This window comes from Volvox carteri, assembly GCF_000143455.1.
Source record: "Volvox carteri f. nagariensis unplaced genomic scaffold VOLCAscaffold_34, whole genome shotgun sequence".
Lineage (NCBI taxonomy): Eukaryota > Viridiplantae > Chlorophyta > Chlorophyceae > Chlamydomonadales > Volvocaceae > Volvox > Volvox carteri.
The window spans coordinates 48,692-117,642 of record NW_003307577.1 but is presented as its reverse complement, the minus strand read 5'-3'; the positions used below and the strand labels follow the sequence as shown (position 1 = coordinate 117,642).

The 68,951-nt window shown below is 57.2% G+C and overlaps 8 protein-coding genes across 8 annotated transcripts in view; 4 read left to right on the top strand and 4 right to left on the bottom strand.

The window, feature by feature from the left end:
• Positions 1–4,110, top strand: part of VOLCADRAFT_105800 (uncharacterized protein) — a gene marked incomplete at both ends in the record, with an annotated part of 7,791 nt that extends 3,681 nt beyond the window's left edge. Inside the window, 7 exons of the mRNA XM_002953130.1 lie at positions 707–719; positions 999–1,222; positions 1,366–1,576; positions 3,321–3,363; positions 3,432–3,539; positions 3,789–3,921; positions 3,982–4,110. Coding sequence (XP_002953176.1) covers positions 707–719; positions 999–1,222; positions 1,366–1,576; positions 3,321–3,363; positions 3,432–3,539; positions 3,789–3,921; positions 3,982–4,110 — 861 coding nt within the window. The remainder of the gene's footprint in view (positions 1–706; positions 720–998; positions 1,223–1,365; positions 1,577–3,320; positions 3,364–3,431; positions 3,540–3,788; positions 3,922–3,981) is intronic.
• A 4,254-nt stretch (positions 4,111–8,364) lies between these two features.
• On the bottom strand, positions 8,365–8,802 carry VOLCADRAFT_63272 (uncharacterized protein; the record flags this gene model as incomplete). The annotated part of the gene is made up of 1 exon (XM_002953058.1): positions 8,365–8,802. A coding segment is annotated over one exon (438 nt), but the record flags the coding sequence as incomplete, so codon positions are not given.
• A 4,579-nt stretch (positions 8,803–13,381) lies between these two features.
• Positions 13,382–38,189, bottom strand: VOLCADRAFT_93838 (uncharacterized protein; the record flags this gene model as incomplete). The annotated part of the gene is made up of 21 exons (XM_002953057.1): positions 13,382–13,618; positions 14,206–14,283; positions 16,031–16,075; positions 19,264–19,482; positions 19,988–20,799; positions 21,183–21,541; positions 22,061–24,880; positions 25,380–27,430; positions 27,801–27,941; positions 28,619–29,537; positions 29,876–29,953; positions 30,330–30,511; positions 31,118–32,463; positions 32,597–32,647; positions 33,176–33,245; positions 33,978–35,024; positions 35,090–35,209; positions 36,319–36,632; positions 36,822–36,867; positions 37,402–37,506; positions 37,690–38,189. Coding segments are annotated over 21 exons (11,538 nt in total), but the record flags the coding sequence as incomplete, so codon positions are not given.
• Positions 38,190–38,708: 519 nt separating this feature from the next.
• On the top strand, positions 38,709–43,781 carry VOLCADRAFT_63270 (uncharacterized protein; the record flags this gene model as incomplete). Its single annotated transcript, XM_002953129.1, has 9 exons — positions 38,709–38,858; positions 39,490–39,672; positions 39,933–40,057; positions 40,874–40,948; positions 41,309–41,387; positions 41,742–41,900; positions 42,675–42,883; positions 43,358–43,511; positions 43,629–43,781. 9 exons carry the CDS (start codon positions 38,709–38,711, stop codon positions 43,779–43,781), a joined length of 1,287 nt encoding a protein of 428 aa, XP_002953175.1.
• Positions 43,782–45,316: 1,535 nt separating this feature from the next.
• On the top strand, positions 45,317–49,190 carry VOLCADRAFT_105799 (uncharacterized protein; the record flags this gene model as incomplete). The annotated part of the gene is made up of 8 exons (XM_002953128.1): positions 45,317–45,402; positions 45,544–45,615; positions 45,739–45,883; positions 46,059–46,211; positions 46,851–47,834; positions 48,123–48,268; positions 48,721–48,757; positions 49,143–49,190. The coding sequence occupies 8 exons, from the start codon at positions 45,317–45,319 to the stop codon at positions 49,188–49,190; spliced, it is 1,671 nt and encodes a 556-aa protein (XP_002953174.1).
• A 4,965-nt stretch (positions 49,191–54,155) lies between these two features.
• VOLCADRAFT_63265 (uncharacterized protein) lies at positions 54,156–54,529 on the bottom strand (the record flags this gene model as incomplete). Its single annotated transcript, XM_002953056.1, has 2 exons — positions 54,156–54,384; positions 54,450–54,529. 2 exons carry the CDS (start codon positions 54,527–54,529, stop codon positions 54,156–54,158), a joined length of 309 nt encoding a protein of 102 aa, XP_002953102.1.
• Positions 54,530–61,315: 6,786 nt separating this feature from the next.
• Positions 61,316–61,969, top strand: VOLCADRAFT_93834 (uncharacterized protein; the record flags this gene model as incomplete). The annotated part of the gene is made up of 1 exon (XM_002953127.1): positions 61,316–61,969. One exon carries the CDS (start codon positions 61,316–61,318, stop codon positions 61,967–61,969), a length of 654 nt encoding a protein of 217 aa, XP_002953173.1.
• Positions 61,970–62,505: 536 nt separating this feature from the next.
• VOLCADRAFT_93833 (uncharacterized protein) overlaps positions 62,506–68,951 on the bottom strand; it is a gene marked incomplete at both ends in the record, with an annotated part of 12,163 nt that continues 5,717 nt past the window's right edge. Inside the window, 10 exons of the mRNA XM_002953055.1 lie at positions 62,506–62,613; positions 62,691–62,747; positions 63,734–63,873; positions 64,199–64,633; positions 64,694–64,869; positions 65,283–65,347; positions 65,668–65,753; positions 66,654–67,029; positions 67,831–67,999; positions 68,865–68,950. Of these exons, the coding sequence (XP_002953101.1) occupies positions 62,506–62,613; positions 62,691–62,747; positions 63,734–63,873; positions 64,199–64,633; positions 64,694–64,869; positions 65,283–65,347; positions 65,668–65,753; positions 66,654–67,029; positions 67,831–67,999; positions 68,865–68,950 (1,698 nt within the window). The remainder of the gene's footprint in view (positions 62,614–62,690; positions 62,748–63,733; positions 63,874–64,198; positions 64,634–64,693; positions 64,870–65,282; positions 65,348–65,667; positions 65,754–66,653; positions 67,030–67,830; positions 68,000–68,864; position 68,951) is intronic.

The window sequence follows — 68,951 nt, the reverse complement described above, 5'->3', positions numbered from 1 at the left end:
ACACTATGCGAGTCTCTTGTGGAGTCCGTTTCTGGTGGCTAAAAGTACCTTTTAGCACCTCCAGCTATGGCTGCGTCCCCAAGCCATGGGGACCTCTGTCGTTGGGGAGGGCCCTTTGTACCGAGGCTCTCTCCCCTTGGGGAGCCTGAGAATCTCCCCAAACGATTTTCCCTGGGGAGCATTTCGCCGTGGCTGAAGCGCCCACACCGGACGCGCCCGACCAGTTAGGGAAGGTCCAGGAGTTACTCGCGCCGCCTAGCGCCATCGATTTCCCGCAATCCCGGCGACCTTCCCGACGGCCCAGCACCATACCAGTTTGTACGGCATGTGCTGGTGAACGCCCTGTCGGGCGTTTCATAACATGCGTCCCACAGAGTTCAACTGCCTACCAGACGCTAACACTGAGTGGGACCTCCACCTCCACCTCCAGCGAGACGGCCAGCATGTTCTCTGGTGGCACCAGTCGCTCCTGCAGCTGTTCGACCTTGTGTCATTCAGGAGCAGGCACCTGAGTGCGGACGCGTTCTGCTCTGCACTCCTTGACACCTGGGAGCAAAATGGCATCCATTGTCCAATTTCCGTTTCGGCAAGCCCTCCTCCTGTACACGGACTGCCAGGGTGTCGTGGATGACTACCCGGAGGGCACACTTAGCACCTGGCCCCGTGGAGCTCTGAATGGGTGCCCTTGTTGTGGGTACACTCTCAGGTGCAGCAGTGCAGTGAGTGGCGCTGCCGCAGCCGCCCCAGCCCCTGTTACAGGTGCCGCATCGCCGGGGGTCGTGGAAGAAGCAGCAGCAGTGGAGGGGCCGGAGCCTGGACTGGAGCGCAGAGGTGGCGGCAGGCAGCCCTGCCGCCACTGAGGGCAATCCCGTTCCCCCAGTCCCGTCAGCCGGCGCAGCAGCCCTGGGAACCATGGCGGCAGCGGTGTCCACGGGCGCTGCAGTGCTAGGGGCGGCAGTGCTCGCGTCGACTGACTGGCTGCTTCGGGACGCCTGCAGCCCGAAGCCGCAGGGCCCGGCCCCACGAGCACTTGCACTCGGTACATTTCGATGCCTGCTTTAAGCTAAACCTGCTGTCCCATAAGGGCTACGTTTCTGGCTACACACAGCTAGGACGGCCCCGTTACTTCTTGCCCAACGCATCGATACAGCAGGTGCTTTTGGATGGTCATGCGTCACAGCAGATTGGTGTGACGCACTGCTCGAACTTCGATGCTGACAAGGTGGGTGTGGGTCGGGAGCCAAGGTGTGTTTCTAGTGAGCAGCCTTTGCCTTTTCCCCCAATCACCATGTGCTTACTACGCCACGCAATTCGCTGCATCCACCTTTTTGCCGTGCTGTGCCGTGCTGCCGCTGTCCAACGCAGTGGGTCAGAGAGAGTATCGAGTTCTTGGGGTTGTCGTGTCACCCCACCAAGTGCCAGTGGGAGCCGTCGCAGTCAGTGTACCACTTAGGCATTACGATCAATACGGCAGCTGGTGTGTTTGAGGTGCCTAAGCAGAAGCTCGCCAAATTGCGGCGGCTGGCGATCGGGTTGCGGATCACGGCAAAGAAAAATCGGCGTCTTGTCCAGAAGCGTGAGCTGGCTAAGTTCTGTGGTTTTGCGCAGAGTGTCAAATTGGCCCTTACTCCAGCGCCTTTATTTCTCCGCAATTTTTACGACGACATTAAGCAACCGGTTGGCTGGTCTGGTCGAGTTCGCTTGTCCCGTGGGTCGTTACGTGACTTAGATTGGTGGGCGGACATCCCTGCCCACCACTGCTCGGCGGCTATTCACCAAGGCCCTACTGCAGTTGAGCTTTCGGTGGATGCATCGCGCCATTCGTGGGGCGCGGTCCTGCATGGTCGTGTGGCGCGCGGTTATTGGTCGGCACCAGAGCTCTACGAGCACATCAATTGGAAGGAGTTGCGCGCGGTCCGTCATGCTGTAGAGTCCTTTCTCCCGTTCGTTCAGCAGCGTGTTGTGTTAATTAGGGAGGACAACATGTGCACGCAAGCAGTGCTAGGGCGTCTTTCCTCGCGCTCGGCAGCTCTGCATGCCGAACTAAAACTATTATGGGAATTCATGCAGAAGCATAGTATTGTTCTACAAGTCGAGCGTGTGGCTAGTGCAGACAACGAGGCAGATGAAGCCTCGCGTTGGGTAGACCGTGATGATTACCGCTTGCATCCCCGGTTTTTCCGCCTTTTGGAGCACCGCTTCGGTCCGCACCATGTCGACTTGTTTGCCACGCACATTAACACACACCTCCCGGTTTTCTTTTCTCGCCACCATTGCCCGGGTTCGTCGGGGGTCAATGCTCTTTTGCAATCTTGGGCTGGGCTTAATGCATATGGCTGCCCACCCTTGGACCCTAACTTCTTGCTCGCTGTGGTGCAGAAAGTGCGTGAGGAGGGAGGGTGCCTCACCCTGGTCGTGCCGTACTGGACGGCCCAACCTTGGTGGCAACAGTTGATGGAGTTCGCGGTTGACCTTGTGTTCCTGCCGTCCAATACGGAGCTGTTTGCGCCGGGCGAGGGTGGGTCGAGCACCTATCCACCACCCCCTTCCTGGCAGGTCGTGGCAGTGCGGGTGCAGTCGTCATGTGGGTGCTTTGCTTAGCACTCGGTCGTTCCGTGAGGCGCTGCAAGTTCGACCGTGTGTGCCCCTCTAGGAGCGCTTTCCTAGCATTTCCCCCTTCCCCGTGGGCCACGTTATTTGTTATAGGGGCAGTGGGACCATCTTTGAGGTAACGCTGTAGTTGCTTTGCGCAGGGGAGCAGTTATGCAGTTATGTGGAGCGAATAGGAAGGGATTTGTTGTGTAAGGTGTGCGCTCCTTAGGCACCGCGCAGGTAGTTGGTTTTCGTCGCTTTGTGTTAACCTGCGTTTGGTTTCTCGTGATTTCGGAGCGGTTTCGCTTGCTTGGTATCCGGTGGTACCGCTGGTTCCAATCCCGCTGGTTCTGGGACTAAGTTTGAGTAGTGCCATTGGCGCGGAATAGGTCCCGGTTTCTCGCTGTATCTGCAATCCGTGGCGACATCCCCGGTCTTTGATAACTTGTTGGTATCACAGCTGTCGCTCGCCGGCCTAGGGTCCACATGTCTTGCCGGTTGCCAGGTTACCTTGTCCCAGGGTTAGTGCTACAATCAAGGATGGTATGCTGCGTCTGGACGGCTGGCACCTGGATTTCTCTATGACTTACGGGGCTTGCAATTGCAGAACCTCATCACGGCTGTCGGTGTCGTGTTATGCCGGCATGGTATGCTCCTGCGGCTCATGAACCTCTTCAGTGGGGAGCAGCACGCATACTCCACTGCTGCAGCGCTGTCTGTCCTTGCAGCTGGCACCGCTGTACAGTACTGGTGGTCCGATATCGCATGCAGGTAAGCTCTTCTGAGGCACGATGTGCGGTTGTTGTTGTGTGGACATCTCACATGTTGTACTTTTAAAGATGGGGCAAGTCATACGCCAAGTGGCTGGAATGCCAGACACCAGACCTGCAGGGGCTGGGCAGAGGCATGCGCCCACTCATTCCTCCCTGGCACCGATGTGCTCACAGGTGCGTGTTTAGCACCGTATGGGCCTTTTGCGTCTCCTAATACGTGTTTGCCTTTGCCCTGCAGTAACGCATGCCAGAAAGCGTTTGGGCACCTTGGGCAGGGTGCACGGTGCATGGTGTGGGACATTGGGCGGGCGAGCCAGCAGAGATATTCAACAGTGTGGCTGGTCCGCATGGCCGTACCATACAATACATGAACCCTGTCACTAGGGAAGCGCACATGGAGCGCGTGGCGCGGCTGTACTGCAGGCATGTCGTAAGGGATTTACCGGCAAGGTTGTGGCGAATGCGGACTCAGGCTGAAGCTGCCCTGGACAGTGCCAGACACCGCATCTGTGTCCCTGGGGCTGCGTTGGAGCAGAAGGGCGGTGATGCAGCTGTGGTAAGCAAGCGGTATTTTAGCAGTGAAATCGTAATGCCAAACGTATCCTTACATGTGCAGGTACAGCAGTCCCTCCAGCAGCAGCCTCGGCAGCTGAAAGCAGCTGACATGGTGCCTGCCAGCCCAGCGGCTGAGTATGCTCGCTCTTCAGAAGCTGCAGCGGGAGGGCACCCTCGATGCCAGCTCTGATGCGGTGCGGCTTGGGTTGCTCTTCCCTGGTGCTGACTCTGTGCCAGCCCTTATCCGTACAATAAAAACCTGGGCTGCCGATCTTGAGAAGGCCCGCTAGCCGGCATGCATGCCCTGGACCACGTGGTATGGCGACTCAGCGGGCGGCGGCATCAGCAGCAGCTTGCCACTAAGGGAAAAAACGCGCTAGGCAACGGTTTGTGCAGCTTTAGGAGCAGCTTACTAGCTGGAGTGCTGTACCTGGAGCAGTGACACCGGACCTTGGGCAGGCATTGGCTGTGAAGGGAGCGCTAGGCCAGGCTCTGAAGCACAGCGGTATCCCTGGGCTGCACAGTCATATCATGGGGTGCCGCAATTGGAGGCAAGCTTGCGCCGGGTGCTGCAGGAGGAAGCACGGTGCAAGGAGTTGGCATTGATTCAGGATGAAGTTGAGTGTGCTGTAGCATTTTATGTCCGCCGGGTCACTCTACTGGAGGGGGCAACTCAGAATATGGCTGCAACGAGCAGTCATGGAAGGTTGCTGCTCTTGCACCTTGCATGGCAGCAGCACATGCTCGAGGGGTTCGCCTTGCTGCAAACGACCCAGGATGTGCCTCGTTGATGTAAGCAGCTATTATCCGTGTATGGGATGCACGGCTTGGGGAATGGAATATCACGGATATTGGTTGGTGAGGCAATGACGGCTAAGGTAAAGGTGGCAATGCACGTGTTGTTGTTCGGTGGACATACGCTGCATGGTTGGATGCTGCCACCACTTGTATTGCTGACAGCTGCTTGAACAGCCTTCTGTATGGCCAGGGGTCTTATCCACGGCACATTGCAATGTTCCTGGGCAAGGTGCATCTGGTGCATGCTGCATGGTGTGCCACTTGCGTATTGTCAGCACTCCTCTTAACAGCTAGGAAAAGGGTAACCGACCCGTGGGTCAGGGGGCCGCGTGCAACGATGTCAGTGCCTTAGTCCCAGACAGACTCCATCTGTGGAAGCGCCGTCCCCCAGCTAGCAGATGGGCATGCCAGGGGTTGCACAACCATCCCCTGGGTCGTGATGCAGATGCACCCACGGGCTTGTCACAGTCCTACACAGCCCTATGGCACTGATCGGGTCGGTAAACCATGGGTTACCCACCTTCAACCCCCGGTAGCCCATGCGTAACCCCCTTGTAAGTTCATACCCAGCAGGGAGGGGTAACACGGCCCCAGGGTAACCCCCTCCGTTGCCCTGGACTATCGACATGGGCCTACTGGTCTTATTCGTTGTCCTCTTAAGATATCTTTGTAAATGTACATGTTAGCAACCTACAGTATCTTGGTATCTCGGGAAGCATTGTTCACCATTTCAAGGTCTCTAATGCTGGCAGGACACATGCAAAGCCATTGTGCTGAAGGCTGGGCATTGAGCAATAAATCTGGCAGGTGCAGGCTGCAGGTGTTACAACAGCAATGGGTCAGGGTTCAACGAGGCAGCCATTGTGTCACAGTGCTTGCTTCCTACCAGGTGTAATAGCATTCAGGGTCACGAGAACTCTGATACAGGCCTACCCATCTTTCCTCTCGAGCAGGGAAGCTGGCATCCATGGAGAGGACTTCCCAGGACGTACAGCAGCCATACCGATGCCGACATACTGGTAAGCCGCACCCTGAACTGATGCCGTGAGCTGTGATGGGCGTCATTTCGTTTACAATGTCAAACTTGACTAGTGTCAGAGTTGAGTGTCAACGGTCGACCTTGGCCATGGCATACCGAACATAGCGACATGGATTATTGCCAAGCAGCCCGCGTCCTGAAATTGTTATACAGGCCTTTTCGATCAGCAATAAAGGTCACAAATACAAATTTTGGCTTGGAACGGATAACCTCAACTTTTCGAGCCTCCCCTTTTGGCCACACTCGAGCCTGGCCCAAATGCCATGCGAAACCCGGTACCTCAGAAGTCGACCACCTCCAATCACCCTGAAAATTTGACACGACGACCTTCATGACATTAGAATCCTTATGCAATGACTTTTCGCCACGGGCTCAACGTTCTGCCGCCACCGACATGGTGTCAGTTTCCCAACGTTGGAACCTGTGTCATACCAATCTCGTTGCCACAGTGCAGTGAAAACAACACTGCATCTTCCGTTCATTTTAGTGACTCCAGGATTGCTGTAAGCCTGCCACCCTTATTCACCCTCCCTCGTCCCTGATCAGGTGCGCCCCGTTTCCCGCCATTGCCCAATCGTCCTCTACCGGCACCGCTGCTGCCGCTGCTTCCCCCTCGGGTATTTGAGCGACAACTGGACCGTCTGGGCTCCTGAGGCCCCATCACCACGGTTGCATGCACTATCCCTACGAACACGGAGGCGGTTTAAGAACGTTCTTAAGTCGTTCTTAGCCCAGCCAAATTGATAAAATTGAATTAACATTAGAACGTTCTTACACCGTTCTAAGAACGTTTTAAGAACGCTCGTATGACCTCCGTTTATCTTAAAACCGTTCTTTCTAATTCTTTAGCATTCTTCAGGGCCCAGCAGTCTTATGTATTCTCTTCCATTCTTTGGGGTGTTCTTAGGCCAACTTATTGATTCGTTGTCCAAAGCATACTTAGCTGCTCTTTGGCCGGTTTTAACCATTCTTACCATAGGTTCGCTAAGTATGGCACTCATTCTTAAGTCATATTCTCAGGAAATTCTTTTTGCTGCTTACATCCTTAAGCCTTAAAAATGTGGGATTCTTAAGGGGTGCTCGTGATGAAAAAGCTATTCAGACACATGTACCGACCTCTGCTTTCTCACCTGAACTTCAACTGGTAGGCGCCCATTTCTGAGGTATCCGCAGGTTTCTTAGATATACAATGCATTGATTCACATTACTGGATGTACTACGCTGGGGTCGAACTTAAGATTTCGTACTATGTACTATCACTAAACTTATGCTTTAAGAAAAAACGTCACAAGATGCTAAATGTATTACACTGCCTGAGTCTACATCTATGCTAAAACGTGTGCGTATACTGTAAGCTGCACCAAGTGCCGTACACTAACATATGTGCGTGTACGACAAACAACTCAACACCTGTTCAGCAACTCAGCTATCAGCCCTAGCCCCTGTACAAAATCCTGGCGTGCAGCCTGACATGGCCACATACCTGCTGCAGCCCACTGCCAAACACCATCCCTGGCTGCTGCAGCTGCTTGAAAAACAAGAGGCGCCCCCAGGCCACTGCCATGTTTAGCTGAATCCAAATGGAAGCATCCTTGCTTGCCATGGAGAGGCTGGCAGACTCATGTGTTTTCTACAAGCCCCCACCAGAAGAGTTTGGGGCTACTGAAACTGTAGCAGTCGCTCACCTGGGCGGATGACTGGCTTTGCAGAAGCGTGGAATTTAGAGTCCCCACTGAGGCAGGAAGAAGTCCAACCCAGTGACAAGCACTAGCATACATAGACCCGTACGAAACACTCTGAGACGGCAGCAGCAGAGTCTTGAACTCTGAACACCAAGTAGTCATGATACTTAAGTGCCTGGCCATAGCACCCCGCCCGGGTAGCTACATCTTGGCCTACCTGCCGAAGATTCCCTACTACATTCCTGCCGTGATAGGATACTGTCGGTGTATCCTCCGGTGGCAGGGTGGTACAGGAGGGTATCCTCCGGTGGCAGGGTGGTACAGGAGGGTATCCTCCGGTGGCAGGGTGGTACAGGAGGGTATCCTCCGGTGGCAGGGTGGTACAGGAGGGTATCCTCCGGTGGCAGGGTGGTACAGGAGGGTATCCTCCGGTGGCAGGGTGGTACAGGAGGGTATCCTCCGGTGGCAGGGTGGTACAGGAGGGTATCCTCCGGTGGCAAGTTGGTACAGGAGGGTATCCTCCGGTGGCAAGTTGGTACAGGAGGGTATCCTGCGGTGGCAAGTTGGTACAGGAGGGTATCCTGCGGTGGCAAGGTGGTACAGGAGGGTATCCTCCGGTGGCAGGGTGGTACAGGAGGGTATCCTCCGGTGGCAAGGTGGTACAGGAGGGTATCCTGCGGTGGCAAGGTGGTACAGGAGGGTATCCTGCGGTGGCAGGGTGGTACAGGAGGGTATCCTCCGGTGGCAAGGTGGTACAGGAGGGTATCCTCCGGTGGCAGGGTGGTACAGGAGGGTATCCTGCGGTGGCAAGTTGGTACAGGAGGGTATCCTGCGGTGGCAAGTTGGTACAGGAGGGTATCCTCTGGTGGCAGGGTGGTACAGGAGGGTATCCTCCGGTGGCAAGGTGGTACAGGAGGGTATCCTCCGGTGGCAAGGTGGTACAGGAGGGTATCCTGCGGTGGCAAGTTGGTACAGGAGGGTATCCTGCGGTGGCAGGGTGGTACAGGAGGGTATCCTCCGGTGGCAAGGTGGTACAGGAGGGTATCCTCCGGTGGCAGGGTGGTACAGGAGGGTATCCTGCGGTGGCAAGTTGGTACAGGAGGGTATCCTCCGGTGGCAAGGTGGTACAGGAGGGTATCCTGCGGTGGCAAGGTGGTACAGGAGGGTATCCTCCGGTGGCAGGGTGGTACAGGAGGGTATCCTGCGGTGGCAAGGTGGTACAGGAGGGTATCCTGCGGTGGCAAGTTGGTACAGGAGGGTATCCTCCGGTAGCAGGGTGGTACAGGAGGGTATCCTGCGGTGGCAAGGTGGTACAGGAGGGTATCCTGCGGTGGCAAGGTGTGTCACGACATTTTAGCGTCATGTTCATTTTACTGTCTTTTATAATCGTCTTAGGTTATTATTGGTGTGAATACGCGAATTTCGGGTTGTCTTATACTCGCGTAAGGTATTTGGTTCTTAACTTACACTTCGCTGATCGACTTATGGACGAGATGCGAATGTACACTCGTTTGCGTATATTTATGTATTTTACCTGTGGATTGTTCATTTCTTGTGTGAATGTTTTGTCACACGGGTATTATGTGCCTTACTTGTGCCATTCGTGGATAATACGTCGTGGTTGTACTCGAGGCTTATCTTTTGAGGGCCTCCTGTGGTTGACAGCGTGACTTTGGTATTTATGGCCGACAGCGAGCTTGGAAAAGTCGCTTTACGGCTCTAATCAGAACGTTCTAATCAGAACATTGTAAGGTTCTTTGAGCTAGACAATCAGCCCTGTGCGGTCCTCCCTTGTGTACACCGCATAAGTAACATCCCTAAACCAGCCGAACTCCTGTGTGGGCCGCTCAACGCCCATATCCTTCACGCCGGGCAAACTCAGTCGGTAAGGTAAACCCTCATCGCTGTTGATTGATTGCCTGGAGGGAATCTTGGCCCCTTTCGTGGGTTGCTAGTTGCTGCGCATTACGAGTTGCCCGTTTTTGTGCCGTCTAGTCAGCACCTAAGCTACCTGCAGGACGTTGCCAGACCACCCTGCTCCCATAGCCATAAAGCCTATATCAGGCTGAAACACCAAGTAAGTTCGGTTTTGGGTTTTACCTTAGGTGTTCTGTTGCCTAGGGGATATTCGGGTTGCTTTTCCCAGCACCCTTTTTGGTAGGTTAGGTAGGCTAGGTCACACCAGCCGTACCTGTCAGCAGTGTTACGCACAGCTGCCTTACCATTCAGCAATTTTGGGCCATTTCTTTACTGGTTCGATTTGCTTTCGTATTTGGGCACTCTTACAATCGATACTGTGTTACGCACAGCCGTCTGTTGAGCACTCAATCCCGAATACTCGATACAATTTACTCTCTTCTAACTAGGCTTGGTCAGCCCAGCCTTGCATTATCGATAAAATATATATTCAGCTCACCTGAACAGCAGGTTCGAGCTTTTCTGCGCTTAACAAATATTTCGCGTACCTCTGGCCGAATCAATACGTAATTTTTCACTAGCCTCAATTCGCTTCTGCAGTGGACCATTACGAGGCAGAGCACCGAAGGCCATTTAGAGGACGCACGGATTGAAACCCTCTCGGTGTGCGCAGCCGAGGTTCTTATCATCAAGGTGGTCGGGGCCAGCAGGGCCATCGCAGGCGGTTTCATCAGCCTCAACATCCACATTTGGTCGATCCGTTCGACCAGGAGTCGGAACCTGTCGATATAGGCCTTTGGGCGAGAGGCGTGCATTTTGATTTGGAGCTACGCCCAGCTATCTTCCGCATACGCTACCTAGTAGTAGTGCAGCTGGACCCCGAGCTTGAACAGCTACCGCGGCCTACGAGCTTTGTCACGGCCAGCTCCCAGGGGGCGAACATTCGATTGCCGTTATTTGAATACGCGGACCTGTGCGCTTCTCCACGCAGCGACATGATGGAGTAATCGCTGTAACCTTATTGAGTCGATTCTCTCCTCTTTCCTGACACGGTATCCACAGAGCAGTCTTCCTAGCACCACGCTGCACCACGTACTTATATTATCACTCTCCAGAGTCACGAATTACTCCAGCTGTTTTCACGCAGCTACTTTTTATTTTGCAGCTCAATATAACGCAGTTTTACAGCGACACCAGCTTTGGTGGGGCGGGGTACAGTACTCGTTAGTAGTCACTAGGCTTTTATCGCTTAGTCCTTGCCTGTTCGCTTTGCGTTTGCTGTTGCATATTTTCCTTTTTCTTTTTCTTTTCTATCTTTTGTGTTCGTAAGCCTATTATTATACAGGGAAGTATAAGTCCCACGGAGCCGCTACGTCGTAACATCCCGCGGGCCGCCACTGTGCAACATCTTCGCTCGACCAGTCAGCGAGATCAGCAGGAGGTAAGTAAGGTTTCGCGTAAGGATACGCGTAGGGTGTCCACCTCAGGGTCTCGTACTAGTGAAGCCTCCCGCATTGCGCGCTCGCGTTCGGATAGTGGCCTAGCAGTACAGGTGGAACGTTTCCTTACTAACATAGCTCCTACTGAGGGTGAGGTTACTGCTCCACTAGAAACCACCGGAACAGATTCCGATAGGGAGAAGTGGTCGCGTCTCTTTGAAGCGCTAGGTAGGCCCCGCACCTACATTAACCCTATCTTTTCTAGGGACAGCGATTCTGACGACGAAATCATGCAGAACCTTTATCCTACCCTCGACCCGTTCCAGCACAACGGGTTGGATGACTTCCTCACTAAGGTTTTCCAGCAAGGAGTTGCCTACCCGCTCACTAGGAACAACTTGTCTGTTGAGAGCCTCAAATCGTACCTTGATGCACTGCCTGGTTGTAACACGCCATTCGAGGCGTGGTACAACTCCCACAGACAGGACCTCGTAGCCAAAGCTGCAGCGCACTTTAGAGTAGCTGAACCAGGTGCGGCGGCCAACGCAATCTCTCCTCGCCAACTGTACGACTACTACACCCACATTTTAGAAGAAATTTTTGCCTCGGTGCACGCGGAAAGTGATCTAGCGCGTTTCAAAAGCATTCAGCAGGGAGCTCTTTCTCCTATAGTCCTTAAGGACATGCTGTTAGCGCTTGAGAAGAAGCTGGATGGTAGAGTGAGCAAACACCAAGTCGAAGAACGCTTTCTTGAGGGCTTAAACCCCGTGGTTCGGCAGCACTTGGAAAGGCAGCTTATAACTGTGGAGCGTACCAAGTGGTATGATCGCTTGGAGAATACGGCACGTGAGGCTGAGGTTGTGTGGAACAATCTCCCGTTGGAGGACAGAGTAGCTCAGGTACACAAAAAGCAGCAGCAGCAGAAGAGTGTAGCAAAGCCGCCCATCAAGGAAAAACGCACCTTCTACTGCGAGAAGCACGGCACCAACACATCTCACGATACAGCGCAGTGCCATGTCTTAAACCCCCCAAAAACGAAGTCCGCCCTTTTGACCTCTGACATCCCCTCCGGTATTGTTGAGCGTTTGGTAGCCTTGATTTCTCAGGGACAGGGCAACGTGTCGACCTCAGGGGGGTCCAGGGGAATGGGCGGGCAAAAGCAGAAGGGGGCTGGGCCATCTAAGCCCAAGCAGGGACAGGGCACTAGTGAACCACGGGGGCTTTGCTGCACTCTTCTGCTGCGGCGGCTTTTTGGTTACCTGCGCTGCTGTCCTCCAACGGGAGATTATTCCAGACCTCAGCCTCACGTGCTGTCTTCTCCAAACGCTCGTACCACTTGGTGCGCACCACAGTCATTAGATGCCTTTCCAAGTGCTGCCGAACCACGGGGTTTAAGCCCTCTAGGAAGCGTTCTGCGACTTGGTGCTTGTCCACCCTGCCATCCAGCTTCTTCTCAAGCACCAGCAGAATGTCCTTGAAGACGACAGGAGAAAGAGCTCCCTGCTAAGTGCTTTTGAAACACGCTAGATCACTTTCCGCACACACCGAGGCAAGGTTTTCCTCTAAGATGTGGGCATAATTGTCGTATAATTGGCGAGGGGAGACAGTGTTGGCTGCCGCACCTGGCTCCGATGCTCCGAAGTGCGCTGCAGCTTTGGCTACAAGGCCTTGTTTGTGGGAATTGTACCACACCTCGAATGGCGTGTTACGACCAGGCAGTGCGTCAAGGTACAACTTAAGGTTTTCTATGGACGAGTTGTTCCTAGTAAGTGGATAGGCAACCCCTTGCTGAAAGACCTTAGTAAGGAACTCATCTAAACCGTCGTGTTGGAACGGATCGAGAGTTGGGTAAAGGTTCTGCATAATTTCGTCTTCCGAATCGCTGTCCTTAGAAAAGATAGGGTTAATGTAGGTACGGGGCCTACCTAGCGCTTCAAAAAGACTCGACCACTTCTCCCTGTCGGATTCTGTTTCAGGTGGTGTCTAGTGGAGCAGTGACCTCACCCTCAGTAGGAGCTATATTAGTAAGGGAACGTTCCACCTGTACTGCTAGGCCGCTATCCGAACGAGAGCGCGCAATGCGGGAGGCTTCGCTAGTACGAGAACCCGAACCGGACGCCCTACACGTACCCTTATGCGAAACCTTACTTACCTCCTGCTGATCTCGCTGACTGGTCGAGCGAAGATGTTGCGCAGTGGCGGCCCGCGGGATGTTACGACGTAGCGGCTCCGTGGGACTTATACTTCCCTGTATAATAATAGGCTTACGAACGCAATAGATAGAAAAGAAAAAGAAAAAGGAAAATATGCAACAGCAAACGCAAAGCGAACAGGCAAGGACTAAGCGATAAAAGCCTAGTGACTACTAACGAGTACTGTACCCCGCCCCACCAAAGCTGGTGTCGCTGTAAAACTGCGTTATATTGAGCTGCAAAATAAAAAGTAGCTGCGTGAAAACAGCTGGAGTAATTCGTGACTCTGGAGAGTGATAATATAAGTACGTGGTGCAGCGTGGTGCTAGGAAGACTGCTCTGTGGATACCGTGTCAGGAAAGAGGAGAGAATCGACTCAATAAGGTTACAGCAATTACTCCATCATGTCGCTGCGTGGAGAAGCGCACAGGTCCGCGTATTCAAATAACGGCAATCGAATGTTCGCCCCCTGGGAGCTGGCCGTGACAAAGCTTGTTGGCCGAGGTAGCTGTTCAAGCTCGGGGTCCAGCTGCACTACTACTAGGTAGCGTATGCGGAAGATAGCTGGGCGTGGCTCCAAGTCAAAACGCACGCCTCTCGCCAAAAGGCCTATATCGACAGGTTCCGACTCCTGGTCGAACGGATCGACCAAATGTGGATGTTGAGGCTGATGAAACCGGCCCTGCTGGCCCCGACCACCTTGATGATAAGAACCTCGGCTGCGCACACCGAGAGGGTTTCGACCCGCGCGTCCTCTAAATGGCCTCGTAATGGTCCACTGCAGAAGCGAATTGAGGCTAGTGAAAAATAACGTATTGATTCGGCCAGAGGTACGCGAAATATTTGTTAAGCGCAGAAAAGCTCGAACCTGCTATTCAGGTGAGCTAAATATATATTTTATCGATAATGCAAGGCTGGGCTGACCAAGCCTAGATAGAAGAGAGTAAATTGTATCGAGTATTCGGGATTGAGTGCTCAACAGACGGCTGTGCGTAACACAGTATCGATTGTAAGAGTGCCCGAATACGAAAGCAAATCGAACCAGTAAAGAAATGGCCCAAAATTGCTGAATGGTAAGGCAGCTGTGCGTAACACTGCTGACAGGTACGGCTGGCGTGACCTAGCCTACCTAACCTACCAAAAAGGGTGCTGGGAAAAGCAACCCGAATATCCCCTAGGCGACAGACCACCTAAGGTAAAACCCAAAACCGAACTTACTTGGTGCTTCAGCCTGATATAGGCTTTATGGCTATGGGAGCAGGGTGGTCTGGCGAAGTCCTGCAGGTAGCTTAGGTGCTGACTAGACGGCACAAGAACGGGCAAGTCAAGTCGTAATACGCAGCAACTAGCAACCCACGAAAGGGGCCAAGATTCCCTCCAGGCAATCAATCAACAGCGATAGGGGTTTACCTTAAAAAAAAAGTAGCGGCGTGGCTACAGCTGGCCTGATTTGTGGCGCGGGAGAGTGCGCGAGAAAAGAAGGTACGGGGTAATGTAGATTAAGTTGAAATTTACAGAATTTCACTCGCATAAGTCTGCGTACTCAAACAGGGGTAATTGCACTAGTCCACCTGTTGTTCTGACAGAAATAGTTTCACTCGGCCTGGGAAGCTGCTCCAGGTCCGGGTCTAGCTGAACCGCTATCACGTAGCGGATACGGTAAATGGCCGGTCGGGGCTCGATGTCGACCCTGACGCCGCGAGCCAAAAGACCTACATCGATGAGTTCAGGATCTTGGCCAAAAGGCTCGAAGATATATGAAGCCTGCTGATGGTGCCGGTGTCCGGCCACCACGGCGAAGAAAAGTGTCGGTGTGAACACCAAAGGGATTGCGTCCCGGGCGTCCTCTGCGTGGCCTGGGGTTCACTGCCTCGTAATAGTCCACTGCAGGAGCGAATTGAGGCTAGGAATATTTTGGTGTGAGCATGTATAGTGCGGCCAGAGGTACGCGAAATGTTTGTCAATCACAAAAAAGCTCGAACCTGCTGTTCAGGTGAGCTGAATATGTAATATAACAATAATACCAGGCTGGGCTGACCAAGCATAGATGGTAAAGAGAGTAGATTGTATTCAGTAATCGGGTGTCGAATGACAGGCAAACGGCTGTGCGTAACACAGTATCAGCTGTCAAAGTACCAGAATGCGCAAGCAAGTCGAGCCAAATGGCCCAAAATTGCTGAGTAGTAGGGCAGCTGTGCGTAACACGGCTGACAGGTTGCGGCTGGCGTGACCTAGCCTACCTAACCTACCAAAAAGGCTGCTGGGAAAAGCAACCCAAATATCCCCTAGGCGACAGAACACCCAAGGTGAAAACCAAAACCGAACTTACTTGGTACTCAGCCTGATATAGGCTTTACGGCTATAGGTGGCAGGGTGGTCTGGCGAAGTCCTGCAGGTAGCTTAGGTGCTGACTCGACGGCACAAAATATATACGCAGCAACTAGCAACCTACGAAAGGGGCCAGGGTTCCCTCCAGGCGATAATCAACAGTGGTAAGGATTTACCTCACCGACTGAGTCTGCCCGGCGTGAAGGTTATGGGCCTTGATTAGCCCACACTAAGAAAAAGGGAGTACTGCACAGGGCTTGTTGTCTAGCTCACAGAACTTACAATGCTCCAACATGAGGAGAGCCGTAAAAATTTGCCAAGGTTGCTGCCGGCTATAAATACCGAAGTCAAGCTATCGATTACAGGAGGCCCTCAAGAGATAAGCCTCGAGTACGACTACGACGTATAGTCCACGAATGACACAAGTAAAGCACATTATCTCGGTGTGACAGAACATTCACACAAGAAATAGTTAATTCACAGGTAAAATACGTAAACATACGCAAACGAGTGTACATTCGCATTTCGTCCACAAGTCGATCAGCGAAGCGAGTGGAAGGTAACCAAACACCCTAGGCGAGTAAATGACAACATGGAATACGCATATTCCTACCGATATAATCTTAGACAAGTAGGAAATACGGTAAAATGAACGTGACGCTAAAATGTCGTGACAAAGGTTGATTCCCAACATGTTGCTTCGGAAGTCCCTTACCTCACGCTCGACTTCTGCCTCGAGGTGTTGCTGCAGCTGGGGCAGCTGTGTGTGTTCATGGTAGCCATCATCTATTCGTTGCGGTGACTAAGTCGGAAGCTGTGATACATGTCCATGGCTCTACTTGGTGTATGCGCCATGGCAGGATGCCGTGATGGACATCAGGAGTTGCACGCAGGATGGAGCCCACAGCTTGTGTGTACCTGGGGACTGGACGCAACTGAGCATGCACGTGTGGGCATACATTTGTAGTTGTACAGGAGAAAACCTTCTACAGAGAATTGCGGCGACATGGCGGGAGGAGGTTTGTACCTATTGCACGCGCTGTCGTTATGGCTGCTGGTTGTGTGCTACTGCGGCAGGTCTGCAATGGCATAGTGCTGTTAGAAAGGAGGTCACTCCGCTGGGGTGCTGTGCTGCAGAATGTTGTTGATTATTGTGGGAGGCGTGAGAAGTCAGTACAAGTGATTGCTCTCTGGGTAGGTGGTACAGGTTGGCGCAGACCTTCTGGATTGGCTCGCTTGATTGTTGACCTTGCCCCTGTACATGCTGTGTGTTGGCTGGTGTGGGGAGCTTAAGTATTCCGTTTCTGTTATGTTCGGTGTCTTCAAATGGTGAACTTTGTCAATGGCCACACACACCTCCTGCTGCCATCCGCAGAAGTGTGTATCAGCTGACGTCTACAGAGCTAGAGCCAGTTGAAAACGCACATCCCATGATGTGGAGATGTGGGTGTATGTGGTTATAGAACAATTGGGTGCTAATGCAAGCGTTTACTAATGGCATGGCAACAAGTCCGTGTGGCGCCCAAGCATGATCAGCTGAACAACTGGTAATTGGTGAAGAAGCATCCTGAGCTTCTGGCATGCGGGTGTTGTGGGGGTTGCATTCCTGGATGAAAACTTGACACCAGATGATGCACACACAATGATTAGGTTAATGCTTTCTTGCGGAGGCCTGTGACGTGTTTCACTAGGGTGCCTTTTTGGCCTCGTTATACATGCACGGGATTGCGTCATTTAGTAAGCTGCAAGATCAAGGCTAAAAGTCATTGAGACCTATTGTCAATTCAAATCCGGAGAACTGAGACAAGTGCAGCAGGTGGTTAGCCGTTGGACTTCCGATCGCTCCATTTCTCAAACATGAACCCTGTTTCTCCGCACTGTACTTGCACAACACCCATTGTGTACTACTCACGCAGTCTTCGCGAAGACAGTAACACTCCAAGCAGCGTTTATGCCGACACGGGTTGTGTATCATGCCCATGGTAATGAAAGGCCAAGTGAATGCAAGCCACTGCTAACCACAACATACTTGTCACTACCTTCCCTACCTGCACCCACCATCACCACCACCACCAAAGCGACGCCACAAGTACCGTAGCGTTCATGGTGAGAAGCACATGCGCACCTCTTACTTCCACAGCTCCCCCGACCGGCCGCTCGGGCCCTAACCCCAAACGACAAACGCACTTTGGCTGCAGCCTCACCGGCTACCTGATCGGGGACGGCTCACCCCGAACTTGAAGCAAAAGCATCAAAAGCGCGCGACGTCGCCTCACAACCGGTTATCGCGGCAGCTTAAAAAGGGGGGAAGTGGGGCCTTTACAGCAAGCGTGGTCATCGGCACAACACCACGGCACCTGCCCGTCGATGATTAGCTCGTCAAATATAAACAGTAAATAACAGCATGATGAAGTCAACAGTGCGCGATGCATCACCATGACTAGCAAACGCTAACGCTAACGCTAACTGAAACTCTCACAAGCTGCAATCACTGGCCACGGCGGAGCGTTTAAAAGTCAGGCAACAGGTCCGGCAACAGGTCCTTCCCCGGGAAAAGTGCGCAAACCGTGACAGGCCGACAGGCAACCCACACTACCCCAGCGCCGGCAGTCTCCCCCCCCATGCCTGGTGTAAACCCCGAACTACCCACCACTCCCGACTGTATCCGACAGGGCCTCCGTCGATTAGCTTTCCATCCCCATTTCCCCCGCCCCGCGCCGGTCAGCAGTTTGAAATTTGGATGAGCAAGTGCTCGTAAGGTAAAGTGGCGGGAGACAGGGCCGGAGTCAAAACATCGCCTTTCCTCTGAATCGAAAAGACGAACGACAGTGGAACTCTAGAACGGCATGAATAACGATGAAAGGCGCACAGAAAGAGAGAGAGGGCTACAGACGCGCACACACACACCATTACATCCCCACACAAACATACGATGACAAGTCGACAACATCTCATTGCAATAACACAATAAACAGCAACAAACACGCAACACGGGAAAACATGCAGCAATGCATTTTGCCAAGTGTACGTCATGTCCCTATCAGTAATGCCGACAATGCAAATTACCCTCGCATACATGTGTACGGTCAACGAAGAGAGAGAGAGAGAGAGAGAGAGAGAGAGAGAGAGAGAAAATCAACACACAACGTGCGCGCTTGTCACGTAACAACCTACTGCCATAACCTAACGTTTAAACAATAAAGGAAATCCGCCGTAACATACGGTAAGAGTGCCTGCACGAGCCATCGTGTAACCTTAAGCTGCCTAAGCACTATGCAACGCTTTCCTGCGCCTGCCCCAGCCCGCGTTCCAAATTGAAATCCATCAATATTTGAGTTTGCCCCGACAGGTCACTCCCCATCCTTTACCCGCCCAAGCAGCAAACCATTTCTACGTACGATTATAAACCCTCATAGGAGATCCCCTCATAGCCGGTCCAATAACCCAACACCCTCTCAGCCCGCACCCCACCATCAGCCACCCTCTGGTGCTGGCTGAGGTTCCCTGGGCAGGTGGTTGCTGATAGCAGCCGACTAGCAAAGGGGGAACGGGCTCGGCAACTATTCTCTTACTTTCCCCTAGTCATCCTCCTCCTCCTCCTCCTCCTCCCCATTATTACAATTATGATTCTTATTCGTCCTCTATCCGGAGGGGAGGAGCGGGCCAGGAGGCCTCCGTGTCCCCCCCTCCTTTACCCCCTCCCGTCCGTCCCCACTCCAACTCTCCCTCCTTGCCGCCTGTACTTTATTCTCACGCAACCTCCTCTCTCACACGCAGCATCAGCATCAGCAGTAGCAGCAACAGCAGTGTCATGTCACAGCAACCCCCCACCCCCACCCCCACCCCCACCCCCGCCAGCAGCGCTGTCCAACCAATCAGATAGCCCAACAGCACCCCACCTCCCTCCGCTGCTGCGTCACCGGCATATCCTCACCGGCATATCCTCACCGCCCCGTCATCCCCCGCCACAACCAGCAACCGGCTACAAGGCAGGACAGCCAAACCCGTGACCGCTGCAGACTCCCGACCGCCGCGGCCATTGCGCAGTCGTACAAAGCTGGGCCCACCGCCCCCACCGCCAGCGGCGGCGGCCTCCCCGGGCAGCGCCATGACACCAATGCTGCTGCCAGAGGTCATCAAGACACAATCCCGGAGCACCCGCAGACCCTGGACAGCAGAACGCAGGGACCAGGGTTTATGAAACAGCGTGCCGCACAGTTCGTTAGGAGGAGTGTACGTCAGCCTCGAAACTATTGAACGTCATGGAGGACAACGGAATTTCAACACCCATGCTCATACGTTCGCTGTCCCGAGTTACCAAGGCTACCAGTACCAATACCATTACATGGCTACCGGTAACAGTCTTGCGTCATGCTAATAGTGAAGCATAATGGGATGTTCTATCCACAACAACCGAATCCGTGTGACTGGTTTTCTGTAAAACGCACAAACAGGCAAACGCGCAAGCAGCTGTGATATTGCGAAAGGAAGAACTCTAAAACTGCGAGAGACTAAATCACATCACCAAGTCTTTCGCACATTAAAAGTCTGTTTGATGACTGAACGACGCCGAAAATGACAACATAACAACACGTTGACAGCACGGTAGCACGGCATTCGTGCATCGCCCTCATCTCACAGCACACATCCCCAGCGGCGGCGGCCCCCTCACCTGAACGCACTCCCGGGGCAGCGGGTAGCTCCGCAAGAGCGCCGGGGCCGCCACACCGAGCCATGCTACGTGCTGTTGGGGGTGCTGCTGCAGCTGCAGCTGAGGTGGTCCCGCCACCCCAGTCAGCATCGACGAAGCAACCGCCGCCGCGGCCCCCGGTGCCAGCGCCTGCGTCGGGAACGTCACGTCCAGCGCCCCGCCAGGAGCCATCCCACCGCCGTACAGCCCGTCCCCTCCGCTCACGGCAGCGCCAACAGCCACGGGTGACATGGCGTCTAGGATGCCCCGAAACGGCTCCGCAGCGGCGCCGCCGGCACCGCCGCAGCCCCGCGGGCCCTGCCATCCTGACCAAGGACCCGTACGACTGTCGTACCCCGAGCCGGTAGTGCATGTAGTCCATGTAGACGCACCAGCGCTGCCGCCCCCGCCGCCGCTGCCCAATGCTGCGCAACGCCGCAGATCCCACAGCCGCAGCTGCTTGTCGGCCCCCGCCGTGATCAACGTGAAGTCGCCGCTGGAGGCGAGAGACGTCACCTCGCCGCCGTGGGCACGGAAAGCCGCGGCTGCCGTACCGCAGCGGCGGTCCAGGACCACCACTCGGCCGGCCCGTGAGCCCGCCGCCACCACCTCTGGATGCGCCGCCGGCCATCCGGCGCCGAAGGTTGCCGCCGCGGTGTCGGCGCCGCCGCCAGGCGTACACAGAGCGGTGACGGCATCCTCGCTGTCATGTCGTATTGCCGGCGCCGCAAGCCACTCGGCCACCACCCGACGGCATTCCAAGTCAAGGGCGCACACTCTGGCATCGGCGGTCCCTGCAAGCCATCAATGTACAGCACCGTCGTACAGCGATGCCAGACATGTGAAGAGCTGTCCCTCACACAGTCCGCGTATTGGACTTGGACAAGCGGTGGCCCAAACTTAGACGTCGATAAATTACCCCCACTCTACACAACTGCATTGCTCTGCAAGCTGGAACAATAAAAGCAGACGCAATGAAAAACACACACGGACGTCTGTAGCTGCGCCATTTCCACAGATTCATCAGTTTTTACACAACCTGCTGTGCGCCTTACGGGACCGCGCCAAAGGGCACATTTCACCTTCGCGTCCAATCCCTGATCGTTCCCGCCTGATCATTCAAACGCCATAACCGCCAAAGAAAAACGCCCGCACCGACCGGGATTCGAACTCCCACCTGCATAGAGCACCCGGTGCTCCTCCGGCGCGCAGCACATAGTGGTGAAGCCCAGACGCAGCGCTCCCGCCCCAGCCTGCCCTGCCGTCACCGCAGTGGCTGCCAACCCCGGCGTCGGCGGCGACGCAGTGGCCGCTGGTACAGCACCCAGCTGTGTCGCCGCACCGCTCGACAGTCCCTGGATACCGCCGCCGCTGCCGCCGCCGCTGCCGGCCCCCGCCCCGGGTCCGGACGAGGCCTCTGTCGCCGCCGCCGCCGCCACCGCTGATGCCGACAATTGGCGACTAGTTTTCAGGCCCCCCAGGGACTGCCAACCTCGGGGCTCTAAACCCTGGCTGGACATGTAGTAATGGCCAGACCTGCGCGATAATGACAAGCAACGCGTGAAAGTTCCTGGTAATAAATAAAAACAACGCTTGTGCAGAATGCATGGCTTCAAGCGTGTATTAAGAAGGCGACTGCGCTTCCGGGACATTCGTTAACTAAAAGCGGCTTTGGAGGATTCCTATATAATTTACGATGGTGTACCAAGATTCTTCCAGAAGGTTGGGGCTTTTCCAAACCTGGGTCACAGCCTTATGGAGGGACGGAGAGACAGCGTCCCTCGCGACACCACCCGGCGCTACAACGCTGTCAGCTTGGGCTGCCGGCGGCTTGCCAGTCCACTATGCAACGAAACACACATACATACGTACGTATATACGTACGTATATACGTACGCACGTACATGCATGCAGACATGTGCCATCCGTCTTCTATGCCAAGTGGCCAGAAAGGATCAGCTGACCAGAACCAGTCAGAGAAAGCGCTCAAGACAGCGTGAGATGACATTTCAGCCGGCCCTACAGACACAGGTGTCGTACATCTTCTGAATGTACCTGTCAATGAGTTCGCCCCAAGCGCTGCTGCTCAAGGAAACCTCCGGCGAGGAGTCCGACGGAACAGGCGTTTCGCCAACGGCGGCGGCGGCCGCGCTGCCGCTACCGGCGGCATTGCCAACGCCTCCGCCGCCTCCGCTGGCAAGTCCTCCGCCGGCGCCAGTTCCCCCCACGGGCGCAAAGCAGGCCAATTGCTGCCCAGTGTCGTACGCCCACACATGCAACTGCGCAGCTGCGTCAAGCGACGCGACTACAGCACCACCGGCGCGCGCCGCGCGGATCAGCAGTAACGCGTGTACGGCAGCACGATGACCACCGTACTGTACACGTGCCTGGCAGTCAGCCAGCGACCATACGCGGACGACGGGCCCCTCACGTCCCGCCACCATCCCTCGCCCCGCCGTCAGTACGGCACATTCGCCTGGATGCGCCGCAAGAGCTCGAATGCGATCTCGATGTGCCGGCCACGAGTGTACGACAGCTGCTTGCAAGCTCCATACATCGCCAGCAGCCGGAGGCGCGGCCGCTGCCGCCAGCAGCCGTGCGCGCGATCCAGCGCGGCAGCTACTACCGCTGGACGCACCACATGCCGCCGCAGCAGCGGCAGTATGTACGGCATTCGCCGCGGAGGTGAGCGGCGGCAGCCAGTGCCACCGCTGACTCCCAGTATCCGGAACCTGGCTGTCGGACACAACGGGTGGCGGTATGAGTAGAGGCGATAGGGAGTGTCCGGCGGCGGCGCCATTGCCGCGACGGCCGGCAGACCGGCCCGCTGCGGAACAACCCGCTTCTGACGCCAGCGGAGGCTGCTGCGGCGATGCAGTTGAGGTGCCGGAGCCCAGGTGATGCTGGGCTGGCGGCGGCGGCGGCGGCAACGGTTCCACTGGCGGCGACGGCGGCGGCGCGGTCAAGACATCTGGTGCTGCCGAGGATGGAAAAGGCGACGGCGGCAGTGCCGCCGCCGCCGCGGTCGCCGTTGCCCCTAGCACCTCAACGGCTGAACCGCTGCCGTCGACTCCTGCCAGCCTGCCTAGCTGTAAAGGTGGTGGCGGCTGCGGCTGCGGCGGAGGTGATAGTTCCTCTGGACTTCGTTCCGTTGCTGGTGGCGGGTACAGCGGTGAATCTGAAGAAGCCGTCATCAGTTCAGTTTGTACGGGCGGCCGCTTGACGTTGCTGACACGGCCAGTGCGAGCTGGTACGGCTCCCGTTGACGGCGACTCCCGTGGGCCTTCGCCTTCCCGTCCCGAAACCACCTCCGTGTCGGCCACAACGGCAACAGCCGGCGGCGGCGGCAGCAGCTGAGGCTTCGAACCTTCTGCCATCGCTTCCACGGCCGCCGATGAATGGCCGCTCGCAACAACGCTTCCAGCATGCCGCGTCAACGCCGTCACAGGCGACGTCACAGCACTTCCACTATCGCATGATTGCTTCATCTCCTTGCCAGGCGCGTTGACACTGGAGGTGGTTGCCGTGGAGGTGGGAGTGGCGGGAGCTCCAACCGGCGCCACAACAGACGCAGCGGCAAGATCATCTCCTTCAGAAAATGCGTCCTGTATGGGAGTCGAATCCCGATCGCTTCGACGGCGCAAAAAGTTTGAGGCTGTGGTGTTGCTGCTGTCGGACTTCGCAATCGACAGCGAGTCTACAGCTGCTGCTGCTGCCTCCCCCACATGCTGCCCTGCAGGGCCCGCCGCCTTGGCCTGCTCCTGCTCAGCCGCCGTACCCAAATCATCGACCCGTGCAGAGCGTCCCCTTCCACCACCGCCGCAAGAGGAGACGGCCGGGGAGGAGGAGGAGGAGGGGCCCACGCCATGCGTTCGCGAATCGACTTCACGCCTGGGCGCTGCCGCCTCCTTCCCTATGCCGGGCCCTCTAGCTGCCCGCGCGCCCGCCGCCGCAACCGTCCCCAAAGGGACAGTGGTGTTGCGGCCGCCGCCGCTACCTGCTGCGCCGCCGCCACTACCTCCACTGCCAGTACGGCGAGCGCCGTTGGGCGTTATTGACACCAACGCGCCGCCCAGGCTAGCCTGACGGCCCAGTAGTGCACCACCGGTTCCGCTGCCTCCAGTGACGCCCATACCAGCGGCGGCGCCGCCGCCTTGAACAGCCAAGCCTTCAACCACCGTCGGCGACCCTATCGCTAAGAGCTGCGGCCACACAAACCCCTCCTCAGGGCCGCAGACATCGCGTCCCACTCCGTGGGGCCCGAAGCCGTACCCGCCACCAAGTGCAAAGTGATAGCCGCCGCCACCCACGGCGGCGGCGGCGGTGCTGCCGCCGCCGGCTCCGCCGGCGGCAGACAACGCCCCCTGTCCCCCACCAATACCGCCGTTAACCGCGTACGGCACATCCTTGGGCGAGGACCGTGGCGGCACCGCCGTCGCCAGGGATGTCGGCGCTGACCAGCCGACCTCCTTGATGAACAAGTGGGTGCCGTGGATTGCCGCCAGGCGCTGCTGCTTGCTTGCAATTTCCTGCCGTACTTGCATCTCCAGAGCAGACAGAGCGCTCCGACGCGAGCTGCCGCCGCCGCCACCACCGCTGCCAGCGGCGGCAGCACCGCCGCCGCCGCCGCCGCCGCCGCCCCCTTCTGCCGTCCCTGCTGTCGTCTCACCGCAAGATCCCGCTGCCGACTCCGCGCTACCGGCGCTACCCGCAGCGGTGCTGCTGCCACCTAGGCCGCTGTCAAGGCCGCCAACGCCCCACAGCCCCGCGGCGGCCGGAGACCACCCCAGGCGCCTCGACAGCCCCGCCTCCACAATCTGCCAGCCGGGAAGCAAGTTCCGAACCGTCAGCAAGCCAGATGAATCCACCAGGTGCCTACATTTGCAGCGAGGGCGGTTGACGGTTGGCAGTTCTGGAGTGCGGCATACGCGGCTTGTGCTGGCGGAGTGCCATGTTGGTGGCGGTGGGTGCGCAGGAGAGCATTCGAGGGTATGTATGTATATATACCCCAGCCCCACCGCGACACAGCACCGCCCTTGCATGAAGTCAACATAACGGTATATGTATGTATATACAATACAAGTCTTTTCTTATAGTTCCTTTTGCCGATTATTAGCACCCATTATTGCGCAAGCTAAAATTTGACAAATGATGGAAGGTCAAGTAAGTATCGTCCGACAATTTCAGATTTTTAGCTGTATCGATTGATGAGCTTCTCACGTACAGATTATAGATACATATACATACATATTTACACGCTCCAATGTTCGCTCCCTCTGTCCATCTCTCTCTTTCACACTTCAGACCTATCAAGCCAGGTCCTCACTCGGCGCCACAATAATGACAACTGACCGCCCATGGGGCCCCTGCTTACCCGTACACGCAGTGTACCAGTTCCCAGTATCCGTCCTCATCATCACACGCGCCCTGCGCCGCGGCCGCTGTGGATCCCCCGCTCCCAATTCCACCGCCTGCCACGCCGCCGACGCCTTCGCCGCTCGGTGAAGATCGACTGCGGTGCAGCGTCCAGCTTGCGTTGGAACCGTTCCCCTGGCTGGCGATGGCGGCGGCGGCAGCAGCGGCTGCCGCCGCGCCCGCGCTGCCGCCGTACTGCGCCATCGCCACCGCCGGCAGACCCTGGTCGTGGATGTGTGCAACGTCAGATCCCCCCCAGTACCGCGTTGTACCGTTAGCTCGATAGGAGGCACGGCGAGCCGCCGACGCGTAGGAGAGCAGAGGCGTGAGGTGCGGGAGTACGACCCAGGCCACGTTCTCAGGCCGGGCCAGGCGGGCAAAGGCCCGTAGTGCAAGGCCCGCCAGCATTGTCAGCGACCCCGGCGCTACACGGTACGACAACGGATACAGGAAGCAGTTCACCAGCGACGGAACGCCGTCCGCGGCGGCGGTGATGGACGTACGGGGACTGGCGGCAGCGGACATCGGGTTCAGCGGCGGCGGCGGTAGAGGGGCAGCATCCGCCACACCCGGGCTGGCGGCGGGTGACCCGTGGGTCGACGGTGAGGCTGGCCCCAGGACCCACGAAGGTGCAAGCCCATGGAGGAAAACCCGCGGGATGTATTCCCTCGGGAGCAGGTCCATAACAGCAGTAAGTACGGACAGAGAAGTGTAGATCTGGTGCTGAAGCCACGGCTCTGTCGGAGGCGGTGACGGCGGCACTGTCGCTGCCGACTCTGAGGTGCCGGCGGCGGCGGCGCTAGAGGCGGATGCTGAAGTGAATTCGCTTTTTGTGCCGCCCGAAGCTCTCAATGACGAGTAGCTCTGCTGCGACCTGCTGCCGCGACCCACCCCACGACTCGGCGCGACGGACTGTGGCGGCGGCGGAGGCGGCGCTGGTACGACAGCAAGTTGCAGCAGCGCAGGCGCCACATGGCGCGCCGTTAGCTGACCGCCCATCTCCGCACACAGCTGCGCTAGCAGACGCGGTACGCTCGTACCAAACGTCATGTACGATAGCAGAGGGCTTACAATACGTTCTAAGACCAGCGGAAGCGGAAGCCGCGCCGCCAGCGCAACCACCGCCGCGGCGGCGGCGTCGCTGATGGTGGAAACGGCCAGGGCGCGCGCAACACCGCCAACAGCGGCATCGCCACCGCTGCTGCCGCTGGGCGGCCCGGACGCGGCCGCGGCGCTATCCGCTGCCGCTGCCGTTGTCCCCGATGACGAGCCTTCCTCGCCGCACAGCAGCGCCGCCAGCAGGAACGGCAGAACGTGCTGCATGTATAACTCCAAATCCGATCCTCCCAGGAGCTGCGTCTGTAGCGAGGCCGACAACAACCGGTGCTGTAGGGCAAGTTGCCGCCGCCGCTGCCGCGGGCCTCCAACACCGCCGCCGCCGCCATCCAGCGGCTGCTCAATAAAGGACGCCAGGCATGCGCACACGTACGGCAACACGTGCGCCGCAACCTTATCTGGAGGTAGCAGGCCCAGCAGCGCCATCAGGATGTCGTACACACAGCTGCTCACCTCGGTGGCCAGGGTTGGCTCTCCCGTCACTGTGGATGTGGCTGCTGCCGTGGCTGTAGCAGCAGGTGGCTGCGGGAAACACGCCGCGACGGCACCGTAACCATTCGCATTCGTGCTACAGCCGCTGCCGCCGCCACCGCCGACAGCAGCGGGGCCGTGCCCCAGAGAGTTGCAGACGGCGGCGGCTTGCCACAGCAGATGTATGATATGTGGCAGGCAAAGGTCCAAGACCGGACGCAACCGTGTTCCAACGGTCGCAACCGCTGCCAGAGCGCTGAGTCGCTCTGGTACTCGCAACAGCGGAGGCGGCGGAAGCGATGCTGGTGTACTATTGAATGCTGCCGCAGCTTTGCCGTCGTACAGCGTCGTACACAGCAATTCGTGTGCTGCATGCAACGCGGGGCTGAAGAAAGGGTCGCTGAGGAGGCGCTCCGAGGTGGTCTGCAGGGGGAGATTCATGGCGTAAAACGGGAGAGGGGGCCCGATAACGTCAGTTGCTCAGGTCTAGTGGGAAAACAAGGCATGGGCAAGGTGACCCGGGTAGAGAGCCCGGTGTTTCATATCTAATTCAAATCTAGTTCCAAGATATGGAAGTAAATTCCAGGATCCTAGTTCCAAAGCGGCAATCCGTGTTTCCTTGGGGCCCCTCTCCCACCCATCCTATCCTAACCCGCGCACTGGCACCACACCCACAAAAGTGATCAGCGAGAACAAGAGGATCCCTGAAAATACCTTTTCCGCACTAAAACATCAGGAAAAAAACGACTTAAGGAAGGACGCATTAACAGCATTAACCCCTGCTCCCACCTACCAGCGGATCGAAGCAGAGCCGCACAAAGCGCTTCGCCGCAGCGGGCAGTCCGTCCGCCAGTCGAAGCCAGTACCCCGCATGCTGCTGCGGGCCGTAGCAGCACCGCCCGAGGTACAGCTGCACAGCCACCTGACCAATCGCCTGTGGGACGGCGCGCAGGCGCCTCTGCGTGAGCGCGTGTACTTGGTAAAAATCAGATTAGGCGACTAAAGCAAAAACAAAGCAATGCAAAGCAGGTCCAGATCAGGCACCACACTCCTGACCTGCCTTGGAACCCCCGTGAGCTTGGCTTGGAGACTTGGCCTACGGCGCTTTACCTGATGTACTGTGTATATGCTGTGCCCCACATACTCCTTACCTGTTTGTTCCCTGCTTTTGTTTAGGCAGAACCTCCTCCAGCCATTGCACATCAGCCTTCGCTCGCTGCTGAGCCCTCTCCACGCCCCACTGCAGGTAGATTTCACCCCGCTCTACGTGCCCTGGCAAAGCCAAGTCACATACCAAACAGTTCCCGCATATTCCTCGGCGACCCAACGGCCGACTGACGCCCATCCTCTCTCCATGTAACGCTCTCTAGCACCATCTCCATGAATGATCCCTAGTGCCGTCCTTTAGGGCCCCCCTCCCCTCACACTCACACCTCCCGCCCACTTCTCGGGCCCACTTGCGTTCCCCACTCCACCCGGCCCAGCTCCGCCCACACTGCAAGCCCTCCACTCCAACCCGGCAGTCCAACCGCCCTGACTCCGGGCCCATTCCCTCCCTCGTGTTCGGGACTGGAATGGCGCATGGGGCACATCGCGCCCCGCGAAACTCACCCAGCAATCCTGTCGCTTCCGCGCCAGCACCGACTCCTCCGCCATACCCCCCTGCTGTCCCCAGGTTCGCCCGCCTGCCGCTGAGGCCGTGGTGTTGCCGCCGACAGCCGCCGCCGACCCCACCAACCCTTTCGTAAGGCCCTCTTCCTCCCCTTCTTCCGCCTCCTCGGGCTCCTCCTCAAAGCCCAGCTCCATACATGCCCCTAAATCATGGGCAGCTGCTGCCGCGGGAGATGCCGGTTCCGGCCGCCGCCGCGGCAGCGGTAGCGGTTTCATCAGCGGGGCAAAGTAGTCTTCATGCAGCCCCAGTCCACCCTCCCTGGCGGCCACCGCACCCAAAAGCTCCAAGCTGTCAAGCTGGCACAACACGGCGCCTATGCCGGAGACAATGGAGCCACCACCACCACCACCACCTTCAGCTGCGCCCGCACCCGAGCCAAACCCAACACGACAGCCTCCACCGGCATTGCCAGTACTATGGACTAAATCCCCGCTTGGCAATCTCCCGCGGCGATGATGCCTGTGCGTGGATACGCTTCCGCCTCCACCTCCACCGCAGGTCCCGGTTCTGGCGGCGGCAGGACCGGCGGCTGCGGCGGGCGCCGGAGGGTGGGGGGATGGCAGCCGCGGCGGATGCGGCGACAGGAACAGCGGCGGGTGCATGCCCACGGGTGCGTAGGGAAGCAACGACGAAGCTGCGGAGCCCTCCGCCACTGCCGTGGACCAGGCCATGGCGGCAGCGGCTGGGCCTGAGGCTGCTGCTGCTGCTGGCCCCGCCGCTGCAGCGGTCTGCGGCTGAGTGTTGGTGAGGTACACGTTTTTCGCCGCCACTGCTGCGGCCCCCACCAGCTTGTATCCGAAGAAGAGGTCCAGCCAGTGGTGCAGGTGACGGGAGACGTGGTCGGATTCCAACAGGGCCCTGCAGGGGTGGGGTGGGGTTGGAGGGGGAAGGTACAGGGTCATGGATTATCAGGTAGAAATGTCTTTGCAACGCAACAGGCAAGTGAACTTATCCTCAGGGCGGCGCACCCACATGTTGTGTGGGTGCAACATGCATGGCCCCGGAGCCCTGGGTGGTGTGTAACAGTTTCTAACGGCACTCGGTTGCACCCACATGTGCGTTTGAATCTAGTTTAGTGCTCCGGCCGCCCTTCCCCCCTCTCCCCCAATCCATCCTCAACCATCCGCAGGCCACCCATCTGGCCCGCTCTCGCGCGTTCCTCCTCCATTCCCCGCCCGCCCTCATCACCCGCGCACCTGTGCCAACGTATGAACTCCTGCGGGCTGCTGGCCCACTCGGGCAGCTGCAGGTCAGGTAGCTCCGGGTGGATGGAGCTGTCGTGGAGGGGGCGGAGGGGGGGGAGCAGGAGTTATATGCACTGCAGTGAAAACGTCTAAAGCATTAAACAGCTGGTGTCCAGAATGATGATGATGAGGAGGGGCGGAACGGAGGGGAGGGTGGAGAGGAGAGGGAACTTTTAATAGGATCTCGCTTCATGCAAATCCCTCTCATCTTTACACTTATAACAAACACACCACCACACACACACACAGGTCAAACCATATCCTTTTCACCCATCATCCATGGCAACCCTCGTGGGCCCTAACCCTAACAAGTGTCCAACGTTGCCTACACAAACAGACAATGGCAACCCCACAAAATCCAACCTCCATGCCTCCTCCCCGCCCGCTCCGAAACCCGGCCTCGCACCTGAAGATCCCCGGGTCCGTGTACAGCTGCGGCAGGCACTCGTCCGGAGTACGTGCCAACATAGTCTCCAGGGAGGGAGGGTACTCCCGAGGCTCAAAGTGGGACCGTACGGCACGCTGTAGTACGGCACGCGGCGTGACACGTGCCATGTATATGCAAAAGCTTAACTCCGACAGCGGCTCCTGGCGGTGCGGTGGGCAGGGAGGGGGGGAGGGGGCAAGACGAACCACTGGCGAGTGAAGCAGATACCAGAGGGGATACCAAGGGGGGAGGGGGCGGGGTGGCGCTCAGAGGCAGCGGGTGGGCAGGGGCCGATGGGCCGATGGACATTAGGGCTAGGGCTTCGTTGGCCCTAAAAGACGGGACGTGAAACCCGGAATAAAATGCTTTAACACAGTATTCAAGTGGGCGCTTGAGCTCGTTGAGGATGGCGGTAAGAAAGGGATGCCCAGCCCTGGCAAAAACTTGCCTTAGCAATTCACGTTTGACCTTTTGTCGCTGTTGCTTATGTTTGTGGATTGTTCTCCCTCCTCTCCCTCCAGGAACCCCCTAGTGATGAGGCTTTGCGCGGGGTGAGTAGGGTAATCGATTATGTCACGCGGGCCGCGGTGCGCGAGCAGCCGGCGGCAGCTATATGCCCTGGCAGGCTTTCAGCTCCGTGCCTTCCATCCCCAACCCGACCTCTTCCCCCCATTTCCCTATAGCGGAAATCCAATTCCTTTTATCATCATCCCATTACATCGGCCTCCCTTTGCTGTGTTTCCTAGCCCCAGTCCACTCCACCCCACCTGCGGTATGTGGTGCGGCACTTCGGAAGATGAAAATGTGACATCTAGCTGCAGATCCCCCTTCGCCTGCCGGTATCGCGACCTCGTCAGGTCATGCCAGCCCCCGCCGCCGCCGCCGCTGGCACCTCCGCCGCTGGCCCCACCGCTACCGCTGCCGCCACGACTGCTACCGCCGCAGCTCCAACCGCTCCCGCCAATAGCGGCGGCGGCCGCCGCCAGCATCTCTTGCGGCGGCACTGAGAAGTCCGTAACCCAGGGAACAAAGGGATGAAAGGTCCGATCGCCCAGTCGGCGCCCCGCCAAGAGGTTGACGAGCATCAGGTAGTCCAGCGTCGACAGCGCGTGGTGCTGCCAGGCACGGGTCAACGCCGGCAAAGTTGGTAAGGGGCGTCGCAGGCATGCCGGAAGCAGCGGTATCGGCGGCGGCGCAGCCACCTGCTGTTGCTGCTTCCCGATAGATTGCTGCTGTGGCTGCTGCTGCTGCGATAGCGGTTGCGGCGGCATTGGCGGCGGCAGTAGCTGCAGCCAGCCGCCGGGCTGCAGCAGCACTGTGGCGGTGGTGATGCCGCCACCGCCCCCTAGGTCGTAGCCATGGCTGTGCAGATGACACACAGCCGCCACCAGCTGTAGCAGCAGAAAGCGGAGGTGCTGATCACCTCCCGGTGGACCCCCGCTGCTGCCACCCCCACCCCCACCCACTCTGCCACCCCCGCCAGGCAGCAGACCGCAGCTGGCGGCTGCCGCTGGGAAGCGGAGGCAGTCCGCCAGGCTACAGCCCGGGTACCAGGATGCACCCACGGTGGCGACACCCAACGGCAGTGGCTGTGTTGGTGCTAACCGCAGAGGTGGTGGCTCAGGCGCTGGCGGCGGCAATGGCGAAGCGGTGGCCGTGGCGGATTCGTTGTCTGCTGTTTCCTGAAGTGTTTCTGGCGCTGCTCTGGTAGTGACCAGCGCTGCGCGGTCCTGTATGACGTCATATAGAACTGCTAGGTTGGGATGACTGGGATTGTATGCAGGTAGTGCATGGCAGGTGGTGCAGGCGGAAGGCGCAGGCGGAGGGGTTGCTGCAGCTGCGCTGGTGGTGTGCCGATGGGAGGGTGCGCGCGAGTGTGCGCTCCTGGGCGCAGTGTCGTCTGCGAGAAGCTCAGCGGGAATTTCATGCAAGTACTGCGCCAGGGATACATATTCGTTGTGCTCGGGAGGCAGACTCCGTGGCTGCAGCGCAGCGAGGATGGGTGCGGCATTTTCGGAATCCCGCGGGGCCCGGAAATGTGCAATCACAGGGTGCGTCGTAGATGGACGGGCACCCGCGACCCATCCGCTTAGTCCTTGGATGTCAGGCGTGACTGCGGGCACGACACGAACGGACAAAATGTTGAATGGCGCCAAAGCTGCACGATGTCCTGTAATGCGGCCTTGCCAGGGAAGCAACGCCAGAAACTCCAGCCGCAGAACATCGATACTTAGCAGGGCACTTACCGTAATCAAGCTCCAGGCCGAGGACAGATGCTGCAAACGTCTGCAATTGAGCTGCGAGACGCAGCAGTCCATCAGCCACTTCGTCCTCTCCGTATTCGGTGCTCATGTCAAGCAGCTCTCGGTGTCCGTCACAGCAATAAGCCCAACACGACAAGCATCCTCATGGCAGGTTTATACGCAGGTCACTGGACTTCGCACTGTTTCCCGTTGGTGTTTCACCGAAGTTGTGATTAAGGATAGGCAAGGATTGATTGTAGCGCGAAAGTTCCCGCAAGTTGAGGGAGGGCTGCGAAAACGCTACTGTGACGAGGCAAGAATAGCGTTGGGCATCAAATGCATAGGGCACACGTAAATAATTCCAAAATTGGTCCGGTGCACAATTTGCGGTTGCTGTCGAAGTCGTTGGCACAGTGCAAAAACGACCTGCGAAGGACGCGATCAGAGCTCCGAGCTTGTATTGAGCTATCGACGACTAGATTCTGTACCTCCAGAGAAATCATGCATCGTCTTAGCAGAACCCGTGCCTCGTTCACTCAAAACTGCCCTAGGCAGTGGACGTGGCAAACGAGGCCCCCTTACCGGTCATGCGCGCATGATAGCCCAAAGTAAGCGACGACGTATCGGCAAAGGCTAGTTCTGTAAAAGTAACCTGACGCGAAGAAAAATGGTCGTACGGCAGTGCGAGAGACGAAAGGACGTTGGTCCTAGACCTCCACAATCGCCAACCCAATCCAACAATAGGCCTACACACGAAGTGTACATGTGCAACACCAACATCATCCCCAATAGCTGCCTCTACCCCGCGTGGCCTTCTTCCCGTTGCGGTTGACGAAGCCGCCAGCTACAGGAGCAACGGACACTGTGTGCCGATTAATAAAACCCGATTCGCTCCACGCGATTGCTGTTTGCCCTGATGCCAACCCAGCCTCTGAATAACCTTCAAATTCATAACCTTCGAATTCCCAAGAGACTCAGTAGTTCAGTGTCGGGCAAACTACCGAACTACACGAACTGAAACTGATCATCTAGTCGATCCCATAGGACCCATAACGCTGGCCCCCATCCTGTTCCCCATCTATACGGGCCCAAGCCAACCTGGGGGAGCTCCTGTCGCATAGAGGAAAAGATCACCAACGATAAATCCATCAGTCCAAAGTAGGCCCTACCCCACTCTAATCCTCGCTCCAATTCTCGCTCTAATCCTCACTCCAATTCTTTGATTCCGGTCTCACTCCCACTCTTGACTCCTCCCAAGCCCAGTTCCATCAGCCAAACGAAGGCCAACCGGGCGCCACCTCTGAACCCGCTCCCTCACCAGCCACCCAGCAGCTCACACATATGTGCACTTGCCGCCCGTCACTGCCTCGACTTCTCGATTTACCTCCTCCACCTCCCATGCCGCCAATTGCGGCACCACCACCACCACCCCACGCGAGCCCAACCAGGGCCCCTCTCCCCCTTGACGACCAGAGGGAGCCCTGCTCGCTGCAGCTGGCGCCGCCGCGATCGCCACCTCTGGCTTGCTGCGGGCGCGATCGCCGACCCATGGGTCGCTGAGCAACGGACCCTTCTCCATGACGCCGCTATCAACGCTGCCACCACTGATCCGCGGGTCGTTGTCGCGGCCGCCGTCACCTTCACCAAGTGCTGTCGCTTCCACGCCGCCGCCACCACCGATACGGCCACGACTGACCCACGGGTCGCCGCCGCCATTACCACCCAAGGCCAGCACCAGCGCCCGTAGGCGTGGCAGCAGCGGCCGATCAGTGGCGTGCGCGCCGTCCTCCTCCACGCACAGCAGGCACAGCACACGCAGCGTGGGATGGCCGGCCAGCAGGCGCAACGCGCACAGCAGGTTGCGTACAGGCTGCAACGTGAGGCTGCGCAGCTGCCGCAGGCGGCAGCACGCCGCCACAAACCGCAATGAGGTGGCGGCAGCGGCCATGGAAGTGACTGGCGCCATCGGGAAGAGCTCCAGCTCACTCCGGGGGTCCCCTCTCAAGGAGCTAATGGCGGCTGCACGAGGGTCAGCCTGGCTGCTTTCCGCCATAGTGCGGCCACCAGCGCCAGCGGCAGCAGCCGCGCTGGCCGCTATCGTGGCTCCAGGGAACTCCCCCTCCTCCTCTCCCCCCTCCTCCCCCTCCTCCTCCTCCTCCTTGCTACTTTCACCGTCAGTCGGGGCAGCACAACTGAACTCGCGTGGCAGGGGAGCTGTTTCAACGGAGGGCAGATGCACAGGACCTTGCACGAGTCGGGCCGCCGCGGTGGCAGCGGCGAGGGACTCCGCTTCGTACGACTGGTAGCTGCACGGGTCGCGTTTAAGATGCGAGGAGTATGACAGGTCAAGGTCAAAGAGTGCCAGATGGCGGACCGCGTCACCGGCGGCCGAGGCTAATGAGGCGGCGAGAGCTGCTGGCGCCAAGTCGCGCTGCAAGGAAAGCTGAAGATCCAGAGTGGGGGCGGCAGCGTTGCAGCCGCGGCTGCCGCTGGTACCTGCGGGAATAGCGCCGTCAGTGCCATCAGCACCGCCGGTGCGGCTTTCAGCCGTACTGGCGGCGGCGCAGGGGCTGGAACGACCCATTGAAGCAGCGGGCGGCGCAGAGGGGCCAACGGCTGTGGGAGTAGTAGCAGTGGCAGAAGTGGCTTGTACGGCAGAAGAAGCTGAAGCGATGGATGCGCTGGCGGGACCCGCAGGCGCAGCGCTAGCAGCAGTAGCCGTAGCAGTAGCCGTAGCAGCGTTAGCAGTGATTGAGATGGCATTGAGCCGCCTTAGCACACGCATGAGAGCGTCAACGTCGGCTCTTCCTATACAGATGTTAACCTGTACAGAAATGAAGCAATAGTCAAGTTAAGGAGGTCAATGGTCAGCAGGTAGCGTTTGGTAGGTAGTTAGTCGTTAAAGGCAGACAGGTTAAGAGGTTTAAATGTCTTTGAACCCGAAGGCACATTAAGCCCTATTCAACAGTTTCTCAAAAGGGCGAAGACCGTAACGGCGGCAGTATATGGTGGCGGTCGGTATACGGCGCTGCCTGCTGCATCCCCAAACAGTCACAACAAAAAGAGAAAACGTCGAGCTGGGGCTTTGAAACCTGTCCGAATTGCTCTCAACTCAGAAGGTCGAAAGCTTAGGGTTTTAGCCAGCCTTTAGTTAGGGTTTGAAGCCTGAAGCACCCACCAACCCGGGATGGCAGCTAAGATAGTTGATTCACCTCCAGGTGCCGCAAAGGTCCCGCTGCCGCTGAACAACCGCTGCCGCTGGTGCCGCCGCCACCACCGCCGCCACCACCGCCGCCGCCGCCACCGGGGTCAGCGGTGCGGGTGACGTTGGCGGCGGCAGCAGTCGCGTCGCCGCGGGCATGTAGCGCTCCGGGCACCATCGGCCCAGCCGTACAGGCCAGGTGCAGCGGAAGATAACTCAGTGCCGTCACGACGTCACGACTGTCGTACAGTCTTCGCGGCCCCGTCACGGTCCCAAGCGTCGCTGTCACCGCCGCATTTCGCCCCGCAGGGCTGGAGCCCGCTGCCGCCTCCGCCGCCGCCTCCGTCCACCGCCGAAAGTTACTACTGCTCCGTGACCGATGTGGCCCCGTCGGCCCCATCGCTCCGTTGCTCACATCGCAGCCGCCGCCCTCGCCGCCGCAGCACTCACATGACGGCCAACACGACGGTACCGCACCGTACCACCTAACGTCAGCCTCCGTACACCACCCCTGCAGCCCCACCTGCACTCCTCCTCCTCCGCAGCAGCAACCGTTGCTAGCAGTTACCGAAGGTACGGCACAGAGGCGCAGACCGACCAGGGACGCCATGTCGATTCCAAGACCCAACAGGCAAGAGACCAGGTTCGGAGGACAGGCGAGAAAGCGTATCGCCGGTTGGAAACTCCCAGCTGCTGCTGCTGCTGCTGCTGCTACCGCCAGCGCCGCTGACGGCGGCGGTGGCGGTGGCGGCGCCACCGCCCCGGGTCCCCACCACGGCAGGTCCACTGCCAGAGACTCCAGGGAGGCTGGAAGGCACTGAAGCACCCGGCGTATCGCTACGGGGCAGGGCAGCGGGCTGGCGGCGGCCGGGCGAGACCGGGGAACGTGTAGTTTGCTGTGGTGGCGGCGGCGGGGGGGGTCATGTCGACCGCGGTGATGGTGGTGGTAGCAGCAGGGCGAGGTGAGAGGGCCGCGGCCATCGTTATCCTCCTCCTCATCGCTCCAGTGTCGAGCTGATCTCGCACGGAGCACTAAGCTGCTCAGGCAGCTGTGCCCTCGGAGATCGAGGACCTGCAGCAGCAGCAGCAGCAGGAGGAGGAGGAGGGGGTGCAGGAGGAGGGGATGCGGGCGCGGGTTGGGGGTGAGAAGGTCCCGGGGGCTCTCTTGCGCTCAGGTCTCCGGCCCCGTACGAGAAGGATCCAACAATTCCGGTTTCGACCTTAAAATGTACCCAGACGAAAGGCGCCCAAACGTTTTTAACTTGCAGGGGAGAGGGAACCAGAGGCTTGAGGAGGTGAAGGAATGCAGACCTGGATCGCTCTCACAAAGGTATAATAAAACCCATCGGAGGCCCCAGCCCGCCAGTGCTGTTGGGATTGGAGGTATACGGTTTGGGTGGCTCGCCCCAAGACAAACGGACACTGTGCCGGTGGGGAGAGAGCGAATGGAGTGCGATGAATTCCCACCCATGTTCGTGTTGTAAGATGGAGTGATCGGCACACGCACACAAGTGGATACACATGCTTGGGAGGTCAGAACGTGCACGAGCGCGCAGAAAGCCATAAGGGGGCGAAAGAGATGACCGTACATTGCAGTACGCCATACCTGCATACCCTTATCGTACCCATCATGCAGCAGCTCAAGGTGCAGGTGTCGCAGGCCGGTGAGGGGCGACAACGAGGATACTGTTGCCTGATTTGGCACTGCACCCTGGTGGTGAGGGGGCGCGCGCGGGTGGGTATCAGGCAGGGCTGTTGGGCAAGATAGGGAGAGGGGATGAGCGTCTGTCCTCTCGTCACGGCCATGAGCTACTGGGACACACGCACACACGGGGGGCCACCACAGACCCAACAGGGGCCTTTTTAAGGGCTTTCCAAACCTGCAAGCTCTCACCGCCAGCTGCAGCGCCGTCAGCTGCGTCAGCGCACCCAAGTAGGGGCACGTGTACGGCAGCTTCAGTCCGTACAAAGGTCCGAACCGCACCGCTAGCCGTCGGAGCGATGGCAGCTCCGCCAAGGCCGCACCCTCGTGGGCTCCTGGGGCTGGACCTTCCAGCACCAGCGTCGTTAGCGCTGGGGCCCAGTACGGCAGGCTGCAGCAAAACCGCAGCTGGTACGGCAGCGGCCAGCCGGAGAGGTGAAATGCTCGAAGGGAGGAAGGCCAGGGGGTAAGAACACATAGGCACGTTTCCGCATCGACGCGCTTCTGGAAGTCCGTCGCACTATCGGGCCGGAGGAAGAGCGCCTGAAGGTTTTTGAAGCGCCGAGCCAGCACGGCTAAGTCGCCAGAGCGATAATGGGTGAGAATCCAAGGTACGGTGAGTGTCAGGTTGAGGTGGAGCAGCAGGTGTGAATCAATGAGCTGGGATACCACGCGGCAGGACAAGCGTAGAGCTGCAATGGAGCGGGGAGTGAGGTGACGGGATATCACCGTCCACACGTTGGGCGGAAACAAATCGAAAGGACATGATGACTGAGATAATACTGAGGTTATGCTGCTGCTGTTGCCGACGATGTTTCCTTCAACACTACCGCCATGAGGAGGGATGGGTCCCGGCGCATCTTCAAAGCAGCGTTCACCTCCCATCTACATACATGTATAGAGTTCTATATGAATACGCTTTCGTGACGTATTTGTCTTTTGCGCTCCGACCGCGCCGGGCTGGGACACGACAATTCATGATGTCGCTATCAATGTGCCTTCCAAGTAGCCTTCCTTTTTCTGTAGTTCACACTCAAAATACTGTAATAAAACTGTATTGAACAGATAACCTCTTAAGGCCTGGGATTTTGTAATGCAGTAGTGCAACACCTGTGGGAGGATAGACAAAAGGAAACGCTCGCACAAGATGCTATAGTGACACGCATACATACATCAAGCGCCGTTCGAAAGTCTGTTGACAAATAAAAACAATGGAAAGTTTTATAGAGGTACCGCTGGACAGCGACTTCCCGCTCGAAAACTTGCCGTGGGGCGTGTTTGAGGCCCCAGGCCCAGCGGGTCCCCAAGTCCATGTGGGCGTGGCGCTGGGGCAGCACGTCATCTCAGCCACAGAGCTCCAGGTGAGGCGACCACCACCCAATCTTATAGGACCAGAATTAACGAGAGTCAAAGAACGGCAACAGCACCAACTCCTCACGTCTGAACCTCGATTCTTCGCTGTAGCATCGTGACAGCTTGTTGCATGCTATGCCCCTTGCATGCATGGAGGCATGGAGGCATGGAAACAGGCCTCCTCCGCTGATGGCTGGTTGCTTGATGGCCTCCGAAACCCACCGTGCGGACGCAACGGCGCACACACAATACCCCCCTTGCTCCTTAACCTCCCCTTCCACCCACATTCCCATCCTTCCCAACCCGCTACACTTTCACGCTTTCATACGTGCCTGACGATACTTAAAATTACGGCATGTTGCTGCTGTTGTTTTCGTTGCCATTGTATGGCCTGCGATGATGTTATTGGTGGCCTGCAGGCCGGGGGCTACTTCCGTGACCTGCCAGGTGCCGACCCACGGGTCTTCTCCAAGGTGGGGCCCCCCGCCCCAGCAGTCTTGATAGAGCCCTCACAGAGCGCGTCGGCGAACATCCAGTGGACGTTCGGAAACATACAACATATTACGTTTGGTATGAATATGGCTTAGAGACGTTACCTACCTCATTTATTATCTTATTGTGTGTCAATAGAGGATATAGTTATGTTCGATTGTCGTACCCGTACCCGTACACACACGCGTACAGGGCCGACTTAACGAGTTCATGGCGGCGGGCCGACCGGCGTGGAGGGCCGCGCGTTCGACGTTGCAGCGGCTGCTGAATGCTTCCGAAGGGGAGCTCCGAGACAATTCCGAATTAATGTCACGTGTCGTACACAAACAGGTAGCTCCAGGTCCACGGGCAATTCCTCTTTTACGGGTCGTACGGCAGCAGTAGCAGCATGAGCTGCGAGAATCTTCTTCCTTCTCATTTTTGTTTTATGTCAGTACCTTATTCATCAGGTGTCTCGTCAATTCTGTTTGCATTTCCGTTAATCTGTAGTTTTTTTCTAGTCGAAATCAGGTGTCTAGTAGATTTCCCCTCAAGTATAAACTGAAAATGGACGAAATGGACCCTCCTGGACGAAACGCCGCCGTGGCTAGGCGGACGTGACGATGCTACTGCCGGCGCAAATCGGCGACTACACCGACTTCTACGCCTCCCGCCAACATGCCACCAGAGTGGGCTCCATGTTCCGAGGGCCCGCCAATGCCCTCAACCCAAATTGGTACGTGCTGTTCGTATGCTCGTACTTTCGTACAGAGCCCCAAATTTTGTCGAGTAAAAAGTAAAAGAGAGGAAATCTGTATGTTATATGCGTTTGTGGGTGTATGTCTGGGGTTGCATGTTGGGAAGTTTGTGTTTGGCGGTTCTGGTTCATTGCTGCTATGCATCATTACTTTTACAATCTGGAAAGTCGTATAGTGTTATCTTTCAACGTGATGCAAAATGAACGACGGTGAACGAACTCTATTTGATCAGTGCTTGAGTAGGGGCTAACTGGTTTGTGTTTGCTTGGGCTCTGCAACAGCAGTCACCCGTGCAGCGTCCAAGTGCGCGCCACTTCCTGGCGTGCAAGAGAAACCTCTATGGAGAGATTGTGGTGTGCGCGTGTTGCGATATTCCCCAAACCCTGTGTTTGTACGAACTAAACAAAACCTCATCGGGGGGGGGTCTGGGGGGGGCGTAGCCCCCCCAGCGCCTTACAGATTCGGAATACTTTTTACCCCCCGCGACTAAAAACCTTTTCCTCCGTTCGGACTGGAAAATTGTCGGGCAAAAAATGAAAAAAAAACACTGTTGGGAACTGGCGATAAGAGGGAGGGTGAAGGGTCAGCACAGCGCGAATGGGTATTATCGGTTTGTAGATCAGTTTGCAGGCACGGGTTGGGGTTACACGCGGGTTGAGGCCCTCATAACTCCCCTCCCGGTCTCAAACTGTCATAACGCATCATGAATTTAATTGGGATCCGGAAACCCGCCACTTCCCTTAGTTGTGCCGGGCCGTCAAGTACCTGCTGACCCCCGCCCCTTCACTCCTCAGGCTGCACCTGCCGGTGGGTTATCACGGCCGCTCGTCTTCTGTCGTACCCTCGGGAGCACCTGTACGGAGGCCTAGGTGGGTTGTTGGAGTAGGGGGAGACCGAGCGTCGGTGTAACCTGGTGCGTGCGTTTCAGGCAGGTGCGTGTGTGCATGTATGTATGTGTCTCTGTCCTTTTGTATTTCCTCTTGGGTGCGCGGGAGCTTCCCCTATTCAGAGGTAGAGGAATATCAAGTGCCTCAATAATTGCTAAGGGGCGAGGCTCCTCCCACGGCGGCCTGTGCACGTGAGCGTGTGTGACTCGACTCGAAAATGTGAGTCTGTCTGTCTATCTGTCTGACCAGCTCTGCGCTTCTAGCCTCCCTCTTCCTACCTCCCGCCCTCGCTCCCCCGCTGCGTAGGGGCCAGATCCTACCACCTGCGGCCCCCGGGTCGAGCAGTGCAGTCAGCAGCTCCAGCCCTCCCCCCCGTCCCGTGGTGGCCCCCAGCACCCAGGTGGACTTTGAACTGGAGGTGGTGAGTGGGGCTGGGGAAAGAGGAGCAACGGGCGACGGAAAGAAAGGGGGAAAGAGGTGTCTAAGAAGATTGCAGGGACAAGCAGTCCCCAGTGGGGTGTGTGTGGGGTGGTGGGGTGGTGGTGGTGGTGGTGGTGCGGTCAGGGGGGCGGTCTGGGGCTTTCGTGGGTTTCGACCACCGGTGATGTCCCCGGTTGTGGTCGTGAGGACAGAAAACGGCTTGCATGGCGCCCGCCGTCCTTCAGTTATCTCTTGGGGGGGGAGAAATGGAGTGTGCGGTCGGGGGGGAGGGTTGACATGAATCCCACCCGCCCCAACGTCACGTCTTCCTCCCCGCAACCCCCGGAGCCCCCAGGCTGCCTTCATAGGCCCCGGGAATACGCTGGGTGAGGCTATCCCTGTGGAATCCGCCTGGGAGCATGTGTTCGGGTTGGTGCTGATGAACGACTGGAGTGCTCGGGACATCCAGAAATGGGAGTATGTGCCTCTGGGGCCCTTCTGCGGCAAAAATTGGGTGAGTAGGTCCTGGGTGAGCAGGTGGACCTAGCCCCATTGGGGGAAGGGGATGAAGTGCGGGAGGAAGAGGATGTGTGTGTGTGTGTGTGGCACAGAGTTTCATTCAAGGTTAAGCTTCGTTTGTCAATTGTTCGTTGTTGTTAATTTTTTTTGTTGTTACAGAGTGGGAAGGCTTCTGGGCCACTTGGACACATTGTCAATTCTACGATTCATCACACCATACAGCACCATCCACCATTACCACACTGTACTACGCCATACGAACTGCAAGTCCAAGGCGGTTGATCCTGCCTTCTAGGATCCCTCCTCATCCAGTCACCCGAACATCTGCAGAGACAGAGGGTTCAGCAATCACCAACAATCCAGCGTGCGAATCTCGATCCATCAACTGTCACTTCAACTCCACATCTCAGCAGCTAGCCATGATCTCACGCTCCTGACAATGTCGGGGGTCTCCCCAGTAATCGGACCTTAAACCGCATATGGCAGTAGTGTCAGCAGACCAGACTGTTTGTTTGTGGAGTCTTGCTGGTCGTTTAACTTTGGTTCTTTGTTTTCTCTCTCACTGGTTCCTCACTCGCTGGCTTTTTCGCATGTGATCTCCTTTCGCCGCATATCGACTTCTCGGGCGGCAAAGATGACCAGCAGGAAGTCTGGAATGTAATGAATTCTGCTGGTGTGACATCAAAACCCCTTGTTTCTCACCATCCGTCACACCTGCCGCCAGAATCGGCGACATCGCTCCCGTCTCCCCGTTCCCCTCTTCTTGTAGGCGACCCAGATCTCCCCTTGGGTGGTGACCTCCGAGGCCCTGGAGCCTTTCAAATGCCGCCCGCCTGCAAAACAGGCTGGAGATCCTGACGTACTGCCGTACCTACAAGAAGCGATGCCGTACACTTACGATGTCAACCTGGCTGTGGACATCACGCCGCCAGGCGTTGACCGGGCTACGACGGTTACACGATCCAACCTGAAACACCTGTAGGTGACCGTTGGAATACCGTTGTGCAGCCGTTGCTTGTGTGCTTGCATGTCTTTGTGTTTCCTGCAATTGTGGACTTCGTGCTTTTTTGTGTGTTGGGCTGTATGTATGTTGGTGGCCAACCTGTATAGAATGCCCCCGCTGTGCTTCATCGTAATGGTCATGGGGCTGTGACGAAACACATCGCACTTGCTAAATTTGTAGCTAACCCACTTCCACTACGAACACGAGCACAACGCCACATGCCCGCTCTCCTCCGCACCCCACCCCCACCTCGCACGCCACCTGGCAACACTCCACGCCGGTGCCTTGACCTTGGCCTCAGAGCCGGATGTCGGTGCTGGTAACGCGAAATCACGACTGTTACGCAAGGCCATGCAGTACGAATAGTCATGTGCACATACACCCCTGACATCTATCATGAAGAACGTTTGAATTGGCGCGCCCCGCTCAATCTTCCCCGCGCCGTACAGCTACTGGTCCTTCGCCCAAATGATCGCACACCACACGGTTGGCGGTTGCAATCTGCGACCTGGAGATCTGTTGGGCTCCGGAACCATCAGCGGCGACGAGGCCGACTCCAGCGGGTGTTTGTTGGAGCTGACACATGCTAGCAGGGACGAGATCGTACTGTACGGCGGCTTTCGCAATGGTCACGACGGTAGCGGTGTGTGTAAGGCAAGCGCCATGGGGGGTGCTGGCGGCGGTGATGAGGAAGGCGACGAGGTGGAAAAAGGGGCGGAGGTTACGGAGGCGAGTACGGGTGTCGTACGGCGACGGTACTTGGAGGACGGTGATGTTGTGACGCTGCGGGGCTGGTGTGGTGGTGATGGCGTTCCGTGCCGCCGAATCGGCTTCGGACGTTGCAGTGGCGAGCTACTGCCGTGCCAGCCGTAGTGTAATGCCGCAAAGAGAGGTACGAACGGCACGATTGCAGTCTACAAAGTTTGCTCTATGCGGATAAAGATGATGAGCCCTATGTTCGTTGGTTTCAGAAGTAGGCTTTGGTTCAGATGCCCTCCTTTGCTCTCTCGAATCCGCAAGCACAGCGAGTAAACGGGTTTAACGAAGCTGAGCACTGGGTTCTTGAAGGACGTATGCCGTGGTGTTTGTCGGTGGCGGGTGGCGAGCAACCTTTGCTGCCTCATTTGCTATGCAGGATGGCAGATGGCCGCATTCACATGCAGCTGGGGCGGGGTCTGTGAACTCGCCCGGAATGCGGGGCTCACGCTGTTACCCTCGTGTATCCCAGCCCACAATTTGGGTGGCGAGTGCAGGTAGTTGTGCATATGCAGCAGAGTGCCAACATCTGGGCTATGCCATAATCTCAAATGCAATCAGGGCTTCTTTTGGACGGAGATGCCTTTATCGCTCAAGCCGCTCGTAGATGGGGTTCGCAGTGTTGGCGAGGAAGTTCCGGTGAAAGTCCCTGTGCTTGGTTGTCGTCCATGTCCAGGGCTGCCTCGACGGTAACGGCCACAGGGCGGGGCCGGGCCGTGGAGGGTAGTGGCAGCGATAGTCGTGGCTGTCGCAATAGCTACCTGTTTGGCTAACCGCTGGTGTATTCAACAATATGCACCGAAGCGAACCTTTGTATTCAACAGTAAGGGTTCAGAAGTGCAGTACTTTAGGATTTCCTCTGGCCCAGAGGTATTAATTGTCCCCCTAGGGATGTTATTTGTCTGCAAAAGGCTTCATACACACGTCAGCCAATTTGTCAGACAAGGAAACTTCATGCATAATAATGCGACACAGCCTCGATTCGTAAAGTGATTTCAGAACCACCAGGGCGCTTAAGACTCGACGCAACCCCAGGGTCCCCAAGACCCGGGTAACAGTTATGCAAGCTAAATTGCGGCATCCTCGCGATTTTGTCTTGCGACAATGTAAGCGGTTCAAGGACTATTGGTTAACCTTGTATAATATCCATGCCGATGACGATGCGGCCGGTCTCCTCAAGCCAAAGCGTCGCCGGCGGGGAACTTAATACTGCTCCAACGTTCACAGACCTCAACAAGTGTACCATGATTTTACGGATCATCCGTCATCCATCATGGTTTAAAATATTATATACTGTTATATACAAAATATTATATACATTCGGAAAGCTGTCAAGGCTCTGGCTAAATTCTTCATTGCAGGAGAAATGCAACCAGATGACCAGGTGAGTATGATTTTGTTGCAGTACAATTGAAAAGTAGCGGTACGTCGCTGCCGTATACAAGGCACAGGAGGCAGGAGGTTGCCGCACGCTGCTTGTTAATCTTGATGATTGGTGGGGCATCCGGTTCATAGTGTTTTCGCTGCAGTAGAAAGATTGCAAATAAGAGGCGGCCCTTGGAGAAATCCTGCCACCAAGGTTTTTATCCACAGTGTTTTCTAATTGTTTCCTTGACTGGCATTGAGCATTGTTACTGCGTTATTAAGGAATTATGTCTTACGACGAATACGAGTACCTTGAGCGCCAGCTGGATGGGGAGGTCAGCCACGTCCCAGATGCAAAAGCAGCGCGGAGCAAGTCAGTGGGCGGCACAGCAAGTGATGATGACAACAACCGAAGGCGCTGCTCCAGGTCCAGGTCTAGGTCCAGGCGCAGGCATCACAAGTCATCGCGGTCGCGGTCGCGGTCACGGTCGCGTGACCGTCGCCGCCGTTCAAGGTCCCGTTCACGAGATCGATCACGGCCATATTCGGACCATTATCGCTCTTCTCAGCGCTCGCTATCTCGCAGGTATGTGAAGAGTTGCTAGAATGTGCTATTCTTGTGTTTGTTGCTTTGTTTATGGTGTTCTTTTGTTGGATCTCAAGTCGCCTTAATGTTCCACGTTAGTCTTACCTTCAACGTGACCTGCAGGCGGTCGCTGACGCCCCCTTCAGAGCGGCTGGCTCGTGAAAAAGAACGCGAACTGAGGGAGCTGGAACGTGCTACCCGGACCGTCTTCGCGTATAACCTAAGCTTGCGCGCGGACGAGCGTGACATATTTGAGTTTTTTTCCAAGGTATGCTCAGAGGACCCTTAGCCTGCACCGCTAATCCCTTGGTCTCTCCTGAGACAGCCATTATTCTGCTTTCCCTCTTACAATTTCCAGTCTGTTGTATGCCCTGGTGCAATGCCTGGTGCAAGTGTAGAGGAAGTGGAGACTTGTTCCTCCCCTCTCGCTCTCTTTCCTGCAGGTCGGCCGCGTAGTAGACATCAGGCTCATCACTGACAAAAACACCAAGAAGTCGCGAGGCCTTGCGTATGTGGAGTTTAGCAAAGTCGAAGAGGTTATTTCTGCGGTCGCTCTCACGGGCAACATCCTGAAGGGGCAGCCCGTTATGGTGAAGGTGTGTCCAGGGTTGTTCTCTCTTGTCTGTATGAACTGCTCATGTCTTCGTTTCACGATATGCGATACCCTGTTTTGCGGAGGATTTAGAAGTGATAGCTGGAATTATTTTGTAGATGCATAATATTTTGACGACTGTCGCACTTGTGATACACATTCGGTGGTGCTTCAGGGAAGTCATACACATACCCCTGCTACGAGCATTGGCGCGCCTAGTAGTCATTAATCCATTAATCGGTGAACAGGAACGTGCTGCCTCTACGAGATGTCTGTTCCGGTACGCATGGTTACCACTTAACCTCCTAGCACAAGAATGGCGGCAGTCGCCAGAAAGCTCAGCTCCGAATCCCAACTGTATGGCGTCTGGCATATTCGTGACGAAGATCTTGTTGTTAGGCAAGAGATCACCCCAGGAGCTTTTCCTCCTGTTACACAATTGGTGTCAAACAAGTTGCGTGTTACAAACGAATTGTCAAAGTACCGTTTTTCTCACTTGCAAACCGGGGGTGGTGGTGACAACGCTGCTACTCACTGCTCTACCGAAAATGCTCTGGTGCTGCTCCTGTTCACAGCTCCTCTGCTTATCTTAGCTAAGCCCTGAACCTGGTTGCCCGTCTTGTTGGCGCTCTTCCTGGGGCAGGCATCGGAGGCCGAAAAGAACATGGCTTGGGAGGCAGCTCAGCAGCAGAAGCACTCCGCCCAGGCTGCGACGCATCAACTTCTGAGCTCCCTGGCTTCATCTACTGGGTCTGGTGGTAAGGGGACAAATCAGGTGGCTTTAGCGGGCAACGGGCCCTGCTGGCTGCAGGTCAGCAATCTTGTGAAGGAGCTTGGAGAGGCGGAGGTCCAGCAGCTTTTTGCTCCTTTTGGCAAGCTTGAAGCAGTGCAGTTGCGCAGGGATGCTACTGGTCGGAGCACAGGTATCGCCTACCTCAAGTTTGGGGCAATGGACGCTGCTGCAGGGGCCATGGCTCACTGGCACGGTCGCAAGCTAGTGGATTCACATCTGACCGTCATAGCAACGGCTCCGCCTACCCCAGAAATGTTGGCGCCGGCTCTTCCAGCGGTTCCTGTCTTGCCGGGCTTGTTGCCCGATGTGATGCCGTCTTTGGCGATGTTGAATGCAGTCGGAGCTGTAGCTCCCGGTTTGGTAGCAGCGCCGACAGCGACAGCAATTGCTCCAACCCCAGGCATGGCCGCTGCCACCGCAACACAGGCCGCTGTGGTCACCACTGGAGAGCTTGACGAAGATAATGAGGGCGGCGGCATCAAGATGAGCGCACAAGGGCGTGTCGCGTTAATGACGAAATTGGCGGGCTCGGCCGGGCTCCCTGCACCCCCAACTAGTGTACTTCCTGCAGGCGTGACCAACGCTGTGGCCCATGCAGTACTGTCTGTTGATCCCGTGCTTCTCATGCAGCAGGGTGTGCTTGGTCCGAGCTCGCCAATAGCCACGCCATGCTTGCTTTTGAAAAACATGTTTGATGCAGCCGCATCAGCCGGTGACGCAGCAGCACAGAATGCAGCAGCGTCCGTCCTTGCTGCCGAGGTCGAAGTTGATGTTCGCGAGGAATGTTCGAGGTTTGGCGAGCTCCTGCATGTGTGGGTAGATGCTAAGAGTAAGGTATGTCGCGACCCAGTTGGCAGCATTGCCGCAAAAGCAGAAAGTAGTGTGTCGCAAGTTTTGCTTTTGCTTCATTGCATAGATGTTGTTACATGGCTTAACTGTTGTCATGGCGTCTGTGTGTGGAGGAATGCAACATACTACACATGTTGCAATCGATTGAAACATCCAAGAGGCTCTTCAGTGGCTGGGTGGCTCAACCAACTAAACCCGGCATAATGCCTCTGCCATCTTTTTGACTGCCTTGCCTTCTATAATTTCGAATTGATTTGCTGCCCCTAACAACAGGGCTTTGTCTACCTGCGCTTTGCGACAACCCAATCAGCAGAGGCAGCGCATCGAGCCCTGCACGGTCGCTGGTACAGTGGCCGGCAAATTCTGGCGGAGTACCAGTTCATGCCATTGTACAACAGCCACTTCAAGCTGCAAGCCAAGTGACCGGGGCCAAGTGTGGGATGCTTTCTGCTGACTAGCTCTTCAATCGTCCAACAATGACAAGCCACTGATTTGCAGGCTTGTGGGCTCTTGGCGTCCAGCTTCTCCTGGCCTGTGTAAGCCTAGAAATGCTCAGCCTGGCACCACTGAAACGTTGGCGGTGACCATGTGCTGAGTGTCGCTGCTGGATTGCTGCGTTTTTGTGTATGCAAGGGAATCGGCAATTTGTTCCTTGGAATTGTTCTTTGCCAGGTACACATTCTGCCAAACCCGTTGGCCCTGCATAGGTAATGAGTTACAAAACCATTTTGGTCATCCTAATGCGCTAATGCGCTTTACCAAGGTAAACTAAGGTATTGAAAGCGGTGCGGTTGTGTTGGTTAACCATGTAGGATACGGGTTGTATGTCTAGTCCGGAAGGCACCAGTAACCGTTCTGCGCTGCTCCACAGGCAGTCAACATGCGCGGTGCTGGAGGTATGTTCTAAGGTGAGAAGGTCCTGACCCAGGGGCCGTAGGGTTCCATGGTAGCATGCTCAGCTTCTTCTTGGTATGGAAGGCCAGGCAAGTGTGGATCGGGTGCGACAAGGGTTGACTCACAACTTTCCGAAGTACTCGAGGCTTTGCAGGTAGCCAAGGCACGTGATGCTCAAGCTGCTCCTCATATTGGTATGCATGTCAGGTTTGCACTGATGTTCAGCGCAGAAAATGGTGGTTGCTAGCAGGAGGAACGTATTTGATTTTGTTTTTTTGTTCTTACAGCTGTGTGTACTGATGAGTATATTGATTTAAGATTTGTGTTTTGGGGAACAGGCGGATGACTGTCGCTTTTGGTGGTCTGCAACTGTGTTGGTGCGTGCAAGTTTCGTTGCAGGCGCGGAGAGTTATTGCTCTCCGCTTGGTTCAAGCTTTCTCTTTGTAATTATCTCGCCAAATCTTCTACCTTACCCAGTGATATTTAAGAGGAAAACTTCGAAACGGCTGGTGCGATTTCGTTACGTTCGGTCAAATATTGGCATACTGGATAGCTCTCGTCCGACTGGAGCATCACCTCTGTCAAAGTTAATCAAATACCGGATCCGCGCGTTGGCCAAGAACAGGTAAAACATTGTTAGTTGCCGTATATCTCTCTTTACCCTTTGAGACCTGGACCATACACCTCGTGTCCTCCTACTTCCGACCTTATGGTGAGCCCCTGTGAGATTTCAATATGGACCTGTGACATGGAATCCGGTCTGCCGCCTTATGAACTTTAAACTGCGCTTTAGAAGGAAAGCGTCACACACGCTTAAGTAGCCACAGTCGCCCATCCACTCAAATCATCCAGCCCGGTGGCCCGATCCATCGTCGATATAGCCAGATTTCGTAACGCAGTCTCATAAACCTCCGCTTCGTCATCCAGAACCAAGAACACCCGCGCCAGTAGCGGAAGCGAAGGTGGTCGCACCGCGGCGCACCCAATCCTAGCCGTCATGGCCAGGCGCAGCTGCGGGAAAAAGAGAACGGGCGGTGCAATACTGGAGGTGCTTCCTCTACACATGGACATCGATACGATGATGGCGGATCTTGACAGGTATTTATGACATGCCTAGAACGGCCAGCGGGGAGTAGTGAAGGAGGAGGCGGAGGATGGGCAGGTGAACGAGGCGCAGCGGGCTTTCCCTTCCCATCCCGGCCCCTGAAACCATTCAGTCGGATGGGCCATTCGTTGCTTAAGCCTCAGACCACCGTCCTCCTCTTCGCCCAGCGCTTGTGCGCCTGGCTTTGATATCACAGAAGTTTACTGCCCACCACCCACTGCCTACTACATCTTTCCAACGGACAATCCAGACTTAATGAAGCTGCAAAATCTTTCAGGTCCCGTGCCAGCATAGACAGATTCTCGGGGCATGTAGGGTTGTTTGGCATTGCACACTTTCGCTGCATCTGAGCTCCCTGTAACCCCTTTCACAAACCCCGTACCTCACTGAGCACGGGCACCATGAGTTGCAGCAGACGTGGCGCCGTGCACCTTGCGCCACTACTGCTGCTGCTTCTCCTGGTAGGCATCATGCGGACAGCCCTGCGAAGAAGTGCATTCATCCGAGGATAACACAGGAGGGATACATGCCAGGCTAGGCAAGTGGGCAGCGGGAGGTTGGAGATTGGCATTGCCACACGCGAAAGTGAGGAGGTATGTCTTCAGGCAGAGGCGGATCTCTAAAGTACTTCATGGTATACAGTACGGCGGACGGAGTGAAGTCGCGGTGTTCTTGTGGAAGACGCAGAAGGAAAGGGTTTCCTCGTTGTGCAGCGGCGAACAGCGAACCAGAGGGAAAGCATAAGCCGTGCGGGTAGAGCAGCATTATCTTGAAATCGAGGATGGTGTACATTTCCTGATGGGTACCAGCCATGAACTGCCAGCAGCCGTAAAACCACACACACACACACACACACTGACCTGCGTCCTCGCAGCCCCACGACCGGCAGCAGCAGGACCTGCATTCGAGGAGCGACGGCTGGCAGCCGCGATATGACCTCCCGCAGCCGCACCGACATATGTGCATCACTAGCACCACCGCCGCTGCTGCTGCCATTGTGATCGCCATCCATCTGCTCCCCAACCACCGCCCGCTGCAGCTCTCGTACTAGCACCTGCACCGCCACCCCATTCGACGCCGCTGACACACCCTCCGGCGCAGGCCCCCCTGGGTGCGTTGCCCGAACCGTTGAAGCGCCAGTGTCGCGCCGCGCGGAATGAGCCGACGCAGAGGCGGTGCCGCCAGACTGCTCAGCAGTCTGAGGACATGTCGCGCCCAGCTCCACGCCGGCGGGAAATTGCAGGTGCCCTGAAGGTTTGGAGCCACGGGGTATGTATGCACAGAAGGTGAAAAAAGATAGAAGAGGCATTCATGTCGCATAGCTCTTTTTATGGCACAGCGCAGCATGATGGAGGCCGCCACACAGCAGCATCCCCTTACGTGGCATCCTCCCAGCCAACGCATCAAACTGGTTACCTCGATGCGCAAGATGGCGCAACATAACGGCTGCGAGCATGGAACCATGTTCGCCTTCTACGGGACGCAATAAAGAACGCGATGAAGGAAGGTGAAGCAACGAGTGTACATAAGGAAAAGGCTGCCAGTCACGCCTTACGCCCGCGGAAACCAGCAACATCAGATAGCGAAACGGGACCCGCTGCGCACACCAAGAGACATGAACGGAACATGACTTCATCCTCTACGCTGCACCACAGCCCCGGCCCGCTGGAACGCCGGAAACCGAACACCCCCCTCCACCCCCCTCCGGGCGCCTCCACACTGCGGATCGGAGCGAAGTACGGATCACACAGTATTGGGAATTACAGCGGGCTGCCCAGCCAACGACCGGAGATCCAATCACCTCCTGTGTCGCCACCAACACCTCCACCCGTTCCTTCTCCTTCTCCTCCGTCCCCGTCCCCGTCGGCACCGCCATGACCCAGAGCTCCGGGGATTCGTGCGGGTGACTGCGGCGGCAGCAGTCCCGCCAGATCCACAACCTGAATCCCCACAGCCTGCAGCGACGCCAGGTCGTACGGCACTCCAGCAGCTGCCAGCTTCCGCCGGCTGCCCACGCTGAACGCCGTCACGCAGCGCAGCCGCTCTTGTCCCGCCGCCGCAAGTGCACGGACCCGTGCAGACAGAACCGCCGCCAGAGCCGTCCAGTCCGTCGCTCCTTCCGCGGCTTCCGCTGCTGGTGCTGCTACAGCGGCACCTCGTGACCGCTGCTGCTGCTGCCTCCTCGCGGGCGGCGCCATGGATCCGGGATCCAGTAAGGCGCGGACTGCCTCAGGTCGGCACCACACCTCCGGTATGTGCAGAGCTTGGGGCTGAATATCCTGAGGCTGGATTTGGCTTTGTGGCTGAGGGCACCCGGGCGGCTGTGCATCGGCGTGAAACATGCACTGCTGATAACGATGGTGGTGGTGACGGCGGTTGTATTGCTGTGTCCAATGAGGGCGCCGGGGAGGTGCGGGAAAGGACAGCCAGGCAATGGGCTCTCGACTGCCGCTGTGGGCCACCACCGTGACCACGTGAGACGGCCGACAGGGAATGGAGGGGGCGCCACTCGGCGGGGTCGCGGCTGCGGCCCTTGCCGCTGGTGCTGCCGGTGATGACGACGACGATGGCGACGACGGCCACGATGAGGATGAGGAGCAGCGGACTGTTACACCGCCGATGTGAATGTCTGTGACGTGACAGTTGGGTACAAGAAGGGTAGCAGTGGGGCGGGGCGATGGTGGCCGCTCTTCCAGCCTATTCATCGCCATTCTGTAGATTCGTTGCTACGCCCGATCCAATGATGGCGGACAGCAGCCCAAGCGGGGCCCATCCCAGGAGAAGAAAGGTAGGGAGGACGCAGTGTGATGCACTGCATTGCCGAGAATGTGCTGTACGACGCCGTAGATACTTATCATTACGGGCAAAGACATGTAGACGAACTAGCGCACTACGAAATACACCTACGCAGTGCACCGGTCACACGAAATCGCCCGCGAAATTCCACCACATACGCACACCCTTAGGCCACACATTGGACACAATATATAAAGCACACACCGGAACCGTCACAGACGCGGAGGCCGTAGAATTCCTCATCCGTCAAGCTGAATGGATTTATACGGACATGAGCAGCCGTCGCTTCCCCTGTCGCTGCCGCCGCTGCCGCCACAGTCCGCGGCGGCCCCGATGCCATCAGGCAGACGGCACCGCGCGGCGGCGGCAATTGAGTCGTTAGCCGCCGCGCAGCCTGGGAGTCACCTTGCTGTGGCGATGCTGGCTGCAGCTGCGGCGGAGCCAATGTGATGGTGTGGCTTGGCGACAAGCGGGCCAGTCTGAGGCAGTGCTGGTGGTGCCAGAAAGAAAGTCGGCCGTGGCACCGCAACGCCTCGCGGAAAGGGCCCCGCGGGTCCACACGGCCAACGCCGCCGACGCCGCCATCGCTACCGTCAGTGCCGTCAGACGCCCTGGAGAGCTGGGAAGGCGCGAAGGCGGCGGCGGTGGCAAGGGCGCAAGCCGAGGGATCAACGCGGGAGGAAGGAGCGGCTTCATCAGCTGCTGCATATCGGCACTGTTGCAGCTGCAGCTGCGGCTGCGGTGATGATGTCGGTGATGTCGGTGGTAGCTCCCAGAAACGCGTCAACAGGTCCCTCCACAGGTTGACGACGCCGTCGAGGCGCCGAGTGGCTGCATTGCTGCTCAGTGACAGCCGCAGCACCGACAAGGCTACAATCCAACAGCGGGGGCCGGGCCCCGGGAAGAAGGGCGCCCGGGTGCATGACATGACACGAGGATGAATGGCAAGGGTGGAGACCTCAAGCAAGGGCAAAGCTGAAGGGATAACGCAAACACGGTACGCAAAATTTTTTTCGAACGCGGGTGATACCAGATACACTGCTTAGGCATTTGCGCGTATGATCGGGTTGCCAGGGCCGGGTGGAAGAAAGGGGCCCCCGAAGGCCCCAAGGAGATGCATGGCAGGTACGATGTTGGGGGTGCGTCGTAGGCATGCGTCATCAGGTAGGAATGCATGCGTCATGGTTATGCTAGGTGCCACACAGATTTTGGCTGGGTTAACTCATCCATGGAGAGCAGCGAGATTTAGCTGTGTACTCCGTTTCGTGCACAAGATGCACACCAGAGAGACGATCAACGGGTCCTCAAAATTCTTGCCCCACCCTCACCCCCTTCCGCCCCACTCCACCTCCACCATTTTGGAGCCCGAAACCCATGTGGCCTGTAACTGTGAAATGGTTGCATGGCCACGTACCGTCCAATCGCTGCACTATAGACAGCAAATCTCTGTCCGGGAGCTCCAGTAAGGGGCTGTGGGCCGCAGGTTTGTCCACCATGGATTCCGATGCTGTTTAAGACGAGACAGGCTGAGGTCCCCGGGGACTCGCAGGCCTGGAGCTGGCGGCTATAGATACGGGGCTGCTGTTGACCTCGGGGTCCGATGTGGGGACACGGTCAACGTGGGTGATGGTGGTGGCATCAGGGCTGCGCTGCTCTCGATTTGCTAGCTGCAGCTTGCGCTTGCGCTCGTTTTTGCACCTATCGCTGCAGCACTTCACCTCGTCCCAGCAATTTTCCCACCTGCAGTCATTATCCCAGGGCTTTCATGGTTGTCCAAGACCTACTCTTTATGAGTAAGGTCTTACACTTTGCGCCACGTGAATGGCCGCTGGCAGGTTGCACAAATCTTGCTCGGCAGGTTTTCCTTCTTAACGCCGCGCGGCATGCTCTGACCTTGCCAACCGCCGCTACTAGCAAGGACAGGACAGAGAACTAGCTGAATGAAAAGTACAAAATAGGCACAGAATAAAAAAGAAAGCCTCTTTACATGGCGCAGCTCTACGGTCCCAACTCGTAGCTGTGGCCACACATCCACCTGAACACGCCCAGCTGGTATCCAATTCAGCAAGTTGAGGCCACAATCTGTTATTTCAACATCAATCCTTTCTCCGTTTTGTTGTAGAAGGGATTGAAAAGTTACGGCGCATCACATCGCCCGGCGCAGCACACGACGCATCAACATCTCATATGGATCATATGCAAGGAACAACGCAACTATCCAATCTGGGTTGGGGGAAGCACTCTAACAATGCTTGGTTTACGACGGACAGACGGAGCCTTTCAGTGTCGAGTCAACCCCTAACGAACTGTGACCGTTGGATGCAAAACTTTAAACTATAAGCTTAAGTACACGATAAAAAAATAAATGATAAACATTTTAGGATAGACCCGATCAGTGAAGCATTCAGTCGCGCAGATGAGCATGCGTAAACCCTTCACCACCAGGGCCTTCCAGCCGTCTTATCCCGACAACCCACCATCATCGCCTCTTCCGCAACCCACAAAACTAACCCTTCCGCATGCTGCTCGGCATACCCCCATTCCCCAAACCTGACCACCACTCTTCCAACGGCCCCGCCCCAAACACCGCCAGCCAAGCGTCCATTCGCTCTGTCGCCGCCTTCGACACCGCCTCTAACGTTCCAGGAGCCAGCGCATCCCGCGGTCCACCGCCACCTCTCTCCTCGCTGTTGTCAGCAGGGTCCACAAGGCCACCAGCACCTCCTTCTTGCCGCCGCAGCTCCTGGCCCCACAAGCTCCCCAGCAGCCCCAACACATCCACTTGAGGCGGCAGCTGACGTGGCCGCGGCCTCAGACCCTGCCGTCCCGAAGCTTGGAGCTGTGGTTGACGCTGCGGCTGAAGTTGCGGCCGCTGCGGTGGCGGCGGTGGGCCTGGACCGGAGGTGGTTGCCGCCGCAGCAGTGACAGTAGCAGCTGCAGCAGCGGTGGCCACGGACGGCGGCGGCAGTGGTGGTAATTTTCTGAACGCAGCTCCTTCCTTAGCCATGCCGCCGCCTCGGTCGACAGCGGCCGCAGCCACCGCTACAGTAGCCGCAGCAGCATTCTCTGTGTCTCCGCGCCCCTCCCCCCCTCGGTCCAGCCCCAGCCCCAGCTCCATCCCCGGCACCGTCTTGTTGCCCGTGGCCCCTGCGGCCGCTGCCGCCACCGCAGCCCCGTCAACACCCTCAGCCCCAGTCGTGTGGCCTGCGCGGTCCCACGAGCGATGGCCTTCACGGACGAGCCCCGCGCTGGCATTGACCCTGCGGCGCTTGGAGGGGCCCCCCGCCAAGTCCCCGTCTATTTGAGAGCTAGCCATTAGTGGCTGCGCTGCCGCTGCTGCCGCTTCGCCGCTCAACAACGAGGACGTCATTGGCAAGGGCAAAGGCGCTCTGTCGGCGTTTCCCGCCAGTGTACAATTCTGCACTCCAGGCCGTACTGGCGTCTGCGGTCCTGCAGCACCAGCTCCAAAATAACGGCTGGAGCCCTTAGGACTGCCCTCCACCGGCCCTACAGCCGCCGCTGCCACCCCCACCGCCTCCGGTTCAGCTCCCGCCAGCGGCACCGCCACCGTCGCCGGCATTCCACCTCCATCACCAGACTGCGGCGGCGGGCGCTGGTTGATCCCACCCTCCACTCGGAGAAGTTGCAACATATGCCCGGCGACGGTGGCCGACGCCGCAGCGGCTGACGTCCCGTACGGCACAAAAGAGTGCGCCGTCAGCGTGGCCTTGAGGGTGGGGGACGAGATGTCAGCAGGGAGAAGGCTCCGGAGGGTCCACTGCCCCTAGGCCTCCATTTACTACTAGTGCTCCCTCCCTCGTCCACCCGTCACGTCGCAACCTGTTTGTTTGGTACTCCGGACGTATCCGCACTTGCCTCCCTTGCTTCCTCTCGCATCTTGCATATGCTTTTCTACCATCCGCACTAACCGCGTAATGCACCAGCATCAGGGAATCTCAACACCCTCCCAAGCAGCACCCACTCCTTCCAACCCGAAACCCCGTACCGACCTTCACTAGCGGCAGGGAGACACCAGCTCCGGAACCCGCAGCCGCCGGTGCCGCTGCGGTCATCCCGGGGCCCGTGTCCTCGCCCGCCGCCGCCTGCTGCGGCTGCTGCTGCTGCTGCGGTGCTGTTCCCAAGGCTTCCCGGCACAATTCCAATGCTGCCGCGGCCACAGCCTCCATTAACGGGCTGATCGATGGAGGGACGGACGAAGAGGAGGATGCGGATGAAGGTGAGGGGGAGGACGGGTAGAAGGAAAACATTTCCCAAGCAAGGCGTGGAGCCCTCGTTCGTGTGCCCCATTCTCTCAGTTCCCCCCTGGACCGGTGCTGGCATCCTTTGAGTAGTTCCGCCTCATCGGCGCTAGACGTGTACTCCTAGTGAATGGATAGACCGGCGGCAGCTATTCTCAGGAAAGCAGTAACACGGGTAGACGACCGACATTGTCCCCCCCATATGGATCTGGTCTCAAGGGTTTTGTTGCCCCTAAACCCTAATCTGGATACGATAAACTGCTATACTCGTACCTCAGGCTCCGGGCCCAGTCAGAAACAGCAGTGGCGGCCGAATTGGCAGCATCTGTCGCAACACCGCAACCGCTGCCGTCGCCGCCTTCACTGCTGCCGGGACTGCTACTACCTCCAGCGGCCCCATCGACCGCAGAGAAGGTGACGGGTGTGAGCAGGGCGGGGGATGGAAAGGTGCATGTCTTGGAGGCGGTCCAGCCGCCGAACCCCGACCCATGGGTCACCAGCTGCGCGGTGAGCTTACCCGGCCAGCGCTGCTGCTGGTACCTACAGAGACATGGATGCGTGCGGGGAAAAGATGCGATGGGGAAAAGGCGGGAGATGAGGAGGAGGATCCGGAGGGGCTGAGAGGGATTAAGGAGCCCCCTGGACCTGGAGGGGGAGGGGGAGGGGGAGGAGGAGGAGGAAAACCGAGTAGTAGATCTCTCACTTCCCGGTCAAACGGGCCTAATTTTTGACCACATTTTGTACTCAGGTAGCCCTAATGGCATGGGTTTGGTGCGTCTCTTGCCGCCCTCCCTCCCGATACAGGCCCTCCGCTTCCCGCAACTTCATCCTCCCAACAAACCCCCCACTCCCAATCCCTCTTTCATCACCCACATGTCCAGCAGCACTCGCCCCACCAGGTCGATCCCCATGGGTCGAACCAATGCACACAGCCGCCTCCACCCCTCAGATGTGCCGGGAAGCAGCGGTACGGGCTGTACATACGTAGCTCCTGACTGACCCGGGCGATTTCCGGACGGGGGGTGGGGCCCCCCCCGCTGGACAGCCGAGTGATGAGGTACGGCGGTGGGGCACGGCGCGGAGTTAGGTGAGGGGGCGGGGGGGATCTGAGGCCCCACTGGCGTCAGGGTCACATGGACCTGTGTGTGTGTGTGAGTGAAGCGGGGGGAGAAGGGGGGGAAGAAGGGCGCCACGGGTTGAAGGTGAGGTGAGGGGGAGACAAGCCCGGGGAAGGAGGGAAAACATGGAGAGGGTAAAGGGAGGAGGGGTTGGGGAGGTGCGGGCCTGAGCTAGGTGCGTGGGTGGGTGGGTGAGTGGGTGTTGCAGGGTGGATCTGGGGGTACGAGGGGTATATGACAGAGCCCCGAGGAAGGGAAGTTAGGACACGCGGTTTTGAGTTTTGTATGGTACCCAAAGGGGAGTCGCTGCTTTACCTGGCTAACCTACGCGCCCCTGCTTCGCGTCTCTCTCTCCCTCCATCTCTCTCTCTCTCTCTCTCTCTCTCTCTCTCTCTGTCTCTCTCTGTCTCTCTCTCTCTCTCTGTCTCTCTCTGTCTCTCTCTCTGTCTCTCTGTCTCTCTCTCTCTCTCTCTCTCTCTCTCTCTCTGTCTCTCTCTGTCTCTCTCTGTCTCTCTCTGTCTCTCTCTGTCTCTCTCTCTCTCTCTCTCTCTCTCTCTGTCTCTCTCTCTGTCTCTCTCTCTCTCTGCCTCTCTCTGTCTCTCTCTCTCCCTCTCCCTCCATCTCTCTCCATTCCCCCCCTACACACATACACACATACATCGCACCTGGAGCGCCCGGGGCGGGCCCCTCCCCTTCCCTCTCTTCCCCTCCCTCTCATGCAGCGGTTTCTGCTGACAGTCCTGGTCCTGGTCCTGCCGCTTCTGAAAAGCTGTTCCCCCTTCTTCCTCCTCGTATTCGTCCTCCTCCCCTCCCCCCAGGCCCAGTGTCCGCAGTCCGGCGGGTTTAGCCAGCCGGGACGCCCTCCTGGCCAGTCGCTTGCTGCGGGAGATGCCCACCTTTGAGAAGGGGAAGTAGGGGGAGAGGCGAGTGTAAGGCGGGGCCCGCTCTGTGGATTGTGGACACAACTGCACATGTGGGCGGGAGGGACTGAAACTGGAGTAGCGGAGCCTTAGGGGATGTCGTCGTTGAAGCAGCATTTGGGTCGGTCAGCCAGCTAGCTGGCTAGGAAGCTAGCTGGCGAGCTGCATAGACACCGGATCAGGGCACCGACCGCTACGTGCATACCAGAACTGGTGTCTTTCGAAGGTGGCGGTGCTTCCATCGGATCGCTCCTCCTCAATTACCTAAACCCAAGTTCACGCGAGTGGTCAAAGCCACACATATACAAGGCTCATCTAAGTCAACCAGATTGTACACATACGACCATAACGGCATACACACATACAATCATACACACGTACATGGAGACATGCTGTCCCAGGTGACGTGCCTTCCCAGCGCATCCCCTCCAAAAATACCTCCCTTCACCGCTTCGCAAAAATACCTCCTCCGCTCACCGCCACATGTAACCCTAGCTGCGACCAGGTCTCCCGCCGAATCCGCTCCCCCAGCTGAACTGCAGCACTGACCCATGGGTCGTCGCGGGTAGGACCACCACCCGCAATGGTAGCCGCATCTGTCTCCTTGTCAACGCCCACGCCCTTCTCTGCATGGGCCTCCTCCACGTCCGCAGCTACGTCCCGTGAGGCCGGTGTTGGCCCCGCGCGCATCAAGATAAAAGCTTCATCCAGCGCACATCGCTCCAAGAAGCAGCACGGGGACAGCAGACTGCGGAGGAGCCTGTGAGAGACGTGAGACGTGCAGAGTGCATGTATGTGTGTGTGCGGGCGTGTGTGCTCCAACCGACCCGCTTGCGATACTCAGTCCGATCGTTCTGACTCGTCCAGACGGTGACGTACTGCACGGCGTACAAGGTCCGTTCTGGCACGATGTCCCAAACGGAAGCAAACACATCTGTGTTTTCATGTAATGCGAAGCATCGTGTAGACGTGTAAGACGTGTAATACCCACTACGGGTGTGTTTCTGAAGGCCTCCCCAAAAGACATAGACACTGGCACATTGACATGCACACTGCTACACAACGAAGGCATGCGCACGGAGATAACGTGATAAGGACATGCACTCACCTCATGAGCGTGGCGGAGGCTTCCCGGTACGGCCTGTAGGACGGATACGTGCCATCCTCGCAGTAAACATCTACGACATGGCCGCCGACGGCCGTCAAGAGGCGTCGCGCCTGCAGGGCCAAAGTGTCGACAACGGCACGCGAGCGGATTTTTGTAAATGTCTTTTTGCAGTTGCGCCATACAACGTTTTGCCCACTTATGTCGTACGTACCGTACATTCCTACTAGGATTAGAGCATGCTCTCAAACTGGAGACCAAGGCATCACCTAATTGGACATGACAGCATCCGCCGCATAGCAACCAGTCAGCATCGCACTCCTCTCCTTTCTTCCCGTTTGCAGCACCCGTGATCCAACTAACCCATGCACCCGCTTGCTCTTGCCTCATCTGGCGCCATTTGCCTCCGCACACCGGCTTGCCGGGCGTCGTGGTTGACCGAGATAATGTCTCCGTGCTGTTGAACCGCCAGGGGAACGCCGCGCAGTGCGCCATTGGCGAGAGCCTCCACCTGGATGCGATTCGCGTGAATATATGTGTTTCTTTCAACAAGCGGCAAGTTCATTAAGCGTGGGCACTTTGGAAGGCAGGCCTGAGACAGTGCGGTACTGTCATACATAATTCTAACCGTCTGGAAGTTGCAAGTTGGTCACCGGCCAATTATCCTGAAAAGGTACTAGTAGAAGGTAGATTAGAGGGTAGGAGGGTATATGACTTCTGCAAAGCGCACCTGGCATAAGAAGGCATCTACGGCAATATGCAACACGAAAAAACGAGCAGGGTCCTGTCTTATCGGCGTTCCCATTTTAAGCTCAGCATATCTCCTAATACTTAGTAGCATAACATTTCTTTCACTTCATTGCCTGAACCAGCAAAGGAAAATCATGTACGGATTAGCCGATCGCTCACGGTAGAGGTGATAACGAGAGCCATTATAGTACGTTATGCTACTATAAATGCTCTCTGCGTGGTATTACTTTTGGCACAAAGATAATAAGAGAAATGCGATCGCTACGTTTCTTACGGCTTTGCGGGCCAGCTCGGCGCTGGCTGGGTCAGGAATTCTCGTGCGGTAGTTGCTTGAGCATCAGCAGTACTTCGGCAATATCAGCAAACTCGGGTTACTTCTGTCCAGTCTTGTCGCAACAGCGGTTGGCGCTCCGGCATTTGCACGCGTCGCGTTGGCTAGCTGCAGAACCTCAGGCTGGGACTAGCCCTGGTGCCCGCGATGTGGCCCCAGTCTCAATGCGGACGTTGATTTTGATGCTTATGGCTGGTGCGGGAATCACGTACGCGACGCGGCTGTATACAGACCAGAAACTGCAGCAGGTTGTCGCGCAGAGCCAACAGGTTGTTGGCAAAGCTGCCGTTGGCGGCCCCTTCGACTTAATAGATCAGGACGGGAAGCGATACACGGACAAGGACCTGTTGGGGGAGTTCGCATTGCTATACTTCGGGTTTACGCACTGCCCCGACATTTGTCCCGATGAGTTGGAGAAGGTGTCGGAGGCCGTAAACCTCATAGAGAAATCTACTGGTGTTCAAATCCAGCTGGTGTTCATTTCAGTCGACCCCGAGCGCGACAAACCCCCGCTCGTGAAGTCCTATGTCAGCGAGTTCCATCCGCGGATGATTGGCCTCACCGGCGACCTGGATAACATCAAGAAGGTCAGCAAGTCTTACCGTGTCTATTACAGCAAGACGGGTGAGAGCGACGCCGACTACCTGGTCGACCACTCCATCATCCACTATCTTATTGACCCTGAGGGCGAGTTCGTGACTTTCTTTGGCAAGAATAGCGATGCGCAGCAGATTTCAAAGCAGGTGATTCAGCATCTGGCGAACTGGCAGAAGGAGCATCCTGGCTACCACCGCGGCAAGGTATTGGCTGCCACAACGCCCGCAACCGAAGGCGGCAAATGACGCGGCCTTAGTAAATTTGCATCGGAACTCCGGAAGATAGTAGCGGATGCTGTGCTGTTAATAACGCTATGGTCCAATGACCGAGGAGGGGAAACTGTTGCTCCTTCAATGGATGCCCCATGCATTCTAACTGCGGGACCCCGGAGGTTTCCCCATACCTGGGTTCCACGGCATCAACGGCTATCACAGGGGTCCCTCTTGCGTGTTGGGAGCAGCAGCCCCCTGTGCATATGTCGTCTTGTTGGCGTTAGGTAAAGACTGCGCGCCGGTAGGCACTCCTGCGTTACTCCATGTAGGCCTCAGTCCTTTCATTACCTGTGTGCATGTATAGTGATGGCGTACAATGTTTTCTACCAAACAGATACAAAAAGCGGATTCGTGGAGGAGGAATGAGCGCAGATGTGTTTAGGGTATACGGGTTAGGGTTCATTAGGTTCATTCTTTGCTTCATCCTGCCAACGATGCATGATATTTTTCTGTTTGCGCGTCTCTTGATGAGAAGTACGAGGAGAGAGCAATATTTTATTCCTACGCCATCAGACCTCAGCAAGAGCCAGCCAGGAACCAGGGCACAGTGAGCACAGTCGTTTCTGGTGTGTTGTTCTGACGTTTGTGGCAAGAGCAAAAAAACCAGCTGGCTGCCGCTGGCGTGCAGGTGGGCGGGATTATTTGGGTGTCTGTGTGTCTAACTTGAAGCGCTATGCCATGCTACGGAGCTTACCAAGACCGGCGATCCGGTCCTATGCACTGTAAGATAATATTTAACTGCCTGCAGCTCCTGCAACACACGGAACGCTACAGGGAAGCTGTCACTGCAGATTTGAGGCTCATACTAAATGCCAGTGAACGCCCGATGCAATTTGGGAAGATGTGTACAATACAACAGGCCCACACTCTGAAGGTGAAATGTTTGGGCCTGGGAGATCGTATGTTCTCTTTCTTCCCCAGGATTAAACCCGGACCACTTAACGCCAACGTGCCCAACCACCACAACCTTGTAAAAGCCCCAACGCCGCCGGCCTGCTCCCTCCGATTCATGCCTCTTGCCAGTCACTCAGCCGGTGCGTAACAGGTGCTAAGCCTGTACGTTACAGATGCTCAAGGCCTCGGGAAATTAGCATGGTTGTGAGGAACAGACGTGCATAAGTAAAACAAACGCAGGTCTGGAATGAATCCGTGTGTTAAGATTCCAAAACGATACAAAGAAAAAAAACTGCGTGTGATTCCGAGGTTACGATAGGAGGCCCAAGAAAAAACCTCATCGGTCAGATGTGGGAGCAGCTGACGACATTTTTGCGCTCTGCCACGTACATAACGACATGGACATATTACATGCTGTACAATGCCGTACAAAACTCCTTCTCCCCTCTCTCCTTGGCCAGAAGATCACCAGCGAACTCCAAACCCTACATCCACCTCACCTACGCCACGCGTTCCTCGCTTCAAAGCCCGAGCTCTCCATACCAACTGCCTTACATTCCTCCGCTCCGTTTTTGCCTTCCTCACAAACCCTTTCCTCCCCGCCCTTTGGCCCCCGCCCATTGCCCAGGGAGTTTACATCCCGGGTGGTTCAGCCGTCTTCCCCTAACCCTATCCAAGGTTCCTGTCCATGTCTGGAGGTTCCTTCCCATTCGTCCTCCTCCTGGAGAACCCAGCCCCCAATGCACATGATATGTGGGAAAGACACGGGCCAGACTTTAACCGCGCTTCTTTTCCCTGCGCCCCCGCCTCTGCTGGAGGAGTCGGTGGTCCCTCTGCACCCACTGCTGCTGTCTTTGTGCCAGTAGCAGCTGTTGCCGCAACCGCGTGGATGAACGGACTGTGAAGGGCGGACCGCCCCCAGCATAGCTCGCACAGGTCGCCCCAAAAGGCCGAAACCCGCAACTTGACCCGCGCCGTCTTCCCTACGATTGCAACGGCAGACGTAAAATGGCGGCAGTAGGACCAGGCACACCACCACAGGCCGCCGCCGCTGCAAAGAGACACGGTTCACTCCGCGCAGTCGCGGCTGTCACCGTCATGCCGTCACGGTTACCTCTGCACCACTTGCCGCCGCCACTGCAGTGGCAGCGGCGGCAGCCATCGCGCCTTGCAGCGCCTGCTTTGGTTTGGTGCATGCTTACTTTCAACCGAACTTCGGTTGAGGATCCAGGTTTGCCACCGTAGCGCGTGGTGAAGCAGCAACCAGCCGAATTCGCTTCAACGAGAATGGGCGAGACCCTAGACTACCGGTGGACGCCATTTCACGGCGCTGTACGGCACCCGAGGATGTCGTGACTGATACTGATGCTGTACTGCCGTAGTGGGATGACGGGCTAAGGGAGGAGGGAGAAAGTGGGTTCCTCCCCTCCGTATCTGCCATCGGTGCGTGCTCAAACTGCCTTTGCACCCCAATTGCAATGGGGGGCAACAGGCTACTGCTAGTGTTGCCGCCACCCCCCTCGCCACCACCGGTTGCTCCTATCATGGATGCGGAGCACTTCTGCTCCTCCTCCTCCTCCTCCATCGCCACCGCCTCCTTGTGCTCCGTGGGCTCCTCCTCTCCTGTCCTGTCCTTTCCCTCCTGCTCCTGACCCACGAAGGCCTCCCTACCCATAGCCACGGCTGCTGCCGCCGCCGCAGCAGCTAACTTACCGGCAGCGGTGGCGGTAGCATCCGCCGCTTCTGCGGCGGCAGCGGAATCACCAGGGAAGACTCCCGGACTGGCGCTCCCGAACTCCTTACCGGAAGCTGTTGTGGTGGTGTTGGCGATGGATGGGATCGTGTCAGGGGCCTCAGCCCAGGGACGGGTACCCGGGGCATTTCGTCGGGCTTGGACCTTAGGTGGCGTTTGGCAGGTTGCGGTGCTTCGTCGGTCAATAAAGGGAAACACGTAGCCCAGGCACTTGCGGGCACCACACCTAGGAATGCAAATGACAGGCGCGGTGCGTGAAAGTGGGTCGGGTTAGTGACTTTGGGTGGGTTGTAGGTTGGGTGGGGGGAAAGGAACGAACAAGCGGACCCATGCATGACACGACAGCGAACGCATGGGTACATATACGCAAGGTGGTGTAGTACCCGCGATGGGGCGGAGGCACGGTCGGTATCTGGAGGTTTAAGGTGGGCGGATGCGAAGGAGGCACATTGCTTGGCCCGTGGGTCAGGGGGCACCAGGTTCCTGCAGAGCTCCCTGTGTTGGTTTCTTGTTCCAGTGCAGATCAGGTCAGGTTAGCTCAACGAGGGTCAGTGCAATGGCAATGGCACTGGAAATCACCTGTCTATCTATCCACCCATCGTTCCAGCTCCCAGTCGCCCCATTCAACGCAACCCCCACCTGCACGGCACCAATCCCTCTGGGTGGACCTGTAACCTCGCCTTCTCCTCCTCGCTCCATCCCGCCTGGCGATGTCCACAAAAAAGGAGTCGGGAAACTAGAATAAAAACGGTAACCATAAGGCATGACTCATGCATTAGGATTCAAACGTGATTCTGTACGAGATCACTTGAACAGCACGCCCTGTTTTACAACTCTTCCTTGAAAACTTAAGCATTTTCATGCGGTAAGAACTGTTCTTTATGAACACGTTCTACGCAAGCTGAGCTACCTGATAACCAGGACTTGCGCCAACCCCTACCCCGCTAGTCCCAGCACCTAATCAGGCAACCCCTAACCCATCAACACCTGCCTCTCCCCGCTAACATTTCCCATCTCGCCCCACCTGGTAATCCAACGTCAGCTCCTCCCCGGCAGCGATATCCCGGGCAGTGCGCATCATGATGGTCATGTGGATGTCCTCCAGGCCACCTTAGGGAGCCAGCAGGGAGGGAGCGGGTAAAGGGGGAGAAAGGGAGAGGCGGGAGAAGGGATGAGGGGTGAAGGAACAGCTAGACACGCTAGAAATGCAGCGTGGAGACATGGAGGAAGGAGGACTACACTGAGGCGGAACTGCGTATGGTATCTCGAAGGGGCGCGGCAGGGAGACACGACACATACAACATCTCAAAATGAAGGAGCGTGTCCACTGACGGCGTCTAAACTCCAAACACCTGCCGGGCAGCTGTTCCGGGGAAGAGGCGGAGAGGCGTGGGCGGGAAATCAGGAATGAGCTGCCGGCGTAGAAGGGGGGAAGAAAAACGCCCGACAGGAACCTTGCTGCAGAGGAGATGGGCTAGGGAGGGAAAGCGAGGCAAGAGAAGCGGATGTCGCTCGGCCGATGCACGAAAGGGCGAACGGCCCAGACGGGGGTGCTGAGTGGCAGGACAAGGATTAGCAAGGCCGGCAGGGACCACAGGTGGAGCCATGGAAGGGACGAAAAAGGGCAGAATGGGAGGGACGGACGGAGGAGGGGAGGAAGGGCAAGTAGGATCCGGACAAAAAGGAAAGCAGCGCGGCATGCAGTGGTGCAACCTGAGCCGGGCGCCATATGGGGGCTAAAGGCGGCGGTAGCGGGTTTCATCCCACCCCTCTCACACGCATATGCATCCAGTCATCGCTCATACACATGTACACTGTGTTGGTTGATTGCCCACCTACCGATCCACTCACCACCGCGGGGTCCCCTACTCCCGCACACGCTATACCCTTACCCCGGCCCCGCCCTCAGGCCCCTTACCCCTTCATTGCACTCCCCCAAGCCCTATGACACCCCGCCCTTCATCCCCACATCTAACCCTCATTTAAACCGCCCACCCCCGGCCCACTCACCCACCCATGCACACCCACCCATGCACACGTTGACCGACACCAGGTTTGCGCCTTCACATAGGTGGTTTACGAAGCGAGCCACATTACCCAGCTGTGTAGCATCCACCACCACAGGAATGTAAGCCGACTCGCCGTCATCTTCAGCATCCCCACAAGCAGCGGCAGCAGAAGTTGCCCGGTCGGCGCGGCGTTTCCTGTCTCGGCCGCTGCTGGTCCCAACGCCACCGGCGGCACAGCTGACCTCAGTGACACCGCCGCCGGCGCTACTGCCATTGGCGCGCCGTGCATCCCTGTCGCTGGGAAGCTCGTACCGGTGACTAAGGTCGTACAGGTAATGCAACCCTGCTGGCTCATACACCTCCTCAAGCATCTCCGGCTGCATAAGATCGAGTACGGCATACAACACAGCGTTATACACCACATGCAGGTGGATCAATAAAAGAGACACATAGGGGCAGATAGATACATCCGTTTGTAGGAGGGAAGAACCCATGTGCATCTGCATGCAGATCTCAGGGCATTGTAACCTTTCCGTGATGGTTGAAGCGCTGCACGACCGAGTGGTGTGAGCGCGGGAAGCGCTGCAGCTCCGCCACCGCCACCATCGCTATCCCTTCCGTTATTACTGATGATGATGCCATGACACGGCTGCTGTCGCCGCCACGGGCTGCCCTGCTTGCCTCTGTCCTTCTTACCAATCTGGCAACTTGCTCGTGACGAGACGGACACCCTCACAACAGACATCAGGCATTATTGCTGGCAGCCTTATCACTTGATTCGACTGTCGCTACGGCTATTCCTCTGCAGTGTGCTTTCCCTCAGATTCCTTTGCTTGCTCCCTCCCCAGCTCTTTCTTCTCTCGGGGCTATCCCTCGTCTGGGCATATTCCTACCATACAAGTGTGAGCCCACCCAACCACTCCACCCCAAATGTGCAGTGGGCCCCCACCACTCCCCTGCACTCTTGCTGGGTCGCTCAAATCGTGATCTTGTCCAATCCGGATGCCTAGCCGTCCACTTTTTTACACCCGGCCACCCAACCCTTGACGGTACTGACATAGCGACTCATGCATTTGGCGTACATTCGTATACACACGATGGCTACCCCACCCCACGCGGCACCGTCACCCACCCCACCTCACCCCAACCCAGCACAACACAACACCCACTCAACCCACCTCGCCCCTGGGCAACCACACTCCCACGTACTCGAACAGGTAGGTGTCCGCGGGAATGGCCTCCCCCGCAAACACCCCCAGCTGGCCTGCGCCCAGCCGCTCCCCTGCCCGCACCTCCAACATGTACTGCACTCCATGCTCGCGAACATGACGAAGTGCCTGACGTGCCCTGATAGGCACAGGTAGATGGGTTGGTAGAAGTGAGTGGATGCGTTGCCTGGACGAAAACGAGTAGAGGGAAGCACGAAAGAGACAAGCGAAGCCAGGAGTGAGTGACCCAAATCGGGAAACAGAAGGATGGGCAAGAGGAGGAATACGCGGGGAGGAGAGAGGAGTGGAAAGGAGGACAATCCGCTGAAAGAAGAGGAAACGAAGGGGAGAGGCAAAAAGGTATAAAGGAAAGCAGAAAACGGATTGAAGACCAACAAATAGGGAAAAATGACAGCCAGTACGATGTGCTGAAAAAATCTGTCTGTCTGTCTGTCTGCCGGCGAGAACCCGTTTGCTCCGAGAACTTTGGGATTTGAGGTTTCGAGCTGGAGGGTGTGGCAGCCGGGGTGATGGTTTGGGACGGAATCGTACAGCAGCGGGGCAATCCAGGTCCACTGCTTCAACCCCTACCCACCTGCATAACCTGCCAGGGGTTCAGCAGTAGCAGCCCGCATAAAATGCATAGCTCAACGAAACTGCAACTTGAGCCCCTCTTCCGCGCCTGCCATCACCCCGAGTATAAGCGCTAATCCGTAAGATTTCATTCTCCACGGGATATCCTCCACGGCATCCTCGTAGCGGGGGGATGAAACCCTCTTGACCTCCTTCGCACTGTCCACACGCAACGTCTCAACAAGTGCGCAAGGAATGCTCTGCTGTTGTACATAATACCAGGGAAGCTTCTAGACTTATAATCGATCTGCAACTTAAACTTCCTCTCGAAATACTCCCAATCAGCAGTCCCGGAGTTGTCGACCCCTCCCACCACACCACACACACACATCCACTACCGCCCCACCTTGCCTCTATCTTATCACGCCTACCTGAGTTTCCCACACTCCCACGCGGCGCATTGGCACTCCCGCAGGAAGCCGTCGTGCAGGTGCGCCATCACCGGCTCCAAGGTGCCC